Source organism: Ascaphus truei, unplaced genomic scaffold (genome assembly GCF_040206685.1).
Source record: "Ascaphus truei isolate aAscTru1 unplaced genomic scaffold, aAscTru1.hap1 HAP1_SCAFFOLD_306, whole genome shotgun sequence".
NCBI lineage: Eukaryota > Metazoa > Chordata > Amphibia > Anura > Ascaphidae > Ascaphus > Ascaphus truei.
In genome coordinates, this window is record NW_027456027.1 from 29,941 (window position 1) to 95,881 (window position 65,941).

General features: G+C 47.2%; 1 protein-coding gene and 1 long non-coding RNA gene across 6 annotated transcripts; one reads left to right on the forward strand and one right to left on the reverse strand.

The window, feature by feature from the left end:
* Positions 1-30,125: 30,125 nt before the first annotated feature.
* On the forward strand, positions 30,126-42,473 carry LOC142483195 (uncharacterized). The gene is made up of 2 exons (XR_012797270.1): positions 30,126-30,198; positions 40,084-42,473. It is a non-coding gene; the product is annotated as an uncharacterized LOC142483195 (long non-coding RNA).
* Positions 41,228-59,388, reverse strand: LOC142483194 (uncharacterized). Of its 5 annotated transcripts, none has more exons than XM_075583260.1 (4): positions 59,348-59,388; positions 47,758-47,917; positions 45,243-45,377; positions 41,228-45,002 (listed from the first exon to the last, which is right to left on the reverse strand). In XM_075583260.1, the coding sequence occupies exons 3-4, from the start codon at positions 45,355-45,357 to the stop codon at positions 41,428-41,430; spliced, it is 3,690 nt and encodes a 1,229-aa protein (XP_075439375.1). In that variant the 5' UTR covers positions 45,358-45,377; positions 47,758-47,917; positions 59,348-59,388; the 3' UTR covers positions 41,228-41,427. The 5 variants fall into 5 exon arrangements, with proteins under 5 accessions (XP_075439375.1, XP_075439372.1, XP_075439373.1 ...); XM_075583257.1 differs by lacking the exon at positions 59,348-59,388 and adding an exon at positions 59,151-59,272; XM_075583258.1 differs by lacking the exon at positions 59,348-59,388 and adding an exon at positions 59,151-59,272 and having other exon boundaries at positions 47,731-47,917.
* Between the last annotated feature and the right edge of the window lie 6,553 nt (positions 59,389-65,941).

Below are 65,941 nucleotides of genomic sequence, written 5' to 3' on the forward strand. Positions count from 1 at the left end.
GATAAATTAATGTGGTTTTTTTACTCCGGGTTTTCGTTTTTAATATGTTATTGGCCTTGTATGTATTTTTTATCTTGTATCAATAAAGTTGTGTTTGTTTGAGTGTCCGCTCATGCGCGCTGACGTCACCTCCCCGCGTCACTCCAGACGCTTTCAGGAAATGAACGGGGGTACGGATGGCGCGGACAGCGAGTACTTAAGAAACCCGGTGAGTATTGATTGGTATGCACCTTGAGAAAGAGCTTCACGCTCGAAACGCGTTGGTGGGGGCTTTTTGTGCTCCGTTATGTAGCTTGTTGCTGATGATCCAGTAAATCTTTATTTTCTATGGGACACACTTTTGCAATTGATTTTTTGATACTGGTGTAAGCAGTGCTCCAATTTTCCCGAAACCGATTTATGTTAATAAAAGGTAAAAAGTTCATGGCGTCCTCTTTCTTTCACTGTACTCCTCGCGAAGAACCAGCACAGATCCATGAGCAACCCTGAGAAGAACCAAGGTAAATGCACAGCACCCATACACCCTTAAGGCAGAAATCCTACTTAAAGGGACTGTAAAAAGAATCTGGGCCTGTCGTCTGTTCTATTTCTAACTGTACACCCTATCCTTGGTGCCAGGGGGTGGGGGGCAGGGGGGAATAGGGGTGTTACATAAGATAATAAAAAGGAGTGACAGGCTTCAAATAAATGATACCCAGAATCTAACACAACAAATATGGCAAATGACATTTTATATCTCTACAGTTATGGGCTATATGTGTAATATTGCTAAACAAAGATCAAGGTGTCATATTTTTCTTACTCCCAGTGGCATGATCGGTAAGAAGATTACTAGAGTAAATTATTATAGTACATTATGTGGCGCATATATAGGCTTCATGCACTGAAATGTTGCCATGTAATATGCAGCGGTGTTATATATCAGTATGTAGCCCCCTGTAAACAGCACGGGCTATGAAATCTTCCTCCTACTGTGGTAAGTCCTGTTAAGGGCAGGTGCCAGTAGTGATCATGGGATATTCCCACTTTAAACCCTACCTTGATTGACAGATGCAGGCCCTGGACTCTGCTGCAGGCATGAGACAGAGGGGAGGTGCTGCTGACATCATGAGAGGTGGGGCTGACTCTATTTAGCAGCCAGCTCCTGTAAGTGACTGTCTGTTCTGTCCGAGGAGTTGGAGGAGGCAGTGCAATTCTGTCTGTCTGTCGTGGGAGCTGGAGGAGCAAGTAGTTAGTCCCTTCTGGATCTGTGCGAGGAGCGGGAGGAGGTACAGCCTGAGTCGGGCCTAGGAGTTGGAGCATGAAGAGCTAAGGCTCCGATGGAACCATGCCCCTCACCCGGATGCAGGGGTGAGCGGGAGAGTCTACCCCCACCCGGAGGGGATCCTCTGAGGTGGGCATCGGGGGTATTAAGGCCTCTCAGACCATCCTGAGGAGAACTACTTGGAGGAAAGGAGAGGAGGGAGATTGTACATCTGGGAAACCCTGCGTGGGTACACCTATTGCTATGGCTGTTGTTGTTACAGTTGCATGCTGCAAGCCTGTTGTGTGCCTCGACATCCAATAAAGAGAGACATTGCCTTTTTACCAAAGACTATTGTGTGTACATTTGGAGCATCCACCCTGGGACCAGGGTTCTCTTCTATACGGGTCCTTTCCCATATCCCTGGGAGTTATAGAAGATGGAGGTGCTGCACCACCACTAAGACATCATGGAGGCTACTACCCCAGAAGCCTGTTCCTGTCTCCCCAATACCAACGCGGGAAGCTCAGGCCCTCCTGTTCCAAGCAGGTATGCACCACCCACACGCATGTAATCTGCCCTCACGCACCCTAGATACAGCAGATGAGTTTAGGGGTGGGGGCGGGGAATATGGGTTACAAGTATGATGCAGTGGCACCTGTATGCAGAACTTAATCTGTCTGGAAAAACATTTACACAAAATGGCTGCTGTGACAATCTCCTTACCAACTGTCAATTTAGGCTAACTGTCATTTTGGCTCCACCCCTTATTTACATTTGACCAATCAGAAGTTTAGCTGAGTCAGTGTGGCGTTGGGCTACATTTATTACTCGGGCATTGCAGTTGTGGTTTTGTTTTAAAGCACATGGATTAATGCAACTTCATGTCTGACAGCGTGAGGAAGGGACACAGCAGGGATTGCATACACAAGCTTTGTTTAATCAATGGCACAATGGCAGTATGAGTTGTAGCTGGTAGGATTGCTGCCATAAAATTATGTATACAAATGTAATGGGTGTGAAAATGTATCACGCTGCTGGCGAAGCACCACAGACGCCCGTCCACTGCTCTGGCTCGATGAGGGTAGGGACACCTCTGCGGGGGATAGGCACTGCACCGTCCTCAACCGCAATCAACAGGCAGCGTTTTAGGTCCTATGTCGCTACCGACTGTGGCTCCTCCTCACCCCAGGTAGTCACCTTACTCAACAGAAAATGTAAAACAAAGACACATATTCACAGCGCTTCTCCGTGTAAGGAGCATGCTGCGTGTGAAAAGATTGGTCATACATATGTGAAAAAACAGAAAGTGAATCCCTGCGCTTCTCCCATTGGGCTAATAGTAAATGGGGAAATAAATATACATAGTGACACCTAAGTCTGTAAGACAAATGAGACTTTTGGTTGCATTCTTTGATTACATAATGTTAAGCCTGCTAACCAACGACAGGGTAAGTCTCAAAAGCAGGTCCCTGTGCTAAATGCATAAATGTACTGTGAAATATACCCTGAAGGGGTTACTATACTAAGTGTAAGCTTATGTAACTTAGTGCAGTTCAAAACTGGTGTATATATGGTGACAATACTTATGTAACGGATATTCCCCCACCCCCAATCGCAGATAGAGTGAATGTGAGGGGGAACCTATATGTTACCAGGTGTGTTGCATATACTTGCAGGTTCACAGGAGGCCTGAGCCTCCGCTGATGGGAACCTGGGACTTTCTCATTGGTCAGCGCCTCCACCTATGTAGGATTCTATAGGAATGTAGAATGGCCCTAACATAGGAACCCACATACACAGTAAGCACATACACCGAAGTATATATAAGAACAGTTTACTGTATACAACATAGAACATAACTCATACATCAATGACAATAACCTTAGTGTCACTCCTGTAACTCTGGGCCTCATAGGCCATAACCCCACACCATATATCCCTGTGTCCCAAGAGTCCCACAACCCCACCCACGTGTGGGACAGCACTGCCCACTAAGATGAAGTGTATAGGTCGTGCACTTGGTGACTTGGATAATACCTGCCCGGTGCTCCTGCTACCGGGTGCGCAGATGACCTACTTGGAATCCCTTGCTCCAGGAGATGATCCAAGATGCCTCCGCCTCAACGGTGGGTGGCTCCCGCATGGAGTGATCCACCTTTATAATATCTCTTATCTCTGCTAACGCAGAGGATGTTATACCTTCACAGCAATTCACCTTAGTTACGTTTCCTGGCTGGACCCTCACTTGTCTAGGTGCTACATGACCCTGTCCCTAGTCTAAGGGGAGTCCCTGTAGTAACCACAAGCTGAGGTGAGTAGGGTCTTAGCTGGGGCCTAAATGGAGACTTCTGGCCTAGTGCAGAAGGCTACTTTCCTCCCTGCACAAACACACCCTCCCCTCTCTGTGTCCCAGCTCCTACTGACACTCTCACACTCGTGCTCCACTGTCAGCTTCCTGACTCCAGCACGCAACATTGTATCTCCTTTGCTGCAGGAGAATCTGTAAACCCTATTGGCTTCAATGCAGCAGGTGATAGGGGTGAAAGGGCAGTCCCCAGAGGCTGCTGGGAATTGTAGTCTTTTATTGCCCTCTTTAACATTGGGGCCGCGTGCGCGAACTGTAATGGCTGCCGCCACTCTCCACTGAGCATGCGCAATTCTGTAATGGCCGCCGCATCGCCCTAACTGCGCATGTGTGACTTATAGGGGTCCCTGCACTACGGAGCGCCTCTTGTGCCAGTTCTCCCACACTATTCTCCCACACTAAAATGGCCGTCGCGTCTGCACATGCGCGAGCCTCCATGCCCTCTAGGACATAACAAAGATGACGGCGCCCTGCCTCCAATGCCACCGGGTGACGCGCTCGCCCCCGCAACTGCCTTCTCACTGGGGAAGGTAAGGGGAAGAGGAACGGGGAACCGGGGAGCTAAAGGGGACCTGGCTACACTTACATTTATGCAAGTAAAGTGCAAACTGAATTACAGGGACCTTGCTGGGAGATTACTGTATATATCTTGAAAAAGGAGGAACTACGCTCCCACAAGCTGCTCAATAAGCAGTTACAGGTGGATTGGCTACATACATTAATCACACCCTAATAGTGGTGGCATATCAATTCCCCCATTTATTGTTAGCCTTGTGTCCCTCCAAAAAGCGGCCACTCCTGACGAAGCTAGGACGGATCTAACGAAACGCGTAGAGTGAAGGAAGGAGAGAGCACACCGACAGGACCTGAAACTCGTGGCGTCGGAGCAGCGTGACAAGCAGAGTGTCACCCCAGGCGGCAACTTTTTGGAGGGACACAAGGCGAATCTACCAAGCAAAGACGTGCACCAGGATGCAGTGTCGGAGGACGGGGTATCAAGGATACCATTATGTGCCTATAGGGCAAAAACAAATGTGAGTGCCCTTCAAAGGGACTATTTTACCGTGTATATTGTGCATTAAAACTTTATCAGCATATTTAATGCTTTATGCCCTCCTCATTTTCGAAGACTCTACTTTACCTACCAGTACTTATAATATAATAATTTATTCACCACAGTGATCTGGTCTGTAACTGTTTCATACGCCCATAATATATATTATCTCTAACTGTGCATGCAATGTCTTGTATATAATGTATACCCTGCTCATTTATGTAACTGTATTTGTAACCATGTATTATTTGTCTTAACTCTGTGCCCAGGACATACTTGAAAACGAGCGGTAACTCTCAATGTATTACTTCCTGGTAACACATTTTATTCATAAATAAATAAATCTATCATTGGTTACTGTGTTTACCTTCAGTGGCTTACTGCAAATGATCAACTCCCTTACCATCTCTTATTTCTGTACTATTGGGGGAATGTGGTTGTTCCTTGTTTAAGGTTGAGTGATTACAGCAGTACACTTATATATAGTGTTTTCTGCATTTATTCAGATTTTTGTTATATTTTTTATTGGTTGTATTGCTATTTACTGTGATTTACTATACAACCGCTGGGTGGTGCTATCACATTTATATATTTTGTGTTTGGGAAGCACCGAATAGTAGAATCTCCTTTTTCCACATGCTCACCCCTACTGGAAATGTCCCTTGTATTTTCAGATGCTGAATTCCCCAACTGACGAAAAGAAAATACCGTATTTCCTCTATTGTAAGACGCACCATTGATTTGGCCCTTACAATTGAGGAAAATTACTTTTTCACTTACCATGTTTCAGGAGAGGTCCCATGTCAGCGGAGGACGAAGCGGGCGGCCGCGGCAGGAGAGGTCCCACGTCTGCAGATGGTTGAAGATGGACAGCGGGTGGGTGTGCGGCAGCAGAACAGGTCCAAAATCTGCAGGTGAATGAAGATAAGAAGACAGCGGGCGTGCGGTGGGGTGCGGCGGCAGGAGATCATAATAGCAGGAGAGCCGAGCAGGAGCAGAGCGGCATAGGGGAACGGTTTGGGAGGTGCACACTGTAACCGGAAGTCAGACACCAGTCAACGTCCGGTGTTACTGAGTGAACCTCCCAAGCCGTTCCCCTACGCCGCTCTGCTCCTGCTATTATGATCTATTAGCCGCCTCTGCCACCGCACGCCCGCTGTCTTCTTATCTTCATTCACCTGCAGACTTGGGACCTGTCCTGCCGCCGCCACCGCACTCCCGCCAATTGTCCACCTTCAACCATCTGCAGACGTGGGACCTCTCCTGCCGCCGCCGCCGCACACTTCGTCCTCCGCTGACATGGGACCTCTCCTGAACCATGTTAAGTTTTTTTAATACATCGATTCTAAGACGCACCTCGATTTAAGACATGTGAAAATCGAAAAAAAGGTGCGTCTTAGAATTGAGGAAATAGGGTACATATACCTTAATACCATAATCTCTGCACGTCATTCTTATTTGGCTGTATCTCAAAGCCATAGCCACAGTAAACCTCGGCACAGGAAAGGAAGTAGAGAAGTAGTATTAATTTAAAGCAGGCACAGGGAGAACGAGTAAAAGACAAAGGGGAGGAGAGATACGAGTAGGGCCTCAGAAAACAGGAATCTATACAGAAAAAGATAAGAAATAGAAGGGAAAAGGGCAGAGAGAGATAAGAGAAAGGGTCAGGTGGAAAGGAAAAGAGGCTGGGAGAAAGGAAAAGGGGAGGGAAGGTATTGAGAGCAAGAGGAAGACGGGTTAGAGTGAAGGAAAGAAGGATGAAGAGGACGAAAAGAAATAGAATCAGAGAAAGAAAAAGAAAGGTAAGGGGACAGAGTAAAAGAAACAAATATAAATGTAGTATTATTATTATCTTTTATTTTACATTTTACGTGGCACCAAAGTATTCTGCAGCACAGTGCAATGCTGGAGTGAGGACAATAACATTGTATAACAAAAGTGTACATATGTTCAAACAGACTGAGACCATGGGAAGTACATCCCTGGCCCAAGGAGCTTACAGTTATGGGGAGAAAGGTAACGGAGAAAGGTGGGAGAGAGAGTGCAGTGGTGCACAAGAAGTAGAGAGAAGGGGCAGAGAGAAAGACATGGAAATAGGGTTGAAAATTAAATGGTTAATTAGGGTGACCAGATTGTCAACAGAAACAGAGACGCATTAAAAAATGATTTATCTGTAGCACATGTATCCTACGGTGCACATGGGGTGCAATACCTGTGGCTCACAGGAGGTCCGAGCCTCCGCTGCAGGGAGCCTGGGGTGGATTCTGGAACAATCTTGGTCAGCGCCTCCACCTGTAACGGATCCTTCTATGTAGATTTGCCTGTTAACAGGACCCCTATACATATATAGGCATACACTCACATAATGAATACACAGGGTAACACAGAAGAACAGTTTACTGATAGCAATGTATATTATGGCTACTGGTTACAGCTACCCACTTGCCACACACGGCTATAACCCACCCACCAATGGCCCCAACTCTGACCACAGTCCCCACAATACCTTATGAGACCCTCGGGCACTCTACCACATAAGTGTCCCCAAGGTTATAGCCCCCAACCCTTAGGAAGGATCAGCGCCGTCACTGTACAGTGTATGTTGGTGCATGTGAGGAAGGTACCTGCCGGGTGTGTCCACACACGGGCGCGCTGGTTTGATCTTGAGGATGATGGGATCCACGGACCCAGTATTGCAACCCGCGAAGCCTCCGCCTCTAGTTGGGTGTGTATGTATAGTGTCTTTGTATGGTGTCTTTGTATGGTGTCTGGTCCCAGACCACCGTTGAACAGGAGACCACCGTGTCCTGTCTGTGTCCCTCACTCACTATGGTACTACAGGGGGCCGTGTCACTATACTATGGGCCGGTCCCTGCAGCAACCACAAGCTGAAGGGAGTCGGAGCCTAGGGGGAATCTGGCTTAGTGCAGAGGGTCACTGACCCCTGCACACATACCTCTTACTCCTATCCTGTCACAGCACCGACTGACTAGCATGGGCTGAGCGCGCTAAATGTATCTAACTGGGAGCAGGGGAGTCCGGCCTTCCGATTGGCTCCCTGGTGTCATATGACTACCTGCCCCTATGCCTTCTGGGGGCTGTAGTCCCTGCGGAACCTTCCCTGTCAGCCGCGCTCACGCTATTTCCTGCGCATGCGTGACTTGTAATGGCCGCCAGGACTAATCTCCGCGCATGCGCGATGGCCCACAAGATGGCAGCGCCATGCAAAGGGAGCCGACGGGAGTCTCCGGCGATCCGCTTGCCTGCGCTGCGCAACCACTGCCTCTCCCGCATCGCCCACAGCTGCCACAGAGCAAAGGGGGGGAGGTCACTGGGAGCCCGAGGGCGCCGGGGCTACATATAAAACAAATTATATCACTTAAAAATAAATATTATAATGTTATTTGTCTATTAGCGTCCCCCATTATGCTGCATTATTGATTTCTTTTCAGTTTCCTCACATAACACAAATTCTCGAGTGAAGCAAAATGATGGTTTAGTTTATATATAATAAATTGTTTCGTTAGAGTTTACCAATATATTTAAAATGTTTACTTTGATATGATCAATTCGATCACATAAAAACATGGAGTGTCGATTTTTGTACGGTTTTAAGAGTTAAGTGAGTCCACTCGGATAAAAGATAAAAAACAGGACATTTGAACAATTTTAAGAAAATTGTCAAGACATTTACTGAAAATTCCGCAAGTGTGTTCACCCCATGGTTACCCCCATTCCTTGCTAGTGGGAATTATATTTCATTGCCTTGCTTTGCAGTGTAGTGCAGGGACATCAGATGGTTAGACTTCTTTAACAGGAGTTTACTAAATTTGTACACAGAAGCAGTGTCTCAGTGAATAAAGACACCGACTGATAACAATGACACTGTGTTTCCAGCAGAGGAACCTGGCTCAAATCTCGGTGTCAGCTCCTTGTGACCTTAGGCAAGTTACTTTACCTCCCTGTGTCTCAGGCACCAAAAACATAGATTGTAAGCTCCTCTGTGCAGGGGTTGTTTCTTATACTGTAATTGTGAAGCGCTTTCAGTCCCATTGGGAGAAAAGTCTCCGGAGGTTTCGGTCTCTGCTGTCTGTACGTGGCAGACCATGGACCGAGCCGCACTTCTTCTACTGGGAGTGTTTCTTCTTGGTCGTCCTTCTCTGGGCAGTCCCTGGAGAAGTGGCCTTTCTGCCCGCAGCCGTAACAGATGAGTTCCGGGCAAACCGGGTACGTGGGAGATACTCTTCCTGATAGTCTGGACTTGACGGAGGGTGACTTGGGTGAAGCCTCCTCTTCCCGACTATAAGGTTTCTTGACCTTTGTAGCGGACGCTCCCTTAGTGCCACTCTTGGGGGATTCTTGGGTGTGCATCACCAGAGCTATGGGGTGGGAAGGCAGCGAACCCTTCAGTAGCTGTTTGAATCGGTACCGGTCCACTTCTGCGGCCAATACAATATTCTTGAATAGAAGGGTTCCCAGGGACAGGCCTTTTTGACACCTATATGTCTCTCCACCCTCCCTCTCTTACACCCTCTCTATCTTGTTTCTCCCTCTCCCTACGCTATCAGCCTTACCCCCTCTCACTCAAACCACCCTTTCCTCCCACTCATTTCACCGTCCTCCCCTGTCCACACACACACTTCCCCAAATACACATACAACCCCCTCACCCTCCCATTAGATACAATTACCTCTGTCACCAGGTTATTTACACCTTTTTAACAGGATCACTAATTTAGCAAAACAAGGTAGTGAAATAAATTGTAATTTATTTGGCATAAATTCACTTTCACAGAATGAAACACAAAATACAGACGAAAAGACGCTTCCTTTAGGGCTGGGCTTTTAAACTAAACTTTCTTAGGTGCAGGGAATTCTATGGGAGAGTTTTACCCTAACCGGAACTTAGCCCAGAATCTCCTGGAACCCAAATCGGCATAAAATTCCATACGCCACCGCTACGTTCTTGTAACGCTTGCGCTCACCACGAACAAGGAGGGACCCCAGTACTGAGATGGGAAAGAACAAGACTGCGCACCCACAGCAGCGGAGAGACGCCTGGAGCGTGGATAGGTAGCATAGCCGGGTCTGGGATGGCGATATTGGATAAATCCAGATACTTGCCGGAATCCAGGGGCGAAGTCTGGAGAATGGTCAGTGTCCATTGTGCCGTGGTTTGGGGTTGGAGCTGGGAGAGTGGTAGCATGTTTAAAAGCCGTGGTCAGGGTTGGAGAGGTGCAGGTAGTCAGGGGCAAGCAGGGGTCATTATCCAGAGAGGGTCCAATAGTCAAGCCGGGTCGGTACACGTGGACGCAATAAAGAGAACACTGCAAGGCACAGGGCAAGGCAAAACAAAACGCAGGGAACACAAGGCTACTCAGGTTATGCTCAGCAAAGAGAAAGTGAAAGTCTTTTAAAGTAAACAGGAACCAATGAGGCAGGGGGCGGAGCGGAGGCACGGCCTCTGCGGAGGCAGGGATAGGCTGCAGGAGACAAGTGGGCACTTAGGACTGTTGACATGCAGCTGGGGGGTGGTGCATGGCTTCACGTGTGCGCGGCGTGCGTGACAGACGCGCAACGCGACCTGGGGGCGGAGCCAAGCTCCGTGGCGCGGTATAAAGAGCTGCGGGTGCTGTAACCAGAGCGGGGAGACGCACTGCAGCAGGTAAGGAGAGACCACGCCGCGGGGACGTGTTCCCCGATTCCTTACAGTTCTCTTCTGAGAACTTGGTCCCTGCTGACCGCGAGTCAGCCCAAATCTCCTGGAACTCAAATCCTCAAAAAATCCCAGCCACGACCGCTGCGTGCGATTCTGGGAACTTGGGCACAAAATGCTGGACTTAGTGTCTGGGGGGCGGCTTTTCAGGCTTGAAATCGAAACCTGTTGCTTTGCTATTACAAACAAAGCATCTTTGAAAATCCAGCCTGCGCTGTTTCGGCTCTGACTCAAGGGGAACGCACAATCTGATTGGCTCGCGGCTTCTTATTGTATTCTCTGCTTCAGTCATAAAATAGAAGCAGACCGGACAGCCAATCTGCGAGTGGGAACATTCTCAAGCAGCCAATCAGAGCCAAGCTGAGTAGATAAGCAGCGTCAGTGGGAAATTTGAAATAGCTAAGGGATATGCGCAAGCTGCCACATACCCCCCCAGCCTTCCCAATGCCCCTGCTGGGCAGGCACCCCTAGGACTGGCAGAACAAGTGGCATCCCGGAGGACGGCCATTGATCTCCGGACCTGGTACTCCGCCTTTCCCCGCTAACCAAATGCTGTTCGCACCTCTGGGGATCCTCTTGCTGCTTTGAACTCCGATGTCCAGCAGTCATACTGGCGCCTATGGATTTGCACAGGCTGCTTGTTTGGACATCGGTTCGGCATGTAAAATACACAAATACAGTTTAATAAACACTGAGTCTCAGGGAGCCCCTTCAGCTATGTGGGACTTTAGTGAGGATCTTGGCGTTTGAAAATTAGGTGTCTGGGAGACACCTTATGGCCCAGTGCAACTCACCCCGGGTACCCGAAAATCGTGCGAGTAAGCCGGGGAGAATTATAGGGCCACCGGTAACGTTGTCCCCAGACTTCCTGCAATTAAAATGACTTGCATTTCACCACACAACCCAACCTAAGACTTTAACTCCCAAAGTTTGGCGTCTCTAGGGTACAGGGAACAGAAAAGGAAAACATTTTGTTTATTTGACAAGCTTGACCCTACCTGTCCTAACTATCGACCAGTCTCCCTCCTGCCTTTTGCCTCTAAACTCCTTGAACGTCCTGTATTCTCTCGCTTGCTCCATTTTCTCAACACCTATTCTCTTCTAGACCCTCTACAATCTGGCTTCCGCACTGCTCACTCCACGGAAACAGCCCTCACTAAAATAACTGATGATCTCCATGCTGCCAAAGAGAGAGGTCATTACACTCTGCTCATATTGCTCGACCTCTCTGCAGCATTTGACACACCGTGGACCACCCTCTTCTTCTTCACATTCTTCATACTCTTGGTATTCGGAACAAAGCTCTATCCTGGATCTCATCCTACACTGGCGACACAGTTTATCACACTGCGGCCAGATCCGCAAGCCGGGAGATTTCCCGGCTTGCTAGTGGCCGCCCCTCGGCGTGCCGCGCGTCATAGACGCGCGGTCACGCGTCTTCGGGAGCGTGCGCCCCCTGCACGCGCGTCCAGGGGCTCCCCGAGGGAGCCCTGGTGTCCCGCGATCGCGGGACAGCGGCAGGGGGTTCCGGGGGACCCGGCGGACCCGGCAGCGGTAGGGAGAGCGCCCCGATCGGAGGGCGCTCTTCCGCTGCTTCGGCGCGCGCCCGTCACTCTCGGGCGCGCGCCAGGCTACTGCTGCGGCACAGAACGGGCAAATGCTCGAATAAACTGTGCCGCAGCAGTACCTCTCCCATCGTACTTTCAGTGTCTCTTCTGCTAACACCTCCTACTCCTCTATTGATCTCTCTTTGGCGGTACCCCAGGGCTCTGTCCTGGGACCTCTTCTCTTTTCTCTGTACACCCTCTCTCTAGGTGACCTAATAACATCTCTTGGGTTTAAATATCACCTCCATGCTGACGACACACAAATTTACTTTTCAACCCCCGACATTACACCTGCTGTACAAACCAAAATTTCTGAATGTCTCTCTGCTATATCATCCTGGATGGCCCTCCGTCACCTTAAACTCAACATGGCAAAAACAGAGCTCCTCATACTTCCTCCCAAACCTGGCCCTACTACCTCCTTCCACATTACTGTTGGAACTACGATCATTCACCCAGTAGCCCAAGCACGCTGCCTAGGGGTCACACTCGACTCCTCTCTCACATTTGCCCCTCACATTCAAAACGTTACTAAAACCTGTCTCTTTTTCCTCCGCAATATAACAAAGATACGCCCTTTCCTCTGTTGCTCGACTGCTAAAACTCTGACTCAGGCCCTCATTCTCTCCCAAAAAGAAAAGAAAAGAGGTTGGGGCGCTCCCTATTTGTATAGGCTTGTGATGTTGCCTCTGTGGTAATGTATAACCAAAGAAAGGGTAGTGTATACTTGCCCTTGTTGTTTTCTGCAGCTGGACCAGTAGAGAAGATAAAGCCCGGAATCTTCTTGTAGTTGCAGTGGAGATGGAGGGTTGGTCAGCGCACGGGATTTTGCTCAAACGTAGAGATAAGAGGATAGGAAGATATGGAACACGGTATTAGTGTTTTAGTAATCGAACGGTACAATACAGCCAAAAGAACTTTGGAATTAAAAATGTATGAAAAATATATTTTTAAAATAGCTTAAAACTCTTTGGAATTAAAGAACCTTGGTAATTAAAAGTAAATATATGAAAAAATATATGCTAAAATAGCTTAAAAATCCTTAAATAAAATCCTTAAATAAAATTTAAATGGAATTGTGTGTTTTTTTTGTGAACAGAAGCAGAATATGTGCTATATGTGGATGACTAACAGGGTGTGTTTATATAGCCTGTTGTTGGTCTGAGGTAAAAAGGGGATAATGGGGCTGGTTAGCAGAGTTTAATGCGCAGTCTTTCCTTCACGGAATGCTGCTAAAAACAATAACTTTCTCACCCTCCTGGTGGGGGCAGTACGTGAGTTGCTTCTCTCCCGGGGGCCCAAATAGGAAGAAAAGGGCCGAACTCGGTGAGTGAGCAAAATAGAATTTATTAGGTACAGAAAACAAAGTCAAAATAACACTCACAGTACAGCTTTAAAACAGCCCAGCATCAGCCTGATCGTCCGGTGATATTCCTCTCACCAGTACAGCTCCCGTGGTCGCGTCCGACGGCGGGACCGGAAGAGGAGGTCTTACCGGATGTCAACAGGCTGGCTGGGTCCTTCAATCAATGGGCTCCGGAGCGTTCTTATCAAGGATGTCTTCTTTCTACCCCCTTTGTATCTAAAGCCCTCTCCCGCCTTAAACCTTTCTCACTGACTGCCCCACACCTCTGGAATGCCCTTCCCCTCAGTACCCGACTAGCACCCTCTCTATCCACCTTTAAGACACCCCTTGAGACACACTTGCTTAAAGAAGCATATGAATAGCACAGTGGATAATACTAGACACATGACACATAAAGCTTGGGCCCCTGCAGACGCACTTACCAGAACTCCCTCCTACTGTCTCTATACGTTCCCCTACCTATCAATTAGATTGTAAGCTCCTCGGAGCAGGGACTCCTCTTCCTTAATGTTACTTCTATGTCTGGAGCACTTATTCCCATGACCTGTTATTTATATTATTTGTTATTTATATGATTGTCACGTGTATTACTACTGTGAAGGGCTATGTACATTAATGGCGCTATATAAATAAAGAGATACAATACAATACAATTTCTGCCTACCTTATTCCCTACACACTTTCCCTGTTATTCAGTTTGGACTCGCAGAGCCCTTTCCAACTTTATATACGGTTGGGCACCCACAAACCCTATACTGGTTGTGGGTCACCTTGACACTAGCTGGGGTACCCCCCTTAACCTAGGGATTCCCTCAGCTACAGGAATACATATTTATCCCTGTGCCTCATTCTCCTTTCCGGGCTGTGCTGAAGCAGGGTACCCTAGTGGTGAGTCGCACTTGCGTTTTCAAGGGGAGATATTGCTGAGACAATGTGCATACATGTGTCCGAGAATCAGGCATGATTGCAGGGTACATTTATTGGGGACCCGGTAACTCCGGACCCCAACATTCTAGGCACATTCTGTCAACGGTTCCAATGCAAAACCCCTCTTGAAACTCATACACCAGCAACCCCTGCTTGGTGCCAGCCCTGGAAACTCATACACCAGCGATCCCTGCTTGGTGCCAGCCCTGGAAACTCATACACCAGCGATCCCTGCTTGGTGCCAGGCCTGGAAACTCATACACCAGCGATCCCTGCTTGGTGCCAGGCCTGGAAACTCATACACCAGCGACCCCTGCTTGGTGCCAGGCCTGGAAACTCATACACCAGCGATCCCTGCTTGGTGCCAGGCCTGGAAACTCATACACCAGCGATCCCTGCTTGGTGCCAGGCCTGGAAACTCATACACCAGCGATCCCTGCTTGGTGCCAGGCCTGGAAACTCATACACCAGCGATCCCTGCTTGGTGCCAGGCCTGGAAACTCATACACCAGCGATCCCTGCTTGGTGCCAGGCCTGGAAAGTGAAAAACACAAAAAATTGTTTTATTACACAAAGTACAATGGGATCGTACACTGTTACTGGGTCCAAGAGCTAACACTCTGAGACCCTTATACATGGAGCAGGGGTAACCAAACAGGCTTGACCATTATTATAGAGCCTGGTTACCCCCTCCTGTCACAACCTCCCCCAAATACAATTACCTCCCCACACAAATATAATTACCACTTACCTCTGGTTGCTGCCGCCAGGCCCTGGCTCACGGCTCTCCCCAGCTGCTGCCTCTCTCTCCCATCGGAAGCTGAGTGTGCCCCGACGTCAGACTCAGCTTCAGGATTGAGGGGGGCAGGGGCCCAACTGTGGCAACCAAAGGCTTTGCAGCGGCACACAGAAGTTGGAGCCGGGCCTCTGACTGGATCCAACTTCCCATGCTGGTTGGGCACCTTACAGCCATCGGGCCCGGGATAGTTGTTCCGCCTCTCCCTGCCTGTCGGCAGCCCTGAATAAAGGTATATTATTAAGAGTAAGAAACGCGACAGAGGGATGGGGACAGGTTGCTCTGTCTATAAAAAGCTGTATATTGGTGACTGTAGTAGAAACATTTGCCAGCCACCTGCTATTACCAGTTTTAACCCCAGTGCGGAGCTGATTCACAGTGAATCTCATAAATAATTGCAAGTATCTCTGTTTCCCTTGTTTGATTGGTAACCCTACTTAGCAATGACAGCGCTAAGAAACTTGAAAGAACCAGACAAAGGATCCCAGGGTGCTCCATACTAACTTGCCAGTCTTCTTTTATGTTTGTCTAAAACATTGATATTTGAGACAAGTAATATGAAATCCAATTTACCAACAAATAAAGAGACTCCGAAAACTGTGAAACACCTGCAGTACTAGACCAGGTGAAAGCAGATGGTAAGTACACCCACATATATCCCCCTGCTAGAACATGGGAATACACACAGTGACAAATCACCAAGTCATTGGGCTTCGACAATATACACAAAAAGCTCCAGTCAAACAGGGTGAGTCAGAGAATTGTTTATGCGACATACAAATGACAGAGAGAAGAATTTCCATATTTAAGCCTCTCACATCTAAATGTGTTGAGCATGATAATGAATGAATTAATGCTGGCTGCTACACTACTAAACATGCAAATACCAAAATATGCATGTAATGAAATACTGATGATTATTAGCCAATTATATTAATTTTGTCGTAGCATGAGACAACCAAGTCTTTTTGTACAATAATTAAGAGCTACACGTAATTAGCTCCTATATCTCCCTCCAAAAATTGACAGCTGTTGGCGAGCCAAAGACATATTACTAAAGTATTAAAAAATGTACTTCTGATCACCTGAAAAAAAGGTAGTGGATATATACATTTTACCTACTGTATGCTGAAAGAAGTATGTTTGTACCAGAACATATAAAAAGTGCAAGAAGAGTAGCCGTGCAATGCAAAAACACTTCAGGGCTAGAGCAAGAAGAACAATACAAAAAGATATATTTTATTTAATCAATAGCAAAATCATAAAAGGAGGTAAACAAATCCTTCAATGCGATGATAGAACTTAACCCTTTCCTAAACAATAGATAGAAATAATCTTTTGACTCCAATCTTTTTACTCCAATCATTTCAGTGTAGTTTATGTAGTAATTAATAAATTTCAATTAATATGGCAGTGGTCATTAAAATTTAATAACAATATAAATATGGTTTTTAATCAGTAGTTTTTAAGGTTACAGTGGTACAGTATGGAAAATTAAAATATAGTGGTAAGGTGTGTTTTGTGAACATGTGCATCTGTACCATATGAAATAGGTTGTTTGGGTCTTTTTGTTATTTAATGAAGACAATCATCTTGAAAGGTTGGATATATCTTTTGGTTAATTATTTAATTTTGGTAATATCAATAACGCCATTAATATAGTTTTTAACATTGTGAGTTACAAATGGGTAGCAATGTTTTAAACTGTATGTGTAGTAGGAATGAAATATGAGATATATGATTGTTTTTTAACATTTATATATATATTTAATTATTTTAAGCGATTTTAAATATTTTAAATATGGTACTAAATGTATGTTGTGTGTGTGTAATGTATATGTTTTGTACTCATTAGTCACATTCACCATTAGGAAGTAATTGAAGCGTTTTTTACACATGTTTATTGTGTTGGGTAATTGGGGGGTGATGACCTATATACGGCCACCTCCTGCTATGCCCTAATACCTCCTGACGAAGCGCTGTATTGCGCGAAACGCGTTGAGGGTTATGCTCATTACTAATTGAGTTACACTTCAGGGTAGAAGTGTAATATCAGCACGCTAGAGGCACCGGTTGCTGTTGCTATTGCTATTTCCCCTCTATTCTCGCCAGCTGTTGCAATAGCTTTGTCTAAGCTGACGAGAGCCCGTCCACCACCTTCGAGTGGTTAGACTTCCGGTTCCAGGTCAGGGACCCTGTGAGAATCTGTAGCGACTGTTAACGGTCTGGGCAGGGGATTTACTGGCAATCACTGAATTTGTGGGAGCCTCATCGTGTATGCGGTTTTACCCAATTGTAAGTAAATATATGCAGTGTTTTAAACAATAAATTGACTTGATTTAACCTTGGAATCTCTTCTTCTCTGCGCTCCAACTCCTTTTTCTTGTACCTTGGATTGCTGTTGGCCCGGCTGATCACCGGAGAGAGAAGGAGCAGCGGGAGAAGAGTTCCCTTCTGAAGACATCCCCTGAAGACACCAGACGAGCGCGGCCTCTCTCTTTTTTACCTACTGTATGCTGAAAGAAGTATGTTTGTACCAGAACATATAACAAGTGCAAGAAGAGTAGCCGTGCAATGCAAAAACACTTCAGGGCTAGAGCAAGAAGAACAATACAAAAAGATATATTTTATTTAATCAATAGCAAAATCATAAAAGGAGGTAAACAAATCCTTCAATGCGTTTCGCACTTGACAAAGTGCCAGTACGGGAGTGAAACGCGTTAGAGGATTTGTTAACCTCCTTTTTTTTTTGTAACTTCAGTTTTTATTAAGGTTTTCAACAGGTATGACAAGCATTTGTACAAAGTATTAACAACTTTTTTGTGTTTACTTATCACCTCTAAGTCTCTAGACATACAAACACTTAAGACAACACCATGGGTGGGGAAGGGGGGGGGGATGGAGAAGAGAGAGTTGCTCCAGCTTCCCGACTAATCCCTTGTCCGGTCCTGCTTCTTGCCCTCATCCATCCAGAGGAGGAATCTTGTGCATTTTCCGTATCCGCCTCTCACTGCTAGGTACCATCCAGCCCTCTACTTTGAGAAGCCAGTGCCCGCCCCTCTTGTGTTAACCCCTTTGCCCTCTCGGACTACGATTGAAGGAGAACTCAACTTATCACAGCCAGACAGTGGCATTGCCCACCCCTCGGATGTCCGACCGGATCAACCATAGCCACCAGACCTTTTGGAAATTTGAGCCAGTGTCGCTAACCAAACTTTTCCATCTGGCAGACAAACGAAATTCTGTTCCAAATCTTTTCAATGGATGGAATTGAGTTTTGGTTCCACAATGCTGTGATCTCGCACCGCAAAGCTGTCGCAAAGTGCGTTATCAATTTGTTCGCTGCTCTGGAGAGCCCTTGAGCCGGTTTATTTAACAAGAACAACCAGGGGTCCATTTGAATTTCGAGGCCCAAAATCCTCTGTAGCCAATTCCGAATTTGTTCCCATATAGGGGCTAATTTAGGACAGGCCCACAGCATGTGCAGCATGTCTGCCAGCTCCCCACACTGCCTAGGGCACAGGGGGGAGTAACCTGGGACAAATTTGGATAATTTTACTGGAGTGAGATTCCATTTCATTAATACCGTGCATATTATTTATTTATTACATATTTTACCAGGAAGTAATACAGTGAGAGTTACCTCTCGTTTTACCTCTCGTTTTCAAGTATGTCCTGGGCACAGAGTAAAACAAATAATATATGGTTACAAATACAGTTATATAAATGAGCAGGGTATACATTATATACAAGACATTGCGTGCACAGTTAAAGAAAATATATACTATGGGCGTATGAAACAGTTACAGACCAGATTAAAGTGTGAGACAGCCTTAGATTTGAAAGAACTTAAACTGGTGGTGGATGTGAGAGTCTCTGGTAGGTTGTTCCAGTTTTGTGGTGCACGGTAAGAGAAGGAGGAACGTCCGGATACTTTGTTGAGCCTTGGGACCATGAGCAGTCTTTTGGAGTCTGATCTCAGGTGATAGGTGCTGCATGTGGTAGGGGTGAGGAGCTTGTTCAGGTAGCTGGGTAGCTTGCCCATAAAGAATTTAAAGGCAAGACACGAAAGGTGAACTTTGCGCCTAGACTCGAGTGATGACCAATCTAGTTCTTTGAGCATTTCGCAGTAATGTGTGTTGTAGTTGCATTGGAGAACAAAACGACAAATTGAATTGTAGAGGGTGTCAAGTTTGCTAAGGTGGGTTTGAGGTGCCGAGCCATATACTATGTCTCCATAGTCAATAATTGGCATTAGCATCTGCTGTGCGACATGCTTTCTGACCAGGAGACTTAGGGAGGATTTGTTCCTGTAAAGTACCCCTAGTTTGGCATAGGTCTTGGTTTTCAGGGTATCAATGTGCATCCCGAATGTTAAGTGGGAGTCAAAACATAAGCCCAGGTATTTAAAACTAGTGATAGGGGTTAGGGTGGTGTTAGCGTTGCTTCTAGTCTGGAGCTCAGTCGCTGGAAGCTTTAAAAATGCAGTCTTGGTCCCAAACACCATTGTTACAGACTTGTCAGTGTTTAAAAATAGTTTGTTTTGGGAAATCCAGTTTTCGAGTCTCAAAAAGTCAGACTGAAGTATGTGTTGAAGGTCGGAGAGGCTATGGCTGTGTGCATATAGGATTGTGTCATCTGCATACATGTGTATTGAGGCTTCCTTACAAGCTGTGGGAAGATCATTAATGAACACTGAGAAGAGTAGGGGCCCCAGAACAGAGCCTTGCCACAGGTGATATCCAGGGGGTTGGATTAGAGCCTGAGATGGACACATGTTGGGATCTTCCTTGGTACAGACTATTAAGACATACTGTATGGGTTATGTGTACTGTGCTAAGGCCGCGGCCCCGGTACCTTGCTTTCAAGCACCGCCCCGCCCAGTCAGTCCGGTCCCAGTTATTACCTTGTCGCGTACATTTCCCCAGCGGTGCGCGACAGGTTTTCAGCGAGACAGTGAAATCGAGCTTACGGTTTGCGACGGAGACGTGGCCACGCCCCCTGCCGGTGGTTCAGCCAATAAGGGCGAACCAGCCGTGTGAGATCATGACCACGCCCCTGCAAAACCCCAACCACACTCCCTCCCGTCGCAATCTCTCCTCCCAGGACCGCAGATCGCGGTGAAGCGCTGTGCATGCGCCACCCCACCCCCGCCTGACGCGCGTGCTACAGTGCTGACTGGGACCGCAGTGTTGCTCTATCGGGAAACCCCCTTCATATCTGTCCACTGTTTTTCCATAAGCCAATGCAAATCAATAAAGGCTATGGCATATCCCACATTTTCTTATCAAATTCCCCTGAAAAGAGTTTTCATATGTTGACCATTAAATAATGGATGCACAGCACTAGAGATACATTTAAAACATGTATCATAGGAACACACTTACAGTATATGGTGTTGCAGAAATGCATCTGTGATTTGGATCTTTAATACTTTAACAATGACCATTTTTACTTTCATAATCTAAATTTCTCCTTTTGCTTCTATTATGAAAAAAAGCCACATCCCTGTATCGCCTCTTCTCTCTTCCGTGACTGCCCTTGAGAAGTCTCCATACAGTATTGAACTTTGGACATTCCAAGCAGACTGATCACCAGAGCTGCACCAGCTGATAGTGAGAGCATGTTAAATAAAGCTGGCCATCGATACAGTAATATACCACTCTCAAAGTGGTTAAGGACATTTGGTCGCGGCCATTTCGCCACGACTCACCCCACTGCGGAAACCTGCCGCCAAGGTAAGTGATTAAACCCCCTACCCTAAGCATAGAAACCTCTACCCTAAAATCCCTTACACAAAAATACCCTACCCTCACCGCAAAAGCCCTTTAAATTAAATCCTACTTAATACCCTAAGCACTAACAACCCTTAACTTTACCGCCTACTCTAAACAGTAATACAACTTACCTTGGAAGTAGCCGGCAAAGGGGATTCCAGCTGCGGATTGGCTGCCGTGGAGGGTCCCTCTGCGGCCAAACGCCGGCGATGATCTGGTCATGACAACAAAATGGTCACGGCCAAATGTCCCATTCCATCTCAAAGAGCTTTTACATAGTATGAAATGACGGCGCTGGTGAATGTTTACGCTCTCAGAAGTGGATAATTAGTATACAGTACAACTACCTCCGTCATTACAATTCCGTATATTAAAATGGAAAAAGGAAAACTGCACACACTCAAACATACTTCTGTCCCAAAATAAGGAGGATATTATCGTTTTTCACATATGTGATTTTTATTATTTTCATTTTTTATGGTCATTTATTTATATATATTTTCTATATATACATATATTTTCTTGTCCCCTTTAGCATTTACTTGTTTTTAATTATATCCATTATTATCATTATTTTCAAACATAAAAACATTACTTGTCATGATTCATCATGAATTTGTTGCAGATAGGGGAACATTGCTATTTGGTGTTCTTACACATGTTTATACATGTGGGTGAGCATATTTACCAATAGAGCCCTATCATTTATTTATTTTCTTCTTTTTTACTTTAATCATCACTCTTTACACATGTTCCCTTTCTCTGTGATAGATTGTGGGTGCATATATTAGTCTCAATCGGGCGTGACGTCGGCTCTCTTGCATAATACACTCGCCACTGATTAATGTGGGCGGGACAAATGAGTGAGCAGTGACGTCACTTCCTGTTTTGATTTCTATATCAGGATAATGCAACACAAGTGAAAGCACTATTTGACAAAGTCCCTGTGCGGACGAAACGCGTCAGAGCGCTTAGGGGGGACTTCTTCTCCCCTTTTTTATCCATGTTTGCCGGGAACCAATAAAGGCTTTTATATTTTTTGCACAGTCCAGCCTTCTTGCCTTTTTTGTACAAGCAGTGCCCGCTGATTACTTTCCTATGGAGAGGATATCCTGCTACCTAATTTTTAGACCTGCAAAGGAACAGATGATTGTTATTATTTCCTGAAATGTAAAACCACAGAATTCAAAGAGGGTGTACTTTGTTTTTTTTAAATATATATATATATTGTGACAGAAACCAGGGGTTGGTAATAAACTCCATATACAGGGCTCCCAGGATACTGAACAGTTTCTGTCCTGTCTAAGCTGAACAGGGCAGCCTCGTGGTACAGGCACTCCATTCCACAGTTTGTCTGCTGCCTGTTTTCTGTCACCTGTCATGCTGATTAGAGTTCAGGTATATAAGACCTGTTTCCTGTTTCCTCTGAGCCCCGCCCAAGAGCCTGGAAGGCTGCTGAACTGCAGAGGGGTGAGAAAGCCTCTTTCCCAAATCGCTTCATTCATTCTGTTAGTTTGTCTAAAGACTGCAAAGGTACTTATTTTGTTGGTGGAAGTGGACAAGCCACTTCCAACTCTGAGTCAGGGACATCTAAGTTTAAGTTATCGCTCAGACGAGCAGCTTTTTGTTTGGCTTTGTTTTCTGTTTAAACTGTGGCAGTCTCAGTGCCTGGGACTGAATAAACCAGGCATAGCCTGTTTAAAGGAACAGTACGTGACGTCTCATCATTTAACCTACCCTAAAAGACCGTGTTCTAACAGTCCCGGACAGACGGCGGAGCCCCGGAGTAAGCCGTTTGTCACATATGGTGGAGAATGCGGGCAGAACACTGAAAGGTCTGGGGGTTAAAGAACTTTAAAAAAAAAAAAAAAAAGAAGGTTTTTTTTTCCTCTCTCTCCAAACAAGATGGAAGACGTGGTGAGTGCGCTGGTACGCAATGTCGCTGTCCAGAAAGACGCGAATGAAGCCCAGCAACAGGCGAGTGAAACCCAGCGACAGCTGTTAATAGCCCAGCAAGAGACTAATGCAAACCAGCAAGAGACAAACCGCCTGCTGAGAGAGGAGCAAAAGCGGTTCGCTCAGGGCTTACAGCAGGAACTCGAGATCCTGAGGGGGACTATCAGTAACCTTCCACTGGCAGAGGCAGCCCCAGTTCCGAAAATGACCAGGGCAAGCCACTACCTTCAGAAGATGGGACCCTCGGATGATGTGGAAGCCTATCTTCTCACGTTTGAACGCACGGCACAGAGAGAGGGATGGCCAGAAGCTGAGTGGGCTGGTCTAATCGCACCCTTCCTAAGCGGCGAACCCCAGAAGGCTTACTTTGATCTAGAGCCAGCCGAAGCTAACGTCTATGCAAAATTGAAGTTCGAGATCCTCGCCCGCCTCGGCGTAACCACGGCTGTTCGTGCCCAAAGGTTTCACGCATGGTCCTTCACGATGGATAAAGCCACCCGAAGCCAGATGTATGACCTCATCCACCTCGCCCGGAAGTGGCTACAACCCGAGATCAACTCAGCAAGCCACATCGTGGAACGGTTGGTCATGGACCAGTTCTTGAGGAAACTTCCCTCTGCCTTACGCCGTTGGGTCAGTCGGAGTGACCCCCACAATGCGGATGAGCTTGTGGCCCTTGTAGAAAGGTACAGTGCAGCAGAAGAGCACCCGCAACCCACAGTCGTGGAGCAACCCCACTATCCGAGGTTCCAGGACTCTTCCAGAGACGGTAAAAGGGTACCGGGGTTAAGGGGCGCTGAAGAGCGGCGACCACCTTCACGCCGCTCCAGCAACAGTGGTTCGCACACTAAGGGCAATAGCCAACATGGGGAGCCGGGAAAAGGCTCTAAGTGGGACACAGACTATGTACCTAAATGTGTAAATTGTCATGAGAGGGGCCACACAGCAAAAATCTGCCCACTAAATGATGAGCCCATGCAATGCAACAGCGTGGAACCTTATTCGCTGTTGTCCCAATGTATGGGCCCTAGCCCAGAGGACCCCTTGAATAACCATCTGTGGGCATTTGTAAAGGTTAATGGTAAGAGGGTTCGGGCACTTCTTGACTCTGGGAGTATGGTCACACTAGTGTCCGAATACCTATTGCCCATTAAGAAGAAACAGGTAAACAGTTCACAAAGAGTGGCAATTTGTTGTATACATGGGGATAATCATGAATATTCCACTGTTGATGTTTTTTTTGAAACAGAATTTGGTTCTTTAGATTTCAAGGTGGGTGTTGTACCCAAACTGGCACATGATGTGTTAATAGGGACCGACTTTCCCCATTTTCTAAAAATGTGGTCCCCAGCTCAGAATAGCGCCCAGAGTTCAATAGCAGACCATAACGAAGTGTTAGAAGAAACAAATCCTTTCCCTTTTTCAGAAATGGAGGTTGACGAGGGCCCAAATAAGAAGGGGGAAAAGGAGGAGTGCTGTGAAATTCCCTTCCCCATCACTACTTTGGTAGGGAATACCCCAAATCAAGATGTTGATCAGGCACTTACCACCCCAGTACAGGATAAGACCCTCGCTGACCTAGAGGTCAGTCCTGGGAGTTTTAAGAAGGCCCAGTGGGAGGACCCCACATTAGCGGTAGCAAGGGGAAATATACGGGACCAGAATAGTACTCATGGCCAACCAGATAGGTCACTTGCTTACCCCTACTTCGAGGTAGAGAACGACCTAGTATATCGGGTTGATAAAAGAAAATCAGTTACAACTAAACAATTGTTGGTACCACGGACATTCCGTAACGTAGTATTACACCTCGCACATAGTCATCCATTGGGGGGACACCTAGGGGTGGAAAAGACAAAAGAAAAGGTTCTCCGAAGCTTTTATTGGCCTGGGGTTCTGGCAGAAATTACAAACTATTGTTCCTCATGCCCAGAATGTCAGATCACCGCCCCGTTCAAAGCATACCGCAGCCCATTGGTACCCCTTCCCATAATAGAGGTACCATTTGACCGGATTGCTATGGATCTAGTAGGACCCCTAATAAAGTCTGCTAGGGGACATCAGCATATATTGGTAATATTAGATTATGCTACCCGATATCCGGAGGCAGTTCCCCTACGTAGCACCTCTGCTAAAAACATAGCAAAAGAGTTAGTACTTCTGTTTTCCCGGGTCGGAATTCCTAAAGAGATCTTATCTGACCAGGGAACACCATTTATGTCCCAAGTAACAAAAGAGCTATGTAAACTCCTAAAAATCAAGCATCTCAGAACCTCAGTCTATCATCCACAAACAGATGGTTTAGTGGAAAGGTTCAATAAAACCTTAAAGAGCATGTTACGCCGGGCGGTCGATAAGGATGGGAAAAACTGGGACTGTTTGTTACCATACCTGTTATTTGCCATTAGGGAAGTTCCCCAGTCATCCACAGGCTTCTCCCCGTTTGAACTATTGTATGGCCGACATCCAAGGGGCTTACTGGATATAGCCAAAGAAACTTGGGAACACGAGGTTACCCCTTACAGAAGTGTAATAGAGCATGTTGCCCAAATGCAGGACCGCATTGCTGCAGTCCTACCCATAGTGAGGGAACACATGGAGAAAGCTCAAGAAGCACAAAGGAATACGTATAATAAGGGTGCTAGGGTCAGAATTTTTTTTCCAGGTGATAGGGTACTAGTTCTGGTTCCCACCGTGGAGAGTAAATTCCTTGCTAAATGGCATGGGCCATATGAGGTCTTGGAAAGAGTGGGAGAAGTAAATTATAGGGTAAGGCAGCCAGGTAGGAGGAAACCTGAGCAAATTTACCATATAAACCTACTCAAGCCCTGGAAAGATAGAGAGGTCTTGTTAACCCTAGTACCCCCAGGTCCGTCAGAGAATCAAGAAACTGACCCAGAGGTTAGCATAGCTGAAACACTGTCCGTGCATCAGAAACGAGAGGTCCAGAGTTTAGTGAGAAGGAACAAAGAAATCTTCTCTACACAGCCAGGTAAAACTAACGTAATTAAACATGACATAGTCTCTGAACCGGGGGTCCGAGTTAACCTTAAACCGTACCGAATCCCAGAGGCCAAGAGAGAGGCTATAAGTTTAGAGGTTAAAAAAATGCTAAAACTAGGCGTAATTGAGGAATCCCAAAGTGGGTGGAACAGCCCTATAGTTTTAGTCCCAAAGCCAGACGGTACAACAAGGTTTTGTAATGACTACCGGAAACTAAACGCGGTGTCAAAATTTGATACTTATCCTATGCCCAGGGTGGATGAACTTGTAGAGAGACTGGGCAAAGCCCGATATCTCACAACCCTAGACCTAACAAAAGGGTACTGGCAGGTTCCCCTCACAGAAAGGGCAAAAGAAAAAACAGCCTTCTCAACCCCAGACGGCCTCTTTCAATATAAGGTGCTGCCTTTTGGCTTACATGGAGCTCCCGCCACATTCCAAAGAATGATGGATAAAATTTTAAAACCACATGTTCGGTACGCTGCCGCCTACCTGGATGATGTGGTAATCCATAGTGAAGATTGGCAGTCCCACCTTCCAAAGGTCCAAGCTGTGCTCGACGCAGTTCGGTCTGCTGGACTAACTGCTAACCCCGCTAAATGCACTATTGGTCTGGAGGAGGCCAAGTATCTGGGGTATTCTATTGGTAGAGGGTTACTCAAACCACAAACACTCAAAGTAGAGGCGATACAAAATTGGCCAAGGCCAGTCACAAAAAAACAAGTAAGGACCTTTTTGGGGTTAATTGGCTACTATAGGAGGTTTATTCCCAATTTTGCAACTAAGGCAACCCCACTAACCGACCTCACAAAAGCAAGAGGACCGCTAATGGTAAAGTGGTCCCCCGAAGCCGAACAGGCCTTTAGAAGCCTGAAAGAAGCTCTCTGTGCCCAACCAGTGTTGGTCACACCTGACTTCTCCAAAGAGTTCGTAGTCCAAACCGACGCATCTGAGGTAGGGCTGGGGGCGGTACTCTCCCAGGAGTCTCAAGGGGAGGAGCACCCCATCCTTTATTTAAGTAGGAAACTAAATCCCCAGGAGAAAAATTACTCCATAGTCGAGAAAGAGTGTCTCGCAATAAAGTGGGCTGTAGAGACACTCAAGTATTATCTGTTGGGGAGAAAGTTCCGATTGGTCACAGATCATGCACCCCTTACCTGGATGTGTCAAAATAGGGAGAAGAACGCTAGGGTGACCAGGTGGTTCCTAAGCCTACAGCCCTTTAAATTTTCTGTGGAACACAGGTCGGGGCACAAACATGGCAATGCCGACGGGTTGTCAAGGATGCACTCCCTAATATCCATGGTCGCTCACCCCTCGAGGTCTGAGCTGGGGGGGAGGATATGTGACAGAAACCAGGGGTTGGTAATAAACTCCATATACAGGGCTCCCAGGATACTGAACAGTTTCTGTCCTGTCTAAGCTGAACAGGGCAGCCTCGTGGTACAGGCACTCCATTCCACAGTTTGTCTGCTGCCTGTTTTCTGTCACCTGTCATGCTGATTAGAGTTCAGGTATATAAGACCTGTTTCCTGTTTCCTCTGAGCCCCGCCCAAGAGCCTGGAAGGCTGCTGAACTGCAGAGGGGTGAGAAAGCCTCTTTCCCAAATCGCTTCATTCATTCTGTTAGTTTGTCTAAAGACTGCAAAGGTACTTATTTTGTTGGTGGAAGTGGACAAGCCACTTCCAACTCTGAGTCAGGGACATCTAAGTTTAAGTTATCGCTCAGACGAGCAGCTTTTTGTTTGGCTTTGTTTTCTGTTTAAACTGTGGCAGTCTCAGTGCCTGGGACTGAATAAACCAGGCATAGCCTGTTTAAAGGAACAGTACGTGACGTCTCATCATTTAACCTACCCTAAAAGACCGTGTTCTAACAGTCCCGGACAGACGGCGGAGCCCCGGAGTAAGCCGTTTGTCACAATATATATATATATATATATATATATATATATATATATTGGGAGAGAAAACACAGGCGCACAAAAGGATAAGTAAAAAGTGTTACAAAGTATCAGGGAAGAACATAATGGTATAAAGACGAAACCAATGGAGATGAATCTGAAATAATAAGAAAGGAGCAAAATATGGTGAAGTATGCTTGTATTCTTCAGAATGCGCAAAAGACAAAAGGCTACTTACAAAGTAGCAGATAAAACAGGCATGTAGGATATCAAGATCCTCTCCTCACTGCTGATCTGTATGGCGGCTAGTTGGTTCTGGCTCCACGTGGAACGCCGAGAATCCGCACAGGCCCAGAAGCGTCAGCAGCTGCCTCCAGTGTCGTCCTGACTATCCCCCCAGTCTCGCGAGATTGCGTGTATGACGTCAGCGTGTTGTTGTATCCGTTGACAGGGGGAATCGGTACATACTGTCCAGCTAATACTTAGCAAATATGCCAGATAAAGCTAACAACTCAGAGAGTCAGGGAGACCTTAAGGAAATACTATTCCAGCCCCCACCCTACGCGTTTCAACTTGATAAAAGACTTCATCAGGGGTACGCATCTGTGTAACTAGCAATGGCACTTAAATGCTGTACTAGCTCCTAATAGGTTAATTGGCTAGCCAATGCTCAAATGTCTTATAAATACACAGAGACATATGTTGAAAAGTAAACAGATATAGTGAACCCTTAAAGTTATACATATACATATTATGACCAATTTAATAAACATTTTAATACACATAAGAATAAAAAAATCTTTAAAATAAAGAATGCAAAAAAATTATTATAGAGGTATATATTATATTAACCATAAATCTTTGTATAACATTATTATTATCAGAAAGAACTTTGTACTTTATAATTAAGCTTTCCTATTATTATATTTTAGTAGATCTTTCCTATCCATATTGTTTATTTTAGAGTATGCTTGATCTAGTATTGCTTTGTTATAATTTTTAGATTTAAATTTATTAAGCATGAGTTCGGCCTGTTGTTCATATACACTATTGTTAGTGCAATTCCGTTTCACTCTTCTTAATTCCCCTTGGGAGATATTATTAAGCCAGATACTCAGATGTTTACTGTCTGCCTCTATATAATTGAGGCAACTTACAGGTTTATAGTAAGTTTTCGTACAGATGTTACTATTTTCTATATAAATAAGTAGATCAAGAAACCCAATCTCACTAGTGCTATATTTAGAAGTAAAGTGTAAATTAAAAGTGTTGTCATTAATGTATTCGAAAAATGATATAAGTAAATTATTATCCCCCTTCCAAATGAAAAATATATCATCCACAAAACGTGTCCATAGTACTAAATTTGCGCCAAACTCGTGTGGTGACCAGATAAACTGATCCTCCCACATCCCCATAAGGAGATTCGCGTAGCTTGGTGCAAATATAGTACCCATGGCAGTGCCCTTTATGTGCAAAAATAACTCCTCATTAAACCAGAAATAATTATGTGTTAATGTGAATTTGATTAGGGAAATTAAAAAGTCAATATGTGCTTCAGTGTATAAACCCTCTTTTTCCCAAATATATTTAACTGCTAAACACCCATGTGTATGATCAATAACAGTGTATAGTGAAGTGACATCACACGTGACTAAACAATATTGATCTATCCAACTAATATCTTGTAACATATTTAAAATGTAAGTTGTGTCCTTTAAATGTGATTTGAGTTTCTTGACCGACTTTTGCAGAAAAAAGTCTAAATATGCAGACAAGTTGGAGGTGATGGAATGAACACCTGAAATTATAGGTCTACCGGGAGGGTTTAATGGGTCCTTATGTAATTTAGGTAAATAATAAAAAATGGGTAATATGTTTTTTTTTAATAAGTATGAAATCAAATTCTTCTTTAGTTATGAATTTCTTTTTTAATCCTAAAACTAGAAAATTCTCCAACTCCTACAGGAAGTCTTCTTTTGTATTGTATTGTATTGTATTGTATGTCTTTATTTATATAGCGCCATTAATGTACATAGCGCTTCACAGTAGTAATATACGTGGTAATCAAATAAATAACAGATAATATAAATAACAGATCATGAGAATCAATGCTTTAGACATAAAAGTAACATTAAGGAAGAGGAGTCCCTGCCTGGAGGAGTTTACAGTCTAATTACAATCTGTTTCATTAACACAGAGTCTTGAATATGTACTTGTGTCATCCAATAGTCTTAGAGATTCTTTCATATAATCTGCTTTATGAAGGATTACCAATCCCCCACCCTTGTCAGCTGCTTTTATGACAATAGTGGAATCTTCTTTTAACTATACGGTTCTTTATGTATGTGTCTATGTTGTTTGTTTTCCTTGTCCTTTCCTTGTGTTTCCTTCCCGCCCTATATCAGATTCCCTCAGAGAAGGAGCGAAGATCAGCAGGAGTCGCCAAAGCAGACGCAAATACCACTATGTGCCACATAACCCGGGTAGGAACTGGTTCTACTTTATACACAGCGATCCACACAACACAAAGGTATGGCTGTAACATTCATATCCCAAAATGTTAAAGGGTTTAATAGCCCAAAGAAGCGTAAGATCGCCTTCTCTGAATTTAGACGGAGAGGCGCGGATGTTGTTTTCCTCCAGGAGACACACTTTAGCACGCATAGTAGCCCGGGATTCTTAGACAAAAGCTGTAGGCAGTTCTTCCTGTCCTCCGTTAAAGAAAAGGAAAAGGGGGTTGCTATGATATTCAATAACAAATCCCCCTTCCAGGTGGAGAGAGTGAAACGAGTCAGTAAGGGGAGATATCTAATTCTGGTAGGGCGCTGCAGCAGTGTAAAGTGACGTTAGCCTGCGTCTACGCGCCTTGTGAAAACGAGCCTCAGTTTTTTGTTGAGTTTTTCCAGACACTCCAACGATGGGCAGAGGGGAATGTAATCCTCGCGGGGGACTTTAACAAAGTGATAGACCCCCGAATAGATAGATCCCCACAGCAGCAAAAAGCCAGACGTGCAGGCAATGGGCCTTTGCTGGAAGGCTTAAGCTGAGGGTGCCTGATAGACATATGGACGGAACAGGACCCGGGCGAGCGTAGTTATACATTTTATTCCCATCCCCATGACAGTTACAGTAGGATCGACCACTTCTTTGTTTCAAGTAGACTGGTTCCACAGATTTCCGACACCAAAATACATGACATTACATGGTCGGATCATGCATCGATAGAGCTGCGGTGCGCACAAATTAGGCCAGTTAGCCCGGGAGCAAACTGGAAACTTAATGAATCGCTGATTAAGATACCAGATCTAACGAAGTCGGTCAGGGAGGAGATTATGCAGTTTTTCCAGACCAACCTGGGCAGTGTGGAGTCCCACACAATGTTGTGGGAGGCTCACAAAGCCACGATGCGGGGGGTTCTGATAAGCATAGCAGCTAGACGGAAAAAGCAAAGGGCCGCCAAATTGGTACAGTTATATAAGAGGTTACATAAGCTCTCTACACTACATAGCCGATCAGGTAGAGGGGACACATTAAAGGAGCTGAAGGATGGAAGGATTGAGCTTAACCTCCTCCTCACATTCCGGGCCGAGAAGGATTTGAGTTGGACACGAAGGAAATTTTTCGAGAAAGCCAACAAGCCGGACACAATGTTAGCTAACAGACTTCGCAATAGGCAACCAAATTATAATATACAAGCAATTAGGACAAAATCAGGGGAGATATCCTCTAACCCCAAAACTATAGTGGAAGAGTTCAAACAATATTATGCACAGTTATATAACGGGGAGAAGGTGGTTCATAATGTGAAGACAAGTGGTATACTGCAAGAATTTCTAGCAGATGCTGCACTGCCACCGCTGAACCGATTGGAGCGCGAGGCAATACAGAGTGATTTCACACGAGAAGAATTAACAGCAGTTGTCAAAAACTTAAAGTCCTCTAAAGCCCCGGGCACAGATGGGTTCTCCAATCTTTACTATAAAAAATGTATAGGTATACTAGCCCCACATATGCTTCGGTTATTTAATGGGGTCCTGGCGGGAGAGCCCTTCTCAGAGCAGATGCTCCAGGCGTCGATCTCCTTGATTCACAAAAAAGACAAAGATCCCACAAATTGCCAAAGTTATAGGCCGATATCATTGATAAATTCAGATGTTAAGATATATTCTAAATTACTGGCCAATCGGTTAAGCGCTGTCCTGCCTAGGCTGATCCATCCGGACCAGGTTGGCTTTATTAGAGATAGACAAGCGGCCGACAATACCAGAAGGATTGTAGATATAATTGACATTGTGAATGCCAACAAGGTCCGGAGCCTGATGCTGAGCCTGGATGCGAAGAAAGCCTTTGACAGGATAGACTGGCCATACTTGGAGTCTACGCTTGGGGCATTTGGGTTCGGGGATAAAATCCTAAGGGCAATAAAAGCGCTATACACAGATCCAGCAGCGAGGGTGGTTCACCAGGGTTTCCCCTCAGAACTGTTTCGAATCAAAAGTGGTACAAGACAAGGATGCCCGCTATCGCCCTTGCTTTTCGCCTTATGCATCGAACCACTAGCAGCACAAATACGTAGCAACCCAGATATAACGGGTGTACAAATTCACTCACAAGAACACAAAGTAGCTTTGTATGCGGACAATATTATTCTGACAATTACAAAACCGCTCACTTTGCTCCCTAATCTCTTTGTGCTCTTGGGGAGGTTTAATCTGATCTCTGGTTTCAAGATAAATCAGGTGAAATCAGAGGCGCTTAGTTTGAACATCCCACGAGAGATGGAGAAACTGATAGAACTCAACTTTGAGTTTAAATGGCAGTCCAAATCCATAAAATACCTAGGGGTGCATATCACAAAAAGGTAGCCTCCCTACAGTATATCAAGCAAATTATCCCAGTCTATTGAGGACTCTAAAGAAGGATTAACAGAAAAGAAATCTGCATGCAGTTGGAAGCTGCAGATTGTGAACTCTGCTCAAGCTGAGGAGGGCATCTAATCCAAACAATTGCTAGGGGGGGTGGTGCTCACAGGGAGTGTACACAGAGTGAATATAAAGAAAGAAAGAATCCCTTTGATGTGGCACTAGAGAGGTTCACCCTAATTAAAACTTGATTTTATTATACCTGATTAAAATAAATTGTTTGGAATAACCACATACAAAAAACAAACATACAATGATATTAAAAGACGGAGAGGTGTGATAGGGTGTTTAGTGGAGGTATGATTATATATAAATACCTCTCTAATTAATACTTAATAAACCCTATAGTAAGGGTGATCGCTATACTGAATAGGTATAGGTATATATCAGACCCCTAAACCAAAGCAATGGAAGGAGGTAAAGGCAGATGAATATGCTTAGCTGTTGGATGTGAGGCTGAGTATATTGCTGGCTGAGTTGAAGCAGCCACTACTCACTGCACATGGTGTAACCAGATACACTGTTGTAAGCTCTATTGTGACAGGTCTAGTGTGAGACCAGCCACATTCCCTGCAGATATATAATAAATCAACCCTAGGGTCTGAGTGCTCTTGCTGCCCACGAACGCAGTCTACGAAGCACTCAGACAGTATATAACCCACACCTCACCGATGAGCCGACGTCACGTGACGGTGACGTCAGACGTACCCTACGTACGTTTCACCGTAACTGGCTTCATCGGGGGCCCTCCACTAAACACCCTATCACACCTCTCCGTCTTTTAATATCATTGTATGTTTGTTTTTGTATCTGGTTATTCCAAACAATTTATTTTAATCAGGTATAATAAAATCAAGTTTTAATTAGGGTGAACCTCTCTAGTGCCACATCAAAGGGATTCTTTCTTTCTTTATATTCACTCTAAAGAAGGAACTGAAAGACTGGTCAGAATATGGTATTTCATAGATAGGCAGAATTTACAGTGTAAAGATGAACATCCTTCCCCGGATACTATACCTGTTCCAGACTCTTCCGATACCCGTGGTGAGATCTGAGATCAAAAGTTACAAACTTCAATAACAAAGTTTATCTGGAGGGGTAAACAACCACGGATAAATGCAACAATTATGCAAAAACCTAGAGAAGCTGGAGAACTGGCAGTGCCATGCTTGTTGTCATGCACGGCGCAATTGTGCCAAATTACACAATGGCATAGAGACCCAGAGCTGCGAAGGTGGGTGGCACTGGAGAGAGAGTTGTGTGCCCCGCTGGAGCTCAGGGATCTAATTTAGTACCCGAAAAAAAGAGTAAAGGACATAAAAGAGCCTCTGACCTCTGTGCTCAATTCAGTATCGGTCTGGGAGGCCTCAAAACACACTTTAATGGCCCCTTTGTACGGTAACCCAGATTTGGCTCCTGGGCTAGAGGGTAAGAATTTTACGCTTTGGCGACAATTAGGGTTTAAAAGACTGAAGGACCTGGAGGGTAGAAATACCATCAAATCATTTGACCAATTAAAGTCGGAAACGGACATCCCTAACACAGAATTTATTAGGTACCTCCAGGTCCGGGCATTTTACAACAAACACTTGGTGAGATCACCGTTAACGAATTTTGAAAGGCTCTGCGTGAGGGGCACTGACACGCGGGGACTGATCTCTACTCTGTACAGAGATGTGGTCGGTGCTGACAAGGACGACACAAACAGACCCCGATTCAGGAGTCAATGGGAGTCAGATTTGCAGGAGACACTAGAGGACGAGGACTGGACAGAACGGCAGAACGGAACTATGACGTCGGAAACAGAGCGCTCCTGGCTATTAAACTCGCGCTTCAGGAATGGAGACATCTTCTGGAGGGAACGGAGACCCCCATTTCGATCTTTACTGATCATAAAAACTTACCTTACATTGAGAGTGCACGTCGCCTTGGGGCACGTCAGGCTCTATGGTCTCTTTTTTTTCGAGATTTAATTATCTCATATCTTACATTCCTGGTTCAAAGAATCAAAAGGCAGACGCACTTTCACGTCAATTCCTGTTTGAGGACAATTCCAAAGTTATCTCCGAAACAATCTTACCCTCCAAATACATTATTTCGGCCAACTCTTTTGATATCCTGGATCAGGTCATCACAGCACAATCTAATCTCCAGAGGGGCCCTAAGGTGCCGGTCGGCCGTCTGTATGCAGCTCCACGCTTCCTTAAGAAGATTCTTGAGTGGGGTCATTCTTCTAGGTCAGCCGGTCATCCAGGCATTAGCAAGACTTCTGACCTCATTGGTCGTACCTTTTGGTGGCCAATCATGTTGCAGGACATTTCGGAGTACGTAAAAACCTGTCCAATCTGCGCCCAGGTTAAGACCGCTCGTAAAAAGCCGTACAGCCTTCTACAACCCCTCCCTATACCAGAACGCCCATGGAGTCATCTGTCCATGGACTTTGTGGTGGAACTTCCAACCTCTAAAGGCATGAACACCATTTTGGTTGTCGTGGATCGTTTTTCCAAGCAGGCCCATTTCGTTCCTCTCAAAGGCCTACCCAATTCCCCCACCCTGGCAGACATTTGTGTTAAGGAAATATTCCGCATTCACAGAGTTCCTCTTTCCATCGTATCCGATCGAGATACACAATTTGTCTCAAAGGTTGGATATCACCCTTCATTTTTCTTCCGGGTATCATCCCCAAACTAATGGGCAAACCGAGAGAACGAACCAGACTCTGGAGCAATACCTCCGATGCTTCATCGCAGACAGCCAGGACAATTGGGTAGATTTACTTCCGTGGGCAGAGTTCTCACATAACTCTTTAAAGAACAGCTCCACATTGAAATCCCCTTTTTTCATTAATTATGGTTTTCACCCGGGTCAGCTGCCCATCACCTCAGTTCCTTCTGGGGTTCCAGCGGCCGATGACCGAATCAAGGATCTTCAGGAATCCTGAAAAAGGATCCAAGAGGCTTTGAGAAAGGCAACCCACAGACAGAAGGCACAGGCAGATCGTCACCGCCGTCAGGCACCAGTCTTCAAACCAGGGGATAAGGTCTGGCATTCCTCCAAGAACATGAGACTGAAGACTCCAAGCCACAAGCTGGCCCCCAGGTTCTTGGGTCCATTCTCAGTAATAGAACGGATCAATCCTGTGGCATATCGTCTGGAACTTCCTCCATCCATGAGGATACCCTCCGTGTTCCACGTTTCACTGCTGAAACCTGTGTCCCAGAGTCCGCGATTCCATAGGACACCGATTGACCCTAAGCTAGTCATAGTTCAGGGGCAGGAGGAGTTTGAGATTCAGTCTATTCTGGATTCCAGGAGGACGAGGGGTTCAGTGCAATACCTGGTTCACTGGAAGGGCTTTGGTCCAGATGAAAGATCTTGGGTACCCTACCATCAAATACATGCCCCCAGACGGCTGAGACTCTCACTCTAAATTTCCCCAAAAGCCATATTAGAGTCGTCCTGAGGCTGCTCCTCAAGGGAGGGGTACTGTAAGGTCCGGGGGAACACCTCTCCCTAAGGGGGTTCCTCCCGCGACCTTACTTACCTCTGCTCCGGCTCACCCCCTTCGCCGCCGCGGGCGGGATCTTCCTTCCCCTCCGCTCCCCGCGGCGGCTACTGAACGCGCGCATGCGCGTGCACGGCCGAGGACCTTTACGTCCTCTCTCAGGAGGAGTTCCCGCCCCCAGCTCAGGCCACGCGCATCTCTCCCGCGCGGCACACGCGCCTGATGCGCGTGCACCGCTCACTAGCTTCACATCCAGCGCAGCTCTGGTAATTTTTTCCCCACCTATCCTTATCTTCCCTGGGGCCGCTCCCTCGTTACTCCGCCTCTCCCTATTGGTCCTTCCTCCTATTTATACCTTGCTCAGCCATTCATTCTTTGGCTGAGCATAGCTTTGTGTGACCTGTGTTACCCACGGTCGTGCCTGCCTCAGTTCCTGTCTCTTTGTCTCCCTAGTGATCCCTTGTGTACCGAACCAGCCTGGCTGTGGACCCGCTCTGGACTTCGACCCTTGGCTTGTATCCTGACCTCCTGGACTCCCCGAACCCCTTTACCTCAGCTTGCAGATTACGACCTACCTCCCGGCTCTGGACCCCAGGCTCTCGGTACCACCTATCTTCTGGAACCTCCCTTCTCGTCTGGCGAGTATCTTACTTTATCTTATACTCCCAGACGGTTCCAGACGCCTATTTTCCACTTTCCAGGCGTGTCCCCGTAGCTGTGGGTGCAGTTGTTACCCATCTCACCTCAGTTTCGGGGACCCTCCTTGTCCGTGGTGAGCACAGCGTAACAGTGACACAGATAGAAGGGAGTTATGAGTCTGTCCCTCTCCCCGCAGGGTGGCACAGTGACACAGACAGAAGGGAGCTATGTGTCTGTCCCTCCCCCCGCAGGGTGACACAGTGACACAGACAGAAGGGAGCTATGAGTCTGTCCCTCCCCCCGCAGGGTGGCACAGTGACACAGACAGAAGGGAGCTATGAGTCTGTCCCTCCCCTGCAGGGTGACACAGTGACACAGACAGAAGGGAGCTATGAGACTGTCCCTCCCCCCGCAGGGTGACACAGTGACACAGACAGAAGGGAGCTATGAGTCTGTCCCTCCCCCGCAGGGTGACACAGACAGAAGGGAGCTATGAGTCTGTCCCTCCCCTGCAGGGTGACACAGATAGAAGGGAGCTATGAGTAGCTACAGAACTGATTTATTTAAAAAAACAACTCACATGCAGGATATTGCTTGAACTGCAGCTTTAATTCTTCCCTGGTAAACACAGAGGCAAAGAATTTGTTTAATACCTCAGCTTTTTCCTTATCTCCAATAATCTGCCTACCCATCTCACACTGAAAGGGTCCTATATTTTCTTTTCTCATTTTTGTTGTTATTAAGGTACTTAAATAACTTTTTAGGGTTGGTCTTACTTTCTATTGCAATCCTTTTTAAATTATCAATTTTTGCTAATCTGATTGCCCTTTTGCAATTTGTGTTACATTCCTTATAATTCTGATACGATGTCTCCGTCCCTTTTGACTTCAAGAATTTCAATGTAGGTACAGACTGATTGGCGCTTATCCAAACACTACAACAGCACCACCCAGTGGTGGAAAGTAAATAAAACAACGAATACACTCAATCTATTATAGTAGCACACTGCAGTGGGACTGGAATATATCCAAAGTTAGTTACATACAGATGTCACAGTGCCACATACACAAAATAATATAAAAACGTAAAAAAAAACATAAAAGACCGATATTAAAAATCAAATATAGATACTAATAGTATATTGTAAAAAAAAAAAAGTTAAAAATGTCGTAACCACTCAACCTCCAAAAAGGAAAAGCCAGGTTCCTCCGAGGATAAGGGTGCACAGGGGACGAGGGACTGCGTCGCAGACAGTTAGCCACGGTGGCTATGCAGCTTCCTGGTGGGTTCTGGTTGCAGCAGTGTAGCTGATAGCAGTAGGTAGGGTAGAGTTGGGTAGGAGGAGATAAGGGACTGATAGCATAGTATGTCTAAAAAGTAATCTTTAATACATAACAAGCACATAAAATCCCTCCTGAGGGCACACCCTGCTTGCCAAACTCCCGTTTGGACCCGTTCTACCTGCATGGCCCCTTGCTATTTTCCCCATCACTATCTATTCTATTTAGTTCGTTATCTGTATCATTCCCCTCCCCCCTCCATCCTAGTTCTAATCTCCTCCGACCTTTTTAACATTCTCCCCCCTAGCACAGAAGATCCCTCTTCATTGAGGTGCAACCCGTTCATACCATAAAGATAGCACCTCTCAGAGAAGGAGTCCCAGTGCTCTATAAACCCCAACCCCTCCTTCCTACACCACGTGTATGTATTTACCCCCCAAAGTGTCCAATGGGCAGGAGGCAGTCATGGGGGATCTCATGGAGGCATTCATGGGGGATCTCATGGAGGATCTCATGGAGGCAGTCATGGGGGATCACCTGGAGGCAGTCATGGGGGGATCACATGGAGGCAGTCATGGGGGATCACATGGAGGCAGTCATGGGGGATCACCTGGAGGCAGTCATGGGGGGATCACACGGAGGCAGTCATGGGGGATCACCTGGAGGCAGTCATGGGGGATCACCTGGAGGCAGTCATGGGGGGATCACATGGAGGCAGTCATGGGGGATCACCTGGAGGCAGTCATGGGGGATCACATGGAGGCATTCATGTGGGATCACATGGAGGCAGTCATGGGGGATCACATGGAGGCAGTCATGGGGGGATCACATGGAGGCAGTCATGGGGGGATCACATGGAGGCAGTCATGGGGGGATCACATGGAGGCAGTCATGGGGGGATCACATGGAGGCAGTCATGGGGGATCACATGGAGGCAGTCATGGGGGATCACCTGGAGGCAGTCATGGGGGATCACCTGGAGCCAGTCATGGGGGATCACATGGAGGCAGTCATGGGGATCACCTGGTAGGCAGACATGGGGGGATCACCTGGAGGCAGTCATGGGGGGATCACCTGGAGGCAGTCATGGGGGATCACCTGGAGGCAGTCATGGGGGATCACCTGGAGGCAGTCATGGGGGGATCACCTGGAGGCAGTCATGGGGGATCACCTGGAGGCAGTCATGGGGGGATCACCTGGAGGCAGTCATGGGGGATCACCTGGAGGCAGTCATGGGGGATCACATACAGTGACAGATTCTTACATCCCATTAAAAAAAATCTGTGTTCACTCTCTGTTACTGTTGGGAAAGGAGGTATATTTATAACGTTATTGGGGACGTAAAAGGGGGTTCTCCCCTTCTCTAATAGGTGTGTGTGTTACTCCACATTTAAATAAGACAAGTTCAAAAAATGAAGGAAAGAAGCGTATCCATAGTTAGGTGGACACTCGGCTCCTGATCCCACTCTGAGGTTTATTTTAGGATTTAAAGTGGCTATTGAAGGCTATGCAGTCTGTGTGAGAGGGGTATCTTCAGCCAGCTGAATCGTTTATACTAACCACCATAAGTCTACTCACTTAGAGAAGCGATCTCAGGGCATGTCCCTCCTGGTGGCACGTTGGGTAAGAGGAGGGAGAAACAAGGGACTTGCAGGGGGAGCAGAGGCAGGAAGGTATTAGAATTCTGGTATTTAAACCCCCGCCTCAGGACACCTAAGACCATCAATGAACACACCACTTCCCAAGTTGGCAGGTCAGTTTCATTTTGCCAGGTTACGACAGATCCAATGTGATCATTCTTCCTGTAATTATACAGGTAAATAAGAATTTTAACCCAGGTTAGTGTTAGGACCTGCTACGGCCATGCCTTGAAAGTGGCAGCAGGCTTAAGACGCTTTGGCCAAAGGGTTAAACTAAATGACCCTTTTTTCAAGAGAATATATATATGTATTTCACTGTGTATTTCTGTCACATTGGAAGCAGCTTTGGGCATTTTTGTCTGTTTTTTGTTATACTCCTAAGACCATACCCCTGATGAAGCACTATTGGTGCACGAAACGCGTAGAGGTGACGTCAGCACGCAGCGTGATACCGTGACGTCGGAGGTCAGAGTGCTGCTTTCCATCCGCTCCAGCCGTTTTCCACACTTCCACGAGGACACAAACTCAAAGCTAAGTTCACTGCAATTGCCACCTGCAATGATACCTAACTCTATCTGGGACGATTTAAGCTTGGTTGGTCCTGGTTTTACACGACCTGTGGTCCTCAGTGGTGTTGCTGTAGGACGGATGTTTAGATTTATGTGTTTTTTTAAAATCAATTTTAAATGTTATGAACATTATTTGTGCTCTTTATAAATGTGACTTATTGGTACTTATTTTGTGTTTTTTGTTTTCTTTTTTGGTTTTATATGTTTCTAAGTGACCCCGCGGATTACGGCAGAATGGGAGCTGCAGTGAGATAACTACAATTATCTAGAGGATATGAAGACTTTTTGGAACATTGCGCCTTGCATTTCTCTCTTGGTGTTTGTTACTCCACATTTAAATAAGACAAGTTTTTAAAAAATGAAGAGAAAAAGCGTATCCATAGTTAGTTGGACACTAAGCTCCTGATCCCACTCTGAGGTTTGTTTTTTTGGGGATTTAGAGAGGCTATTGAAGGCTACGCAGTCTGGGTGAGAGGGGGTATCTTCAACCAGCTGAAACGTTTATGATAACCACCCTAAGTCTTAAAACCTGAAGTTGATAGATATCAGGAGTCTGGAGGTCACCCTGCCTTTTTCACCAGCTTCTCTAGGTATCTGGGACCAAGTCTCAGCTCTACAGAGGACACTCCCAGCAAGTCAACCAGTGGCTGGAGATGTCCCAAAAGCCTTTGGATCGACCAGTTGAAGGTCTTCTAAAAAGAACCCCCAAAATATATTTTGGATGTATGTATAATGGGGATGGGGCAGGTGACACACCCTTGACCCTGCAGAGAAGGTCAGACTGAAGAAGACTTCCAATGGAAAAGGTCACAAAAAGCAGAGCACCACTGATTGTATTGAAGAGCCAGTAATTGGAATAAAGAAGTAAGGAGACAGGTGAAAAGGAAGTTTATAAGAAACTTGCGGTGAAAGGAGAAATGTAGCAATTGGGAACTGTGCAGTCAGACTCGGCATCACTTTATATTTCTTCATGTTTATTATTTGTAACTTCTAAAGAAGACTACATGTTGAACAGAAGGTTTTCCGGCATCACACTGAAGGAAGTAACTTGCTTACATAAGGACAACTGTGCAGTTTCCACCTCCGTTTAGTTAACTCTGGTTCTCAGGTCTTGGGAGGTCAGGAAAGCTCTTGTACAAGGACAACCACGACCATCTCTACTTCCTGTTTCTTTCTAGCGTTTCCACCTCCACTTTAAGTTCTTTCAAGGACCTCACTCTCTCTGGAGACCCCGGCTTCCCTCCCTCCGCCTCTTCTTTGATCAGCTGCTCAATGTAATCTGTAGTGGAGGTTAGGTTGGCTCTAAGAGAGATCTCTTGAAGGCGACGGAGCCGTTGAGATGCTCCGCTGATGAGCCGTAGTACCTCTCCTTTGGCCCTGGAAAACTCCTGCTGAAGTGTCACAGTCAACATTTCCAGTGAAGTCACCTGCCTTGATGCCTCTTCGTACTTCTTCTTCAGATCTTCATAAGTTCTTTTCTCTGCCTTCACAATGTGCGTCCACTTGAATTCTTCTGTGCTGTGGTCTGTCCCCACACATTTACGTGGACACACTTGGCAGTAGCTCCCGTGTGCCCTGTAAGATGCCATATAGTTGGCGATATTTGCAGGATCATCATCAAACCAGCAGCAGGTGGTGCAGCAGTTGTCACAATTCATTGCTTGTGAGCCGTAGAGGACTTCCTTAGTGGGAACGATCACGTTCACAGTATACTCAAAGTTTTTGTTGCCTTCCTTCTCGTTCATGTGATGCCTCAGAGCTTCCTGTGTCTTTCTCAGCTCATCCAGCTTTACCAGCTCGGTTTTAATCTGCAATCCCATCCCTTTCAGTGACGCCCCGAGCTCCTCGCGCTCCCGCAGCACTTCCTTGGTCAAGGTCAAGCTTCTTGTTTCCAGGATGTTCAGCTTGGCGAAAAAGTCCTTCACGCTTCTGGTGACCATTTTCCAGTAGAGCTCATTGAAGTTCAAGTCCTTCTCTCCAACCGTAGTGTTCTCATCAAACAACACAGAATTATTGAATTTGAAGTGGATCAAACCTGCTTCATCCTTGGGAAACAGGACATTGGATTCTTCTATGGCTTTCAAAACGGGAGGCGTCTGTCCATCAGAGAAGGTGATTAGGAGCTGGATGTTGTCCTTAATGTCCTTCCCAAATATGGAAAACATTGATTGAAGCACAAGCTTCTGTTTGGGTGTAAAAACAGCAGGAGCAGCCTGGATTACAAAGCAAATGGCATCTAAGCTGTCAATTCCACCTGAAGTGGAAAACACCTTTTGGATCTTCAGGGTTATCTCATCCTCTCCCACTCCTAGATTGTCTTCGAATCCTGGAGTGTCTATTATGGTTAGGGAAAATGGGATCTGAAAGCCGCTGCCAGCGTTTATTTCATAGATCGTAACCTCGCCTGTTGTGCTCTGCGTTTGGTTGGTAGCTTCTTGTACCAGCTTGAATCGGAAGTTGTCCTTCCACTGCACTCCCAGGGCATAGTTGACCATCATGTTGATGAGAGATGTTTTACCTGTTCCAGTCACACCCAATAACAGGATCACCTTCTTGTTCCTTTGAAGTTTCTCCTTCCCCAGGGTGAACCTCCTGCACCCTTCTGGACCATTTTGAAGAAGGGTGGTTCCAAGCTGGTAAATTGAGGGTTTTCCAGTCGTCAACAAGGTGCTCTCCTTGAGAAACAGGAGGCAAGCCCTCTGTTCTTGTCTGTCTTTCGGTATCAAGATGATGGCCTCGTCACTTGGATCGCTAACCCCGAGATTCCCTTCATATATGGCTGACACTCTGAACCTGTAGGAAGTATCAGGAAGAAGACCATCAATGTCACAGGTCTCTCTTTTTCTTAAACATATCTGTTCAGTCCAGGAATCTTTCCCGGTTCCCTGTTTGGTTTCTGGCTGGTATTCCACTTTATATTCTCTTATCTGGACTCCTTTGCCAATGGCGGCAGGTTCCTTCCACATGAGTGTAATTTCAGAATCTCCTAGAAGGGCAGCATGTGGAATCCCAGGGGGGCTGCTGGGTTGAGTCTTTGCTATATCACTGCCATCACTGACCTCGCTTAGCCCTGGGATACAAACTGCAGCATATCGAAACTGGTACCTTGAATTAGGCAAGAGGTCTTTCACCGCATATCTCTGAAGATTGCTCTGGGTATTGACCTCCCTCCACTTTTCATCTTCACACTTATACTCCACCTTGTAGCTATCGATCTCCGCAACCCCGAAATCAGCCGGAATGAGTTTCAGCTCGATGCTGTCATAGGATCTCCTTAGAATCACAGGGGGACTGGGTTTGGCTGCAGGATTAAATGCAGTACTCACCAGGTCCCCCTTGTCATACAGATATACTGAAACTCCAGCGTTGTTGGGGTCTGGAGTTGAGGACACAATGAACTTTGTACACTCGCTGGACGCGTTCACCTTATAGAATGTTTGAAAAGCCTTTAAATACAGCCTGGCCTTGTTCGACACTTTCTTCTCTTTGAACCATGGCATAACCTTCTTGTCTACATAGGCTTTTTCACTAGATATCTCCTTCTGGAGCCATATCCTCAGATCTTTCAGATACTCCTCCTCATCATCTAATGAGCTGAAATTCAAGGACAGGACGCAGTCGATGGTTGGGTCGAGAACAAGAAGGTTCAACTCACTCTCAGTGGAGATGACTTTCACCTCCTTTAGCGCTATCAGATAGGAATTCACAAAGTTCATCTCCTGAAGCTTCCTGCTTAGGAATTCATTAAAATGTTGGGTGTTGAAGGGTGACAGTCCTCTGCTAATTAAGATGTCACCCAGAATGCTCTCCTCTTCTCCTCCTCCACGGATGGCCGGAAGGATCTTTGCCAGTTGCTTCTGGAAGTTTAACCTTGATTGGTGACTGAAATCCTTGACCTTCTGGATCTTCGTCTTGATATCTGGGAAGGTGATGGCTACATAATGCTTCATCATGTCATTGCACTGCATAGTGACCTCTCGTATCTGTTCCATCATACACTCTGCTTCAAAAAGAAGATTCACACTGATATCTCGCACCATCTTAGCTGCTGTCGTATCAAGTCTCACCAGGGGGTACAGCCAGACTTTGACGGGCACAGCATGCTCCCCCTTCTCCCCGAGCATCTTGGGAAGCGAGCGATAGATCTTGATGGCTTCCTCGTAGTTTGAGGGGTTGCTCTCCAGAGCGAAGTCCCCGTGAAACTTACAACTGAACTTGTTCGCGTTCTCTTTTTCTTTCTCGCTCATCTTAAGGGAACCTTCTCCCTCAATGGTGATCGATGGGATGCTTTTGATGGAAAGATTGAGGCTACCCTGGACATCTTGGATATTCTCGCTGGAGGAGATCTCTCGGTCAAAGATGAAGAAGGCCTGAGCTCCATACAAGATGCCGACCACCACGTGCGTGGCCGTCCTCTGGTCAAACACCTCCTTGTAAGTGATATTCCGACTCCCCAGCTGATTCATGCTGAGCTGCTCGAACCTGGTTGTCCTGGAGTACTGAAGAGACACGCGGGCCTGGTTCTTGGACTTCTTGGTGTCATTGAGGAAGGCAGCCGATCCTCCCACTGTGACGAGGCCACCAAGAAAGCTGGCCTTGAGGGACGCCGTGACATTGAGGGCATTGGCCTTGTCCGATATGGAGTCCGATGCGATGACCTCGAATGATGTGTTTTCCTGGGACTGAATGCGCAGATCCTTCTTCAGAGACTCTGTGTCCCACAAGGTGACCCCTGCAGAGAGAGAACAGTAACACTAGACTGACATTTTTGGACTTCCGAGATGTCTTTTAAATTGGGTATTCCCTTGTTTATCAAATTCCTCCTCTGTCTCTTCTTTCTCTTTCAAAACAGCCCTCCTTTTTCTAACACCCTGTTCCCCCCTCCTCTCTATCTCAAAAACAGCCCCTCCCACCTTTCTCTCCCCGTTCCTAAAGACGGTACACTATTCTATCGCGACGACGGCATAGATACCTGGGATGAGTTTATCATTGCGACAGTCGTACAGCATCCCGATACTGAAAGGACGTCCCAGAGCAGCCAGCTCGATGCTGTCGCCGTCCGCTTTCGGAGCTGGATTCGTCGCCATAGTTTCCGATTTTGTGCAACCTGAAAAAAACAATCAGAAATCATTATTTCGATTCGATGGAAAAATAGGCTCCCGATAACCCCCCCTTTTTTCCTATATAACTTGTTATTGAATGGCTCCTCCTTCTGCTCCACATAACCACTATATAAACCTTCCCTTATAACACCTCATCTTGATACATATAACCCCTGCCTATAACACATCCTATTGGTCCAATATAAGAAGGAACGGTTTATTGGACCAATAGGATGTGTTATAAGCAAGGTTTGTATGTATCAACCACTCCGTGTAACTCCCATCGTTCCATAGAGCCCCTTCCTATAATTCCTATTGCATCAAGTAACTGCTCCCTTTAAATCCTATATGCTCAATATAACGGTTCCCTATAATGCCAGGCTTCATACAATCACTCCCCATAACGCATCCACTTGCTCCTCCTATTGCTCCATATAACACTCCAACACTCAACGGGACATATTCACTTAACTTCGATATGTTCAGCGCATTGCCGAGCGGCTTTGCATGTTCTTACTGCACTATAAGAAACGTGGGTCAAAATCGGTATTCACCAAGAAAAAAATCACTCGTTTTATATAATGCGGTAAAAAAAATGCAACATCGCACTATTTTGTGTGTTCCCCCCCCCCCCCACAAAAATACTTATCGCAATACTTGTGTTCAATTAAACTGCAGTCTGGAAGAAATGCACTAAGGGAGTTACATCTCCCTACGTAGCTCTTACAGGCGATCGCGCAGTTTTAATGTTAATTTTAATTACAGAGTATTGAAGAAGGGGGTCCCCGGAGCAGAGCCGCACTCATTTCAGCCTCGGGGACCCCCTGCTTGTTGAGTTACAGGCTCCCCGGTATGGAATGCCGGTATCTCCTGTGCGTTTAAATGTCCCGGTCACGTGATGCGAGACATTTAAACAATGCAGAGGGTTTATGACTTGCCGTGGGTCTATGCTGGTTTTCAAAGGGAACTTAATTAAGAGTTTAATTTGGATTTTAAAAGTACAAAGGAATGGTTTTTGGCCTGTTGGCCAGGCATAGTGTTAAAAAAAACTGATAGGAACATATGTTTTGCCAGAGCTGGGAGTAAAATGTGTCTTTCCTAAATACTATCTGTGGGAATCAGCCCAGGATTGCGTACACACGAGGGCAGAGTATAAAAGATTTACTAATCACTGCAGACAATAAAAAACATTATACACCCACACACTTCATGAGCAGTCTCTCTACTCTAAGAGTAGAGAATCACTCTACTCTTTCCTAGATCTGTCTCAGCGCCTCCCCTGCTGAAATCCCTCTCCTGGCTTCCGATCAAATCCCGCATCTCACATTCCATTCTTCTCCTCACTTTTAAAGCTTTACACTCCTCTGCCCCTCCTTACATCTCAGCCCTAATTTCTCGCTATGCACCATCCCGACTCTTGCGTTCTTCTCAAGGATGTCTTCTTTCTACCCCCTTCTGTATCTAAAGCTCTCTCCCGCCTTAAACCTTTTTCACTGACTGCCCCACACCTCTGGAATGCCCTTCCCCTCAGTACCCGACTAGCACCCTCTCTATCCACCTTTAAGACCCACCTTAAAACACACTTGCTTAAAGAAGCATATGAATAGCACTGTGGATAATACTAGACACATGATACATAAAGCTTGGCCCCCTGCAGACGCACTTACCAGAACTCCCTCCTACTGTTTCTGTACGTTCTCCCTACCTACCAATTAGACTGTAGCTCCTCAGAGCAGGGACTCCTCTTCCTTAATGTTACTTTTATGTCTGAAGCGCTTATTCCCATGACCTGTTATTTATATTATTTGTTATTTATATGATTACAACGTGTATTACTACTGTGAAGCGCTATGTACATTTATGGCGCTATATAAATAAAGACATACAATACAGTCTTAAACCAGGCTGCTTCAAATGTTTTGGATGTTCTGTCTGCAACAGTTTAAGTACAGGCAACGAATCCCATTACCCCAGAAGCGGACAAAAATAGGAAATAAAACATAGGATAACACGCACCTCAATAAATATAGTATACATCATCAAATGCCCCATGTGGGTTACTATATATAGGTAAAACCTAGACGCATTTCATCGAACACAGAAGTAAAATTAATGGGGAAAAAGGATGATACCTCGCTGATATACAAACACCAAAAGGGGCGCCAAAGAAGAAAATACAAAGATATAATTATATAAAATGTTTATATATTGACCCATAAAAAAACATATAACTTCAACATAAAAGAACAAGATCATGTAAGATCGAACGGTCCGAGCCCCCATAAGGGATAGGGTATAAAAACCCTACCACTAAACAAAGATCCTATGATGATAAATAGGGTGAAAAAAACGAGCTACCAAGATGCAAAAATGGCTACTGTCAACTTTTGTTAGTAGGCGTCCTCGTGGAGTTGCGCCGCTAGCAGCTTCCGGGTTCCGTCGTTACGTGTCTCCCGTCACTGCTGTGACCTCACCACTCTACCCGTTTCGCGTCGTCTGGACACTTCTTCAGGGGGGGCTGCTTCAAATGTTTTGGATGTTCTGTCTGCAACAGTTTAAACACAGGCAAACGAATTCCATCACCCCAGAAGCGGACAAAAAGACGACATAAAACATAGGATCACACACACCTCAATAAATGTAGTACACATCATCAAATGCCCATGTGGGTTAATATACGTAGGTAAAACCAATAGGATACTCAAGACACGTATCATCGAACACAGAAGTAAAATTAATGGGGGAAAAGGATGATACCGCGCTGATATCACACTGTACATAGCGTAGCTTCTCTTAAGCTAATGGGTATAGACCAATTTAATAAAACCTTCTCAGGGGCAGAAAAAGATAAGGCATCGCTACAAAAAGAAGCCTAGTGGATGTTCACCCTGGACACTGTATACCCAAGAGGATTAAATGACTACCTATCCATCAGTAGCTTCCTAGACAGTAGATAAACACGCATTAACATTATCATGTCTTATTTACAGTTCTACTATCTGTCCACGAAAGGTTGGTACTATAGCTAGCATTAGAACTCACTTCCTTTTTTTAACTTTGTTAGCCTTTTAACTTAGTGATTATTAGTTAGCCTTTTAGTAGGTTTAAGAGTAGACACTTAAGAGAGGTGTTGGTTGCACTTTGAGACATTTATTGATTGCATATGTTTCTTCTTTGCATGGAGTTCAACTACCCACTTTACAAGAATCGGAGTGACAGCACGACCGCCCCTCCCCCCTGTTCCAAGAGATGGGAGCATCCCCCCTGTTCCAAGAGATGGGAGCATCCCTCCCTGTTCTAAGAGATGGGAGCTTCCGCCCTGTTCCAAGAGATGGGAGCTTCCCCCCCCCTGTTCCAAGAGATGGGAGCTTGCACCCCCCTGTTCCAAGAGATGGGAGCTTCCCCCCCCCCCTGTTCCAAGAGATGGGAGCATCCCCCCTGTTCCAAGAGATGGGAGCTTCCCCCCCTGATCCAAGAGATGGGAGCTTCCCCCCAGTTCCAAGAGATGGGAGCATCCCCCCTGTTCCAAGAGATGGGAGCTTCCTCCCTGTTCCAAGAGATGGGAGCTTCCGCCCTGTTCCAAGAGATGGGAGCTTCCGCCCTGTTTCAAGAGATGGGAGCTTCCCCCCCAACCCCTGTTCCAAGAGATGGGAGCTTCCCCCCCCCCCCTGTTCCAAGAGATGGGAGCTTCCTCCCTGTTCCAAGAGATGGGAGCTTCCGCCCTGTTCCAAGAGATGGGAGCTTCCCCCCTGTTCCAAGAGATGGGAGCATCCCCCTTGTTCCAAGAGATGGGAGCTTCCGCCCTGTTCCAAGAGATGGGAGCTTCCCCCCCCTGTTCCAAGAGATGGGAGCTTCCGCCTTGTTCCAAGAGATGGGAGCTTCCCCCCCTCCCCTGTTCCAAGAGATGGGAGCTTCCCCCCCCCCTGTTCCAAGAGATGGGAGCTTCCTCCCTGTTCCAAGAGATGGGAGCTTCCGCCCTGTTCCAAGAGATGGGAGCATCCCCCTTGTTCCAAGAGATGGGAGCTTCCACCCTGTTCCAAGAGATGGGAGCTTCCCCCCCCTGTTCCAAGAGATGGGAGCTTCCGCCCTGTTCCAAGAGATGGGAGCTTCCCCCCCCCCTGTTCCAAGAGATGGGAGCTTTCCCCCCCCCTGTTCCAAGAGATGGGAGCTTCCGCCCTGTTCCAAGAGATGGGAGCATCCCCCTTGTTCCAAGAGATGGGAGCTTCCGCCCTGTTCCAAGAGATGGGAGCTTCCCCCCCCCCTGTTCCAAGAGATGGGAGCTTCCGCCCTGTTCCAAGAGATGGGAGCTTCCCCCCCCCTGTTCCAAGAGATGGGAGCTTCCGCCCTGTTCCAAGAGATGGGAGCGTCCCCCCCCCCTGTTCCAAGAGATGGGAGCTTGCACCCCCCTGTTCCAAGAGATGGGAGCTTGCACCCCCCTGTTCCAAGAGATGGGAGCTTCCGCCCTGTTCCAAGAGATGGGAGCTTCCCCCCCTGATCCAAGAGATGGGAGCATCCCCCCTGTTCCAAGAGATGGGAGCTTGCACCCCCCTGTTCCAAGAGATGGGAGCTTCCGCCCTGTTCCAAGAGATGGGAGATTCCCCGCCCCCCTGTTCCAAGAGATGGGAGCTTCCCCCCTGTTCCAAGAGATGGGAGCATCCCCCCTGTTCCAAGAGATGGGAGCTTGCACCCCCCTGTTCCAAGAGATGGGAGCTTCCCCCCTGTTCCAAGAGATGGGAGCTTCCCCCCTGTTCCAAGAGATGGGAGCTTCCGCCCTGTTCCAAGAGATGGGAGCTTCCCCCCTGTTTCAAGAGATGGGAGCTTTCCCCCCCCCTGTTCCAAGAGATGAGAGCTTCCCCCCCCCCCCCTGTTCCAAGAGATTGGAGCTTCCTCCCTGTTCCAAGAGATGGGAGCTTCCGCCCTGTTCCAAGAGATGGGAGCTTCCCCCCTGTTCCAAGAGATGGGAGCATCCCCCTTGTTCCAAGAGATGGGAGCTTCCGCCCTGTTCCAAGAGATGGGAGCTTCCCCCCCCTGTTCCAAGAGATGGGAGCTTCCGCCCTGTTCCAAGAGATGGGAGCTTCCCCCCCCCCCCCCCTGTTCCAAGAGATGGGAGCTTCCCCCCCTCTGTTCCAAGAGATGGGAGCTTCCTCCCTGTTCCAAGAGATGGGAGCTTCCGCCCTGTTCCAAGAGATGGGAGCTTCCCCCATGTTCCAAGAGATGGGAGCATCCCCCTTGTTCCAAGAGATGGGAGCTTCCGCCCTGTTCCAAGAGATGGGAGCTTCCCCCCCCCTGTTCCAAGAGATGGGAGCTTCCGCCCTGTTCCAAGAGATGGGAGCTTCCCCCCCTGTTCCAAGAGATGGGAGCTTCCGCCCTGTTCCAAGAGATGGGAGCATCCCCCTTGTTCCAAGAGATGGGAGCTTCCCCCCTGTTCCAAGAGATAGGAGCTTCCCCCCCCTGTTCCAAGAGATGGGAGCTTCCCCCCTGTTCCAAGAGATAGGAGCTTCCCCCCCTGTTCCAAGAGATGGGAGCTTCCGCCCTGTTCCAAGAGATGGGAGCTTCCGCCCTGTTCCAAGAGATGGGAGCTTCCCCCCCTGTTCCAAGAGATAGGAGCTTCCCCCTGTTCCAAGAGATAGGAGCTTCCCCCCCTGTTCCAAGCGATGGGAGCTTCCGCCCCTGTTCCAAGAGATGGGAGCTTCCGCCCTGTTCCAAGAGATGGGAGCTTCCCCCCCTGTTCCAAGAGATCTGAGCTTCTGCCCTGTTCCAAGAGATGGGAGCTTCCGCCCTGTTCCAAGAGATGGGAGCTTCCGCCCTGTTCCAAGAGATGGGAGCTTCCCCCCCTGTTCCAAGAGATGGGAGCTTCCGCCCTGTTCCAAGAGATGGGAGCATCCCCCTTGTTCCAAGAGATGGGAGCTTCCCCCCTGTTCCAAGAGATAGGAGCTTCCCCCCCTGTTCCAAGCGATGGGAGCTTCCGCCCCTGTTCCAAGAGATGGGAGCTTCCCCCCCCTGTTCCAAGAGATGGGAGCTTCCGCCCTGTTCCAAGAGATGGGAGCTTCCCCCCCCCCCTGTTCCAAGAGATGGGAGCTTTCCCCCCCCCTGTTCCAAGAGATGGGAGCTTCCGCCCTGTTCCAAGAGATGGGAGCATCCCCCTTGTTCCAAGAGATGGGAGCTTCCGCCCTGTTCCAAGAGATGGGAGCTTCCCCCCCCCTGTTCCAAGAGATGGGAGCTTTCCCCCCCCCTGTTCCAAGAGATGGGAGCTTTCCCCCCCCCTGTTCCAAGAGATGGGAGCTTCCGCCCTGTTCCAAGAGATGGGAGCATCCCCCTTGTTCCAAGAGATGGGAGCTTCCGCCCTGTTCCAAGAGATGGGAGCTTCCCCCCCCCCTGTTCCAAGAGATGGGAGCTTCCGCCCTGTTCCAAGAGATGGGAGCTTCCCCCCCCCCCCTGTTCCAAGAGATGGGAGCTTCCGCCCTGTTCCAAGAGATGGGAGCGTCCCCCCCCCTGTTCCAAGAGATGGGAGCTTGCACCCCCCTGTTCCAAGAGATGGGAGCTTGCACCCCCCTGTTCCAAGAGATGGGAGCTTCCGCCCTGTTCCAAGAGATGGGAGCTTCCCCCCCTGATCCAAGAGATGGGAGCATCCCCCCTGTTCCAAGAGATGGGAGCTTGCACCCCCCTGTTCCAAGAGATGGGAGCTTCCGCCCTGTTCCAAGAGATGGGAGATTCCCCCCCCCCTGTTCCAAGAGATGGGAGCTTCCCCCCTGTTCCAAGAGATGGGAGCATCCCCCCTGTTCCAAGAGATGGGAGCTTGCACCCCCCTGTTCCAAGAGATGGGAGCTTCCCCCCTGTTCCAAGAGATGGGAGCTTCCCCCCTGTTCCAAGAGATGGGAGCTTCCGCCCTGTTCCAAGAGATGGGAGCTTCCCCCCTGTTTCAAGAGATGGGAGCTTCCCCCCCCCCTGTTCCAAGAGATGGGAGCTTCCCCCCCCCCCTGTTCCAAGAGATTGGAGCTTCCTCCCTGTTCCAAGAGATGGGAGCTTCCGCCCTGTTCCAAGAGATGGGAGCTTCCCCCCTGTTCCAAGAGATGGGAGCATCCCCCTTGTTCCAAGAGATGGGAGCTTCCGCCCTGTTCCAAGAGATGGGAGCTTCCCCCCCCTGTTCCAAGAGATGGGAGCTTCCGCCCTGTTCCAAGAGATGGGAGCTTCCCCCCCCCCCCTGTTCCAAGAGATGGGAGCTTCCCCCCCCCTGTTCCAAGAGATGGGAGCTTCCTCCCTGTTCCAAGAGATGGGAGCTTCCGCCCTGTTCCAAGAGATGGGAGCTTCCCCCCTGTTCCAAGAGATGGGAGCATCCCCCTTGTTCCAAGAGATGGGAGCTTCCGCCCTGTTCCAAGAGATGGGAGCTTCCCCCCCCCCTGTTCCAAGAGATGGGAGCTTCCGCCCTGTTCCAAGAGATGGGAGCTTCCCCCCCTGTTCCAAGAGATGGGAGCTTCCGCTCTGTTCCAAGAGATGGGAGCATCCCCCTTGTTCCAAGAGATGGGAGCTTCCCCCCTGTTCCAAGAGATAGGAGCTTCCCCCCCCCTGTTCCAAGAGATGGGAGCTTCCCCCCTGTTCCAAGAGATAGGAGCTTCCCCCCCTGTTCCAAGAGATGGGAGCTTCCGCCCTGTTCCAAGAGATGGGAGCTTCCGCCCTGTTCCAAGAGATGGGAGCTTCCCCCCCTGTTCCAAGAGATAGGAGCTTCCCCCTGTTCCAAGAGATAGGAGCTTCCCCCCCTGTTCCAAGCGATGGGAGCTTCCGCCCCTGTTCCAAGAGATGGGAGCTTCCGCCCTGTTCCAAGAGATGGGAGCTTCCCCCCCTGTTCCAAGAGATCTGAGCTTCTGCCCTGTTCCAAGAGATGGGAGCTTCCGCCCTGTTCCAAGAGATGGGAGCTTCCGCCCTGTTCCAAGAGATGGGAGCTTCCCCCCCTGTTCCAAGAGATGGGAGCTTCCGCCCTGTTCCAAGAGATGGGAGCATCCCCCTTGTTCCAAGAGATGGGAGCTTCCCCCCTGTTCCAAGAGATAGGAGCTTCCCCCCCTGTTCCAAGCGATGGGAGCTTCCGCCCCTGTTCCAAGAGATGGGAGCTTCCCCCCCTGTTCCAAGCGATGGGAGCTTCCGCCCTGTACCAAGAGATGGGAGCTTCCGCCCTGTTCCAAGAAATGGGAGCTTCCGCCCTGTTCCAAGAGATGGGAGCTTCCGCCCTGTTCCAAGAGATAGGAGCTTCCCCCTGTTCCAAGAGATAGGAGCTTCCCCCCCCTGTTCCAAGCGATGGGAGCTTCCGCCCCTGTTCCAAGAGATGGGAGCTTCTGCCCTGTTCCAAGAGATGGGAGCTTCCCCCCCTGTTCCAAGAGATGGGAGCTTCTGCCCTGTTCCAAGAGATGGGAGCTTCCCCCCTGTTCCAAGAGATGGGAGCTTCCCCCCCCCCTGTTCCAAGAGATGGGAGCTTCCGCCCTGTTCCAAGAGATGGGAGCTTTCCCCCCCCTGTTCCAAGAGATGGGAGCTTCCGCCCTGTTCCAAGAGATGGGAGCTTCCCCCCTGTTCCAAGAGATGTGAGCTTCCCCCCTGTTCCAAGAGATGGGAGCTTCCGCCCTGTTCCAAGAGATGGGAGCTTCTGCCCTGTTCCAAGAGATGGGAACTTCCGCCGTGTTCCAAGAGATGGGAGCTTCCCCCCCCTGTTCCAAGATATGGGAGCTTCCGCCTTGTTCCAAGAGATGGGAGCTTCCCCCTCCCTGTTCCAAGAGATCTGAGCTTCCGCCCTGTTCCAAGAGATGAGAGCTTCTGCCCTGTTCCAAGAGATGGGAGCTTCCGCCGTGTTCCAAGAGATGGGAGCTTCCCCCCCTGTTCCAAGAGATGGGAGCTTCCCCCCCTGTTCCAAGAGATGGGAGCTTCCGCCCTGTTCCAAGAGATGGGAGCTTCCCCCCCCCCCCTGTTCCAAGAGATCTGAGCTTCTGCCCTGTTCCAAGAGATGGGAGCTTCTGCCCTGTTCCAAGAGATGGGAGCTTCCCCCCTGTTCCAAGAGATGGGAGCTTCCCCCCCCCCTGTTCCAAGAGATGGGAGCTTCCGCCCTGTTCCAAGAGATGGGAGCTTTCCCCCCCCCCCTGTTCCAAGAGATGGGAGCTTCCGCCCTGTTCCAAGAGATGGGAGCTTCCCCCCTGTTCCAAGAGATGTGAGCTTCCCCCCTGTTCCAAGAGATGGGAGCTTCCGCCCTGTTCCAAGAGATAGGAGATTCTGCCCTGTTCCAAGAGATGGGAACTTCCGCCGTGTTCCAAGAGATGGGAGCTTCCCCCCTGTTCCAAGAGATGGGAGCTTCCCCCCCCTGTTCCAAGATATGGGAGCTTCCGCCCTGTTCCAAGAGATGGGAGCTTCCCCCTCCCTGTTCCAAGAGATCTGAGCTTCCGCCCTGTTCCAAGAGATGGGAGCTTCTGCCCTGTTCCAAGAGATGGGAGCTTCCCCCCTGTTCCAAGAGATGGGAGCTTCCGCCCTGTTCCAAGAGATGGGAGCTTCCCCCCCTGATCCAAGAGATGGGAGCTTCCGCCCTGTACCAAGAGATGGGAGCTTCCCCCATCGTTCCAAGAGATGGGAGCTTCTGCCCTGTTCCAAGAGATGGGAGCTTCCCCCCCCTGTTCCAAGAGATGGGAGCTTCCGCCCTGTTCCAAGAAATGGGAGCTTCCGCCCTGTTCCAAGATATGGGAGCTTCCCCCCCCTGTTCAAAGAGATGGGAGCTTCCACCCTGTTCCAAGAGATGGGAGCTTCCCCCCCCCCTGTTCCAAGAGATGGGAGCTTCCGCTTTGTTCCAAGAGATGGGAGCTTCCGCCCTGTTCCAAGAGATGGGAGCTTCCACCCTGTTCCAAGAGATGGGAGCTTCCCCCCCTGTTCCAAGAGATGGGAGCTTCCGCCCCTGTTCCAAGAGATGGGAGCTTCCGCCCCTGTTCCAAGAGATGGGAGCTTCCCCCCTGTTCCAAGAGATGGGAGCTTCCCCCCTGTTCCAAGAGATGGGAGCTTCCGCCCTGTTCCAAGAGATTGGAGCTTCCGCCCTGTTCCAAGAGATGGGAGCTTCCCCCCTGTTCCAATAGATGGGAGCTTCCCCCCTGTTCCAAGAGATGGGAGCTTCCCCCCTGTTCCAAGAAGATAGAAGCATCACAGCCGTTGCGCAAAACCGAAGAGGAATAAAAGGATAAAGACAGGATGGCTTCACATCGCGTCGGGCGTGACGCCATCAGAGGAGTACTCTTGCGCGAGTAAAGAAACCACGCCCAGGAACAAGCCTGATAGGTCCAACAACCAATCAGCAGACGCGGAGGGAGAACGCCCAGTGTCCTGACGTCACACAGCCAATCACCACTCAGACATTCTCAACATGCGGAAGAGCAATCAGGACACTATTGGACCCACATGGGGTAACGGAGGGGGGTGTTTTGGATTATTCACTATACTTGGGACTATTTATATCGGACTTTCTGACCATTTCTTTGCCGGTCACTTGAGAAAGAACTCTGTGCAGTTTGAAACGTCGTGTGTGCTACTGAAAGAATACATCTCTTCACAAAAAATCCGTTGTGCTCTGGATCTCCTATTTCACTACAAACATAAACAGAACACTGTTTTCAAAGCATCCCTGGAAGGGGGTGACTATCCCGTACCATCCCAAAGATGTGAAATATGGAATCATGGTGTTGACAGCGATGCTGAGGTATGTCATTTTGATATTTGCATTCTTGGAAAGGGGATGACTGCGATAAGACCAGAAATGGGAGGTCTAGCAAGTAATAAGGGACAGATATCCATTTGTCTCTCAAATGTTGGATTAAGATGGTCGTGATTAGTCTTAATGCGTCCGCCATGAGAATCTGAATGTATTTATGTAGCTCACGTGTGTAAGTATTGGAGACAGGAAGTTGTGAGTGAGGTTATATACTGAAGGAAGATTAAACGTTGTTTTGTAAAATGTTTTATTTTTCTGTCATAAAACTGGCAATCTCACAGCTGAATTACGACAGGTGTTGGTTTACGTTAGGGGGGTGGGGGGGGATCGTACTTAAGTCCAAGCAAGTATTATGAAAAACAGATTTCAACAGAGGTGTTTTTGGACCAAACACATGATATCTCATCTCCCCGCACCAGTGACCTCTCTGGGGAAAAAAACCTATGACATTCGGGCAATGTACTGTACTGTATAGGGATTTCTATTTTATGTTCTATCCTGTTATTTTGAGAAACTGTCTACATTTATTGTAATTATATGTTCTTGTAATCATTTTTCTGTAATCTAAACACTGTATTTATTTATAAACATATATACACACACACACACACACATATATATATTAAAAACATTTAATAAGTGATGCTTTGGGCTCTGAATGAACTGATTGCACACTTTGGGGAGAGTATTTTAATTTTGGACACATTTTGCTACAACAGATATTTGTGTGTTAAGTGCATAGTTGTTCTATTATAAACAGAGACCTGAGACCCAATGAAAATGAATGGGCAAACTACAAAACAAAAGAGCAACAAAATAAAACACATGACATTTAAATAAAAACAAGCATTTGACAATAAAGCCATTGATTTAATATTAACCCCTTACTCAATTGCAATCATATATATACGCTGCCACCATCAGATATGCAAATAAAAATAAGATGTAAAATTAAAGAAAAAAAAACTATGCACTTTAACACACAAAAATCCGTTGTAGTCAAATTTGTCCGAAAATGTAAATACTCTCTCCAGAGCGTATCTGCTCTTATTGCGTTCGTCTCCCTGCCACAAAGGCAAATATCAAAATGATGTACGTCGGCATCGCTAGGCCTGGCTAAGTTATTACCAGGCCATAAACCGCTGCTTTGTATTTTTAGCAACTCAACTTCAATCAAGTCCCTTTGAAGCTCCCACATATTCATGACATGTCAGAAACCCAAAAGATTGTATTTTTAAACCCAACTGATTGACCCATTAACCCCAGAAGCACCAGATGGATTAAAATAGGTGCGGGTGTAGTTGTGGGAGGGTGGTTAGGCCTCCCGGGTGGGTAGTGAGGAAGGTTAACCCCTTAATTACTATAGCGGTTACTAACCGCTAAGGTAATTATGGGGTCAGTGGCCAGTAGTTAGTTTTTTTATTGTAATGTTGCTGCCCACGGAGGACAAGGACACGCAGGAAGACGAGGACGGCCTTCATCCTGGCAGGGGTAACTACAACTTTAATTTACTTTATGCTGGCTGGGTAATGTTTTATTTTTAATGGGCAAATGCGCTATTAGGGGGGGAGAAAGGGGGAATGGGGGAAGGGGGAATGGGGTAGGGGCTCGGTGGGGTGTTGCATTTGGTATTTAATTTTATTGTACTGTAATGATTTTTTTGAATGGGGAAAAGCGCTATTAGCCATTGGCTTTTAGCATTACTGCTAGGTTGTAACCGCTAAGGTAATGAACTTCAACTGCAACCCTCCCTCAAGGCCTAAACACCCACCCTGGGGCAACAACCACCTTCACCCACCCCCCCTGTACCAACAACAAATCAGTTCCTGCCATTTAACACTTTTATTACCTTAGTGGTAAGCCGCCAAGGTAATTAAACTGGCTGTCATTTTATTTGTATGGCATAGGATTGAATCTGGGGGTCTCCGGAGCTGAAATGAATACGCCGGTCAGCTCCGGAGACCCCCCGAATTCAATCCTCGCAGTAAAATTAAAAGAAACTCCTTGATATGCGAATCGCGATTCTGATCTCGCCACCCTTTGGATTGTGAGAAAGGAACGCAAGGTTGCATAGCATAGTATAGTATTTGACATAGGTATCCCTAACGGAGCATGAGCTGGCGCTTGTATTAACGCTCGAGCTCCTCTCGCTCCCAATAAAACATTAACGATATCTCGCAGCAATGTAAGTTCTGCTGTAGCATTAATACGCTCTGCCGCCGCATCCTGTGCCACTGGTGTTAAATCAGTTCATGTAGCCGGCGTATATAAGTGTGCGCGAAGTGATCCCCATCGTGCACCAGAATTTATGGGACCGTGCCTGTTTATGCCGATTTCTGGCTGATGCCCCAAAATAACGACTGCCTCATCATAGCTCAAATTAATGATTGTATGTGTCAACGGGTTGTATGCTTGTTGTATATACCTGTATGTGACTTGATCTGCATTTGTATGGATAGTAACGTATGAATATATGGCACCAGGTCCCCACGGACCAAACTGAATTTCAAATGCAACAGTTTCACCATCAATCAGATCTCTCCGATTCTGATTTCTCATTAACATATCAAGGTTTGCAACTCGTGCAAAATCCCTGCCAGCCATGATACACGATTGAAATTGGTACCTTCTCTATTGTAAAGAGGAAATAGCATACACGTGTACTTTAAAGGATGAAATGGGTAACATATAATACATTTTCTTTGCTACTTATACAAGTCAAGAGTATATATATAAAAAAAAACAAACATGTTGGAGCCCCAAATATTGGGGGGGGGGGGCGGCTACACCCTTTTCTCCCGAGTAACGTCTTACATTGAATTATTCTCTACCCTAAATAGAGGTATACATTGCAATATTATACTGGTAGAATTATGGTCTTACACCCATAAGATAAGGTATCGTAAGAATATTATAAAAGAGAGGTACTCAGAGTTTGCATGAGATAAAACTTACATTTATTGTATACAGCATAAGCAATAAGCAAATGCTATAATCCGTTATACATATATATCTATGCAGAGTTAGTTACACATTAGGTATGCTTGCTCATACTCACGACCCTGAGATTATGGTATCATCCCAGGTCAGTCTCGACGGTTATCGTCGCGTGCTGTGCTTTCTCTGGTTCTGACCCTTCAGGGATTACACACCCCTTATATTCCCTTAGCATACACTATTGCTATGCTGAAGCGGGGGGGGGGTTTATACTTCTGCTTTTCTTACAAAATAATCCTTCATGGCAGCAACACTTACTCAGAAACGGTCAACGGACTAACTTCCCCTTTTCCTTTCCTGCGAGCACAAGAAATAGCGAAATATATTATCCGGACACATAGGAAAATAAAATGCATGAAACCTCCCCCCCCCCCACCCCCATTGCAAAATAGGCCAGCTTGTGTATCATAGGCCGAAAGAACCAAACGGTTCCTGTACTGCACAGCTAAGCTGTACCCAAAGATATCTGGCTATATATTCCTATTACCCATAACACCACCTTCACGCTATTAGCCATTGGCTTTTAGCATTACTGCTAGGTTGTAACCGCTAAGGTAATGAACTTCAACTGCAACCCTCCCTGAAGGCCTAAACACCCACCCTGGGGCAACTACCACCTTCAACCACCCCCCCTGTACCAACAACAAATCAGTTCCTGCCATTTAACACTTTTATTACCTCAGTGGTAAGCCGCCAAGGTAATTAACTGGCTGTCATTTTATTTTTAGGACATAGGATTGAATCGGGGGGTCTCCGGAGCGGGTCAGCTCCAGAGACCCCCCCGGATTCAATCCTCCCCAGTAAAAATAAAAGAAACTCCTTGATATGCGAATCGCGATCCTGATCTCGCCACCCTTTGGATTGGGAGAAAAGAACGCAGGGTTGTATAGTATAGTATAGTGTAGTATAGTATAGTATAGTATAGTATAGTATAGTATAGTATAGTATAGTATAGTGTAGTATAGTGTAGTATAGTTGTGTAGTATAGTGTAGTACAGTATAGTATAGTATAGTAGTGAGTAGCGGTTGCTGGCAAGAAATGCGCGTTTGGGCATTTTTTCAGCTACCGCACTACTTGTTATAGCCAGAGTGTTGTAGCTCGTTAAAAAGCCGTTGTAGGGCGATATCGCCCCGTTATCGAAGCTTTGTGAATAGCTGCAGATGCAGCGGCCGTTATTCGAACAAATCTCGAAATGGAGATTTCCCCCGTGATCCTCACTAGTGTCGCCGGGGCAGACTCTAATGGCCCATCGGATTAACACAGCAGGGGTCCCTACTGTGTGAGTCCTACCGGGGGTCTGCCTTTCTGTAATGGATGCGCAGTAAGAGATAGGCGACCCGTGGGGACCACCCGGAGGCCCCCAGACACCCATGGGTACCCACCCTGGGTGCATTGTGGGGCCTGCGGACACCCGTGGGGACCCCCGCCGGCCTGTGATATTAATCCTGTGTTTATAAATATTGGTTTTACAGTATGTGGGGCACAGGGTGGGTTGTGTATTGGTGCTTACTAGATATTTCATTTTAAACATTACAGTAATGTAGCAGGGGGTCTCCGGAGCTGAGCCGCATTGATTTCAGGTCCGGGGACCCCCTACTTCCCGAGATACAAGCCCCGTTATGGGGTGCCGGTATCTCCAATGCATGGAAATATCCCACGGTCACGTGACGCGAGACATTAACATGCATAAGAGATACCGGCACCCCATAACGGGGCCTGTATCTCGGGAAGCAGGGGGTCCCCGGACCTGAAATCAATGCGGTTCAGCTCCGGAGACCCCCTACTACATTACTGTAATGTTTAAAATGAAATAAATCCCCCGCGATCGCTTGCGAGAGGCGCGCAGTTAGAGTGACTGATTCAGCCTAACTCTTACTGAGTGTCTATTACAGAAAGGCAGACACCGGTAGGACGCACACAGCAGGGACCCCCGCTGTGTTAATCCGATAGGCCATTAGTCTGCCCCGGGAAATCTTGTGAATATATCTCAACCTACATGCGGGATAATGTTCGGATACCGGCCGCTGCGTCTGTACACATGCAATATCGCTCTAAAAAGGGCACTTCACTTATCAAAGTTTAGTCAACAGGCCCCTAGAACTCCTATTACCATATAACTGATACGTCTCTGTAACAGGGGAGTAATCCCTGTTCAAGTAATGTGCCTTTAATCTAGCAGTGTGGTGGTTAACTGCTGGTAGTCAATTAATAAACACCACCTGCCTGATTTAGATTGCTTACAAAAGCCTGTCTTTTGAGACAGGAAGTGACTCCTTAGCTCATGTGTGAGCTGACCTTTGGAGACAGAGCAGGGGTTCTTGAGTCTCCCAGGAGAGACTGACCAAGAGAACACAGATCTCTGGAGCTGACCATGTCTTGAGCTCTGCCAGAAGACACAGCAGAGCTGCTTCCAAGACACAGGGGAAACTTCTAAACCTGAAGAAACCCTGAATAAAAAGTAGCAACCAGGGACAGAGAAGATTTTCCCTCCAAACTACAAGGAACAGATAAGATTTTTATTACAAGACTTTTTATATCTGTTCATTTCATGCTATGTGTTTGGGGCTGGGAGACATGCTTAACTAAGGGAGTTGTGAATTGCATGGTATTTCACTAGAACCACTTCCAAGTGAATAGAAGCTTTGTTTCCCCCTTGTTTGGATGGTTTCCTGATGTTAAGAAAAAGGCACAATAAAGCCTCGTTATAATTTCACCTTATAAAGTCTCTAATTGTGTACCTCGGTGAACGTCCGTCTACAGTCTCTATAAAGTAACTCCCTATAACTCCTATTACCGTATAAGTGATACGTCTCTATAAAGTAACTCCCTATAACTCCTATTACCGTATAAGTGATACGTCTCTATAAAGTAACTCCCTATAACTCCTATTACCGTATAACTGATACGTCGCTATAAAGTAACTCCCTATACAGTAACTCCTATTACCGTATAACTGATACGTCTCTATAAAGTAACTCCCTATAACTCCTATTACCGTATAACTGATACGTCTCTATAAAGTAACTCCCTATAACACCTATTACCGTATAAGTGATACGTCTCTATAAAGTAACTCCCTATAACACCTATTACCGTATAAGTGATACGTCTCTATAAAGTAACTCCCTATAACTCCAATCTTCAAAAGTGGGGACAAAAACACTGTCTCAAACTACAGGCCAATCTCACTTCTCCCAATTCTATCCAAAGTCATGGAAAAATGTGTCCACTCCCAATTAAGCGATTTCTACACCAAGACAAATTTCCATAGCCAATTCTAATCTGGGTTTCGTCCCAAACACTCCACCGTAACTACCCTGCTAAAAGTTTGCAATGAAATCCAGTGTGGAATGGAACGGGGACAACTCACTGGTGCAGTATTCCTAGATTTTGCAAAGGCTTTTGACACAGTTGATCATGTTATCCTGCTTAACAAACTCCAGAGCTCTGGAATAGGGAAGCATGCTTTAAACTGGTTTCAGTCCTACCTATCAGGAAGATCCCAACATGTGTCCATCTCAGGCTCTAACTCCAACCCCCTGGATATCACCTGTGGTGTCCCGCAAGGCTCTGTTCTGGGGCCCCTACTCTTCTCAGTGTTCATTAATGATCTTCCCACAGCTTGTAAGGAAGCCTCAATACACATGTATGCAGACGACACAATCCTATATGCACACAGCCATAGCCTCTCTGACCTTCAACACATACTTCAGTCTGACTTTTTGAGACTCGTAAACTGGATTTCCCAAAACAAACTGTTTTTAAACACTGACAAGACTGTAACAATGGTGTTTGGGACCAAGACTAAATTTGTAAAGCTTCCAGTGACTGAGCTCCTGATTAGAACCAACGCCAACACCACCCTAACTCCTGTCACTAGTTTTAAATACCTGGGCTTATGGTTTGACTCCCACTTAACATTCGGGATGCACATTGATACCCTGACAACCAAGACCTATGCCAAACTAGGGGTACTTTACAGGAACAAATCCTCCCTAAGTCTCCTGGTCAGAAAGCATATCGCACAGCAGATGCTAATGCCAATTATTGACTATGGAGATGCATGTCTTAGGCCTCGGTCCCGCGCGGGCGGCCATGTTGCGAGTTCCCCACCAGCAGGGGAATCCTCGCAAGCCGGTCCCGGTCCCCCCTGGCGGCACAGCTGACTACACGCTGTGGCGCGTCAGTCGCTAGGAGACACAAGAGAATGGGGTTTCCTAGCGTTGACGCGTCACGTGGTGTGGCTGTGAGCCAATGGGGAGAGAAGGCTTCGGGAGGAGGAGAGGCTTCGGGGAGTGGGGAGGAGTGTGGAGTGAAAGCAGATGAGTGCCTGTCTGTGTGTGTGTCTGAGTGCGTGCGTGCCTGTCTGTGTGTGTATGTGTGTGCCTGAGTGCGTGAGTGCCTGTCTGTGTGTGTGCGTGAGTGTGTGACTGCCTGCCTCTGTCTGTGTGTGTGTGTGTGTGTGTGTGTATGAGTGCGTGAGTGCCTGCCTGTGTGTGTGTGTGTGTGTATGTATTTGTGCCTGCGTGTGTGTTTAAACTTACCCTCAGCAGCTCCAGCTCCAGCCCGAGTCCGTGGAGGGAGGTCCCTCCGCTCAAGCCACGCCCCCCCCTCCCTGTCAAGCCTCCCACTCCCGCCCACCTCCCGCTCCGGCTCCCGCTCCCTACAGACCGCATATCGCGGTCTGTGTATCTCAGCGCACCGCCTGTCTGCAGTGCGGGTGCGCTGACTCTGGGAGCGGGGCCTTAGCCTAAGTCTCCTGGTCAGAAAGCGTATCGCACAGCAGATGCTAATGCCAATTATTGACTATGGGGACATAGTATATGGCTCGGCAACCCAAACTCACCTTAGCAAACTTGACACCCTCTACAATTTAATTTGTCGTTTTGTTCTCCAATGTAACTACAACACACATCACTGCGAAATGCTCAAAGAACTAGATTGGTCATCACTAGAGTCCAGGCGCAAAGTTCACCTTTCCTGTCTTACCTTTCAATTCTTCATGGGCAAGCTACCCAGCTACCTGAACAAGCTCCTCACCCCTACCACATGCAGCACCTATCACCTGAGATCAGACTCCAAAAGACTGTTCATGGTCCCAAGGCTCAACAAAGTATCCGGCCGTTCCTCCTTCTCTTACCATTAGGGTGACCATTCGTACCGGTTTTACCGGTACAGTCCCGTTTTTTTGTGGCCTGTCCCGGTTTAAGTCTGTACCGGTTTTTGTTCCGGTTTTTGTCCCTGGTCCCGGTATTGCGGGGCAGCGGTGGTGCGGCGGCCGGTAAGTATTTTCTATGTGTGAATGCTGCCGGGGGGACTGAATGATGGAGAATGCCGGGGGCGGGACTTAGAATGCCGGCCGGCCCGCAGGGGATTGGATGAATGATGATGCCGGGGGCGGGACTTAGAATGCCGGCCGGCCCGCAGGGGATTGGATGAATGATGATGCCGGGGGCGGGACTTAGAATGCCGGCCGGCCCGCAGGGGATTCCTATAACTCCTATTATCATATAACTGATTCGTCTCTATAAAGTAACTCCCTATAACTCTTCCAATTACTGTGTATAATATCTCTATAACTACTCCTAGTAGTAGCTGCTCCTCTATAACGACGCATTTTGCTCCATAAAACTGCTCGCTATATAACCAAGCCCCCGTATAGCTCCATATAACATCTCCTAATAACTCATCTAAGTACGGCCACACACAGATTTCCTGGGGCCCAGAACTAGTTATGACTGGGGTCCCCCCACCCCTCATCTCAGCGGTCTTGCGAGCGCCCCACATTTCACACCCCCTCCTCTTCCCGTGTATTTCTCTCCCTTCCGTCTCACTCCCTCTTTTCCTCACTCACTCATGCCCTCTCTCCTCTCACTCTCCACTCCCTCTTTTCCTCACTCACGCCCTCTCTCCTCTCACTCTCCACTCCCTCCATCAATTACCCCTCTCTCACTCAATCCTCCCCCCCACCCGCCTCGCATGTATTTCTCTCACCTCCGCCTCACTCTTAATCCCTCTTTTCCTCCCTCCCTCCCTCCCTCCTCTTACTCTCCCCCCATCAATTACCCCACTCTCACTCAATCCCCCTCCTCACACTCATTTCCTACCCCCCTCCCTGACACACAGAATCCCCCCTGTGACGGGAGCTTTGTGACAGGCTATGAATAATACACCACCAAAGATATAACTGGGTTGAACTGGACGAGACTTAGATATGATAAAATATAATTTATTCCTTGATAAAGGTGAACACACGAGATATACAAATAACAGACAAAATATGACACTTACTTAAAGGTTAGGACAAGAAAAGCCATCAGGATACAGGATGGGCCATTTCTTCCATAATTCAGGTTCAGATGTTGACATCACAGCAATACATGAAGATCATACAGGAAGACATTTGAGTAAGGGCTGAGTCTGGTTTAAATACCATTTCAAACCCATCTCTTAACCCTAGATGCCGAGGTGGCTAGAAAAAATCTCTTTGAAGCAGATTTTGGCTTCCATTGTAAGTGTGAAGTATCACACTTAAAAACACTCAGTTCCTTGGTTCCTGTCCCCAGTATAAACAATTAGGGCAGTTACCTTTTGATCACTGGCCTATGCTAATTCTTGCAGGATGCTCTCCCTGCCCTATTAGCATAGCAGATGGGGGTCTGCATTTTCAGAGCAGATCCAAAATCCCATATACACTTTAAATAACTTCATAACTTCAGTTAAGAAGTACTTACTGGCACGCGAGACATATTAATACATTCCGGCACGCATGACCCTCCCAAAGAGACTAAATATTACCGTGTAATACTAAAATTAAGAGAGATATTAATATCTGTCTCTTAGGACCGGCT

Bases quoted from the DNA above. Each gene is read 5' to 3' on its own strand.
- LOC142483194 (XM_075583262.1), bottom strand. From the start codon at position 45,357: ATGGCGACGAATCCAGCTCCGAAAGCGGACGGCGACAGCATCGAGCTG. The intron at 45,003-45,242 runs GTATCTATGCCG...CTCTCTCTGCAG, and splicing joins CAATGATAAACTCATCCCAG to GGGTCACCTTGTGGGACACA.